Raw genomic sequence first — 70,889 nt, 5'->3', positions numbered from 1 at the left:
ACAGGTTGTGGCTTTGAAAAAAACTGCAGTGTTTTAGCATGGTCCTTTTTTCTTCCAAACAGTCATAAATGTTTTTAAATCTATAGAGAACATTCTAGAATGGGTCACACCACGTGTTCACAGTGGTGGGCTCTGGGAACTGGGGTTAAGGTGTTCACTTTTTTGAGATGGAGTTTTCCTCTTGTTGCCCAGGCTGCAGTGCAGTAATGCAGTGCAATCTCAGCTTGCTGCAACCTCTGCCTCCAGGGTTGAAGCAATCCACCTACCTCAGCCTGCCTAGTAGCTGGGATTATGGGCACCTATGACCACACCCTGCTAATTTTTGTATTTTTAGCGGAGATGGGGTTTCTCTCTGTTGTCCAGGATGGTCTCTAATTCCTGACCTCGGGCGATCCACCCACCTCAACCTCCCAAAGTGCTGGGATGACGGATGTGAGCCACCGCGTTGAGCTCAGACTGTTCACTTTTTTATAGTCTTCAGCAAAGTCTAGATTTGTTTAGAATGCGCAATTCGTAGAACGATTAGGAGGCGAAAAAGAATGGTTTTACTGGCCGGCAGGCAGCTGGCTCCAAGGCTGTTCAGGTCCTCCGTTTGTGGGGCAGGCAGCTCGTGGGATCCAAGAGAGTGCATCCTCCATGGGGACCCACCCACAGCTCTGCCTGCTGGGTGCCCTGTATCCCACGTCTTAGCTGAACCCACAGCCCTCGCTTGGAGCCACCCATGGAGTGGCTTTCAGGGTGGGGCTGCTCCAGCTCTTGCCAGGACTCATGGCTTCTAGAGACACCTTCCTGAGGGGAAGGCTTACGCTGTTCTCCTCCTGCCTTCCACCGTGTGGACACCTGTACAGAGGGCCAGGGTGTGGGCAGTGTGGACAACAACCCGCTCGGTGCTGTCGGGGTGGGCACTGTTGGAAAGCCACCTCCCATAGAAAGAAGCACCGTGTTTGGGTGGGTGCAGAGGTGGGAGACAGCTTCTCCCCGGTGAGATGTCCCCAGGGGAGGGGCCTCACAGCCCACCCAGTGATGTCCCTGCAGGTGCAGCAGGAGCGGGATGAGCTCTACAGGGAGTTCACTGCTGCCATCCAGGAGTTGCAGCAGAAGACCGGCTTTAAGAACCTGGTGCTAGAGTTCAAGCTGCAGGCCCTCAGCGTCACTGCGGAGAAGAAGGAGGTGCAGTTCAACGAGGTGCTGGCGGCCTCCAACCTGGACCCTGCATCCGTGACGCTCGTGTCCTGCAAGCTCGAGGTAGGCCCTTGAGGTGGGCTGCCCCAGTGGGCGGCCTCTTCCCTATGGCAGGACCCTTCCATTCCGTGCTGTGCCTCCCAGGATAGGCACAGACCCCTCGGTCAACCACTGGGCGGGGCCATTCGTGGGCTTCCTGTGGTCTGAGAACAGAGCGGCGTGGATGCCTCTCGCCGTCTTAGCGGTCTCCTCATCAGTTCTGCTGAAGTCTCTTGATCTTCCCTTGACCCTATGTGACCTCAAGGTGCGTCCTCACCTCTGGGTCTCTGCCCACTCCAGTTCTCAGGCCTGGCTCATCCTAGCACCTAAGGCCCTAGTCATCTCACTGCAGCCTGACAATGGGCGTGGAAGTGGAAAGGCCCCATGGAGTCCCTGTGGGCCTGAAGGCCTCCATTGGTGACAGCAGACCCAGACACAGGCCTGGAGGATGGTTGCACCTCCTGAGCTCTCAGCCCAGGCACCACCCCCATCCTGGGACAGAGAGGGCACCGGGAGGCCCTGAGATGGGCTGGGTTAGGACATGGGCAGTTACGGGCATGGTAAGTGCAGGGGCGTGGGAGCCTGGGGACCCTGACCTCACTTGGCAGGTACTGGGGACATGAGGTCTAAGAAGAGCCCGGAGCATTCCATCATTCTGTGTCACGGTTATGTATGGTGCTTCTCTGCTAGGGTGTCCTGGGATAAAGCAGTTGAGGCCTGGGCCCCCATGGGGAGAGTCAGCATGCCCTGGAGGATCAGGAGGATGCTGGAGCCTCAGACTGCCTCACAGGCGCCTCACACCTGTGTCTAGCTTCTGGACCTGGGCGTGGCCTCTGTTCCCTGGACCTGGTTAGGGAAAGTCACAGAAGGAACAGGCACAGGGCAAAGGTCTCTGACTGACACTGGAATTCTGGCCAGTCGAGGCACAGCCTGTGGCTTCCTTTGGGCCCTCCAAGATGCATGATGCATACCCCTGGCCCAGCTGCTGCCCCTGAGCTTGCAACAGCTGGTCGTGAGGTCTTCACCAACAGGCCCCAAACAAAGAGACTGGCTGGTCACAGAGACGCAGGCTTCGGGGCCACCGTGCCCCGTCTGACTCTGCTGCCATGCTGGGCTCGTCCTTCAGCACACAGATGCCTGGGACCTCGGCTCGAGGCTTCCTCACTGTGGAAGCATCTGTTATCCTGAGAACGTTCACAGATGGTATTTTTTTGTTTTGTTTTGTTTTGTTTCTGAGACTGAGTCTTGCTCTGTCACCCAGGCTGCAGTGCAGTGGTGCCATCCTGACACTGCAGCCTCTGCCTCCCAAGTAACTGGGATTACGGGCATGTGCCGCCACGCCTGGCTAATTTTTGTATTTTTAGTAGAGACAGTTTGACCATGTTGGCCGGGCTCATCTTCACCTCCTGACCTCAAGTGATCCTCACGCCTTGGCCTCCCAAAGTGCTGGGATTACAGCTGCGCACCATCACACCTGACCTTATTTTTGTATTTTTAGTAGAGATGGAGTTTTGCCATGTTGGCCAGGATGGTCTGTCTCTGACCTCGTGATCCACACACCTTGGCTTCCTGAAGTGCTGGGATTACAGGCGTGAGCCACAGTGCCTGGCCTCCAGATGGCGTTTTTAAGGTGGTTGGTCCAAACGCAGTTGAGCTGAACACAAATGCATGTGCTCACCACTGACACCAGGCCGAGGACTGACCTCATTCAAGTCAGCTAATCTCTTTTTTTTTTTTTTTCTGTCGTCCAGGCTGGAGCCCCTTGCTGAGCTGCCCTGGGGGCACCAGGTGTTGGACAGGTGCAAGACTGAGGGGCTGGTTCTGAAAGGCCTGTCAGCTGTGTCTGAGTTTCGGGCCCATGGTAACCATGGAAGAACTGGACAGAGCCTACTCTGCCACTGCTGGTGATCGAAGGGCTGGTGGGGGCAGGTTGGGGCAAGCACAGAATGGGGATGGGCAGAGGGTTTGAGAGCTGCCCAGAGGCTGAGTCAATCAGCAGGGCTGGGAGGGGCCAAGGTGGCTTGGTGTTTGCACACTGGGGAACTGTGGGTACTGGCCTAGTGGGCAGTGTTGCATGTGGGACCCTGGTCAACTGGGATGGCCCTGCTCTCGGGGCCTGAGGTAGTGAGGCTGTATGAGTGGGGTCTCACCGGGGCCAGAGACAGACTCTGAGATTGTCTGCCCAGTGCTGAGTGGAGTGGTGCAGTCTCAGCTCACTGCAACCGCTGTTTCCCAGGTTCAAGCGATTCTTGTGCCTCAGACTCCCAAGTGGCTGGGATTACACAGGTGTGAGCCAGCACGCCTGGCTAATTTATGTATTTTTAGTAGAGATAGGGTTTCACCACGTTGGCCAAGCTGGTCTCAAACTCCTGACTGCAAGTGATCTGCCCGCCTTGGCCTCCCAAAGTGGTGGGGTTATAGGTGTGAGCCAGGATGCCTGGCTAATTTTTGTATTTTTAGCAAAGAAGGGGTTTCGACCAGGCGTGGTGGCTCACGCCTGTAATCTCAGCATTTTGGGAGGCCGAGGTGGGTGCATCACCTGAGGTTAGGAGTTCAAAACCATCCTGGCCAACATGGTGAAACCCTGTCTTTATTAAAAAAAAAAAAAAAAAAAAAAAAAAAAAAAAAAAAAAAAAAAGTGTTTCGCCATGTTGGCCAGGGTGGTCTTGAACTCCTGACCTCAAATGATCCACCAACTTGGCCTTCCAAACTACTGACATTAGAGGCGTGGGCTGCCTTGCACGGTCTGGACCATTTCTTTATAGAGACATGTGGCTCCCTGTTCTCTGCTCCTCCCGTGTTTTCTCTCAACCCTTGGAGACCTTTTCCTGCTGAAAACTCTGTGTGGATGGAGGCACTGTCGAACCATGCTGTTATTCCCTGGGTCTCTGAGGAGAGCCTGGAGCCCCCAGGCCACCCCCACTGCCTCGGTCAAAAGATGAGTCTCAAAGTCTCACCTCTCTCTCCTCAGGATGTTCTGGAATCGAAGAACAGCACCATCAAGGACCTGCAGTATGAGCTGGCCCGGGTCTGTAAGGTACGACGTGCGCTGCCCTCCCTCAGAGACACCCTCGACGCCAGCCTGTTTTAAATGGAGATGCTCTCTGAGGACCCCACCGGTGCCCACTTTGTACTTGGTTTGACAAGGCAGCCATCACTGTCCCCACTTGAGGGTGGAGCCATGGCTGAGGGCATCTGGATTCTGTTGGTTTGGGGCACAGCACTGTCATCTAGGCCATGTCTCTGCTGGGATGGGTGTGGGGGCACCTAGACCCTTCCCTGGTCAGCCCCTTCCCCTGGGTAGGGAGGGTGTGAGGAACCTGAGGGAGGAACATCCACCCAGGGGCCAGAGCAGAGCCAGGGGCAGAGCCTCTCAGACCACCACGGCTCTGCCCTGAGTGTCTCTGCCCTCTGCCTCTGTGTCCTCATTTGTGGAATGGGAATAGTGATGGCCTCTCCCTGTTTTGACACCTGAGCGGGTTGATGTCTTCCACACAGCAAATGACTGAGAGGCCTTTGGTTTTATCCTTTTACATCGTGAGGCTCACGATCCTTGCCCCTCTACGGAGTTGCACTCAGCTCTGGTGGGCCTAGGCACAGGGACCCTGAGCTACAGTGGGCCTGGGTGCGGGGACCCTGAGCTCTGGTGGGCCTGGGTGCAGGGACCCTGAGCTCTGGTGGGCCTAGGCGCGGGGACCCTCAGCTCCCTAATGCTGCCCTGTCCCCACAGGCCCACAATGACCTGCTGCACATGTACGAGGCAAAGCTGTTGGCCTTTGGGATCCCTCTGGACAACTTGGGCTTCAAGCCCTTGGAGACAGCTGTGATCGGGCAGATGATAGGCCAGGGCCCTGCAGGACTGGTGGGCACCTCCACATAGCTGCCCCTTTGGGGGGGCACAGCCCCCAGAGCCATCCTCGGAACTCGCTAGATGACCCCCCTTTCACAACAAGGACAACAAATGTTTTAGATTTCATCAGCAGTAAATGAAAGCTTTTCACATGTCCTTCCATCATGTTGCCTGGCTCCGTGGACAGAACTGCCTGCAGGACCCTCACCCATGGCATCCCCACCACTTCCTTCTCTGGGTGCATGTCCAGCCTGTGCCTGTGCCTGCTCCCTGGGCACCTCCAGCCACAGACAGCAGGACCTTCTCGGAGGGCTCTGCGTTCACCTGGGGCTGGGCACAGCGTGCTGCCTGTCTTCACGCCATTGTTGTCCCAATGACTGGACGGCTTTGCGGGTGCTGGCAGTGAGTTTATTGACGCCTGAGTCACAGCTGCCCACTGGGAATCTCCAGGACTTCCCTAGGAAGTGGGTGACCCTGGTGTTCCCTGATGAGAACGAGGCCCACTCTGTTGGGGTCGGGGGGCACAGCTCATGTACGGGAAGGGGCAGGTGGCCTCCTGCTGCCGGGATTGGCTATAGCTCCCTCGGTAGGTGGTATAGGACCAGGGGCTCCGCTACAGGGGCAGGTGGAACTTCTGGGCCTTGCTGGGGGTGGTGAAAACAACCTGAGGTGGAGAGAAGGCCAGGGAGAGGGTGAGGGGGTGGCAGCAAACTAGCCCCACCGTGCCTGGGAGAGTTCAGCAGCCCAGACGGAGGGTCTGGGATGGGGTGAACCCTCCCCACCAGAGGGGCATTCCTCTGAAGCCACAGCCCTGAGCGCAGCCACAGCCTGACAGGGCAGATGCTTCTGTGCGGCGGCAGTGAGGTCAGGCACAGAGCTGGAGGCGGCTCAGAGGAAAACCTCTATCAACAGAGGGGATGAGTCACCCCTGGCCCAATCTCCCCACAAAGCCTGACCCTGGGCAGGTCAGCGATGGGTGTGTCCTATAGAGTCTTGCTGCCTGGAAACCTTTCTTTTGGGAGCTCACGGCAAGTGAGCTTACCCACCTGCCACCACCCAGGACCAGTCTGCCGGCCGCCTAAATGATGCCGGCCCGCAGGACCTGACCTGCCGGTCCCAGTGAGTCACAGACCTCAGCCCTCCAGCGCACCGGGCGCTCACCTCCACGTATGGGTAGAAGCTTTCCTGCCCCTTCTTCCTCCAGTAGGCCGCAGTGTCAAAGGTGAGCTTGTAGGTGCCTGCCTTCATCTGGTCCCGCGTCAGGAGTCCAGGGCAGCGGCCATCTGGGTCTGTGTAGCTGGGGAGAGGATGAGGGTGCAGAGGGAGATGAGGAGCTCCCCACCCCCAGCTTTCTTGGGTCTGCACGCCACCTGTCAGACTTGGGTGAGCAGAGTGGGACTCGGCCTGCAGCTCCGGAGCAGTCAGGACCCCACAGCACTGTCTTTAGGGAATCCTAACACAGAGAAGAAAAAGGGAAAAGGCTCCCATAATTTACCCCATGAGCAGTAACCAACTTAGAACTGGTATATATTTTTCCAGATTTTCTCTATGCATATTTGTTGACAAACTTAACTCATCAAATGGATTGTACTATTTGTATTATTTTATAAGCTGTGGTTTTCACTGAATATATTGTGTGTGGCTTTCTGGGTCAATAACTGCCAAAGCCCTCACCACAGGGTGGGCCTTTCCACTGCACAGAGCACACCCATCGTGTGCCCTGGTGCCTTGTCAGGGTCCTGAACGCCTGTGGCTCTGCCCACAGTCACCTCCGGAAAACCTTACATCGTTCTTGCCAGCTGGTCTTTAAAGTGTGCACCTCAGCTGTGATTATTAGAAAGAGCAGGCCGGGTACAGTAGCTCCTGCCTTTAATCCCAGTGCTTTGGGAGGCCATGATGTCAGGAGTTCAAAACCATCCTGGCCAACACGGCAAAACCCCATCTCTACTAAAAATACAAACAAATCAGCCAGGTGTGGTGGTCCTTGCCTGCAATCCCAGCTGCTAGAGATGCTGAGGCAGAGAATTGCTTGAACCTGTGGGGTGGAGGCTGCAGTGAGTTGAGATTGCACCACTGCACTCCAGCCTGGGTGACAGAACCAGACGACGTTAAAAAAAAAAAAAAAAAAAAAAAAAAAAAAAAAAAAAAAAAAGTATAGTACGTGTGTATGTGGTGAACTCGTAATTCCTCAGGTGGGACCTGGAGGAATTAGTGCCTTAGCTTTTGCGAAGGGTCAAAAGAAGATAGAGGAGCCGCACGGGCACACCTGATCCTGTGGGCCCCAGCCCTGCTCTTCTGGCTGGAAGAGAGGGGCTTGCTTCCCACGTAGGGCCATAAGGCCTGGGGGGTGACACCCACCTGGGAAGTGCCGGTGGAGCCTGTGTCTGAGGCAGTGGGCAAGGCCCCATGGAGGCCGAGGGAGTCGGTGCCCTCAGGCCTGGCTGGGAATCCCAGCACAGACCTGGGCTTGCTGTAGAAGGAGTAACCATGGTGCTGGCCTCAGGGTGTCTGGAGAATGGAAAGCAGTGTCCAGCTACTGCCTGGCACAGGGTTAACTGTGATCTCAGAGGCAGTGAAGTCTTCCATTTCCCCTCAGGGCTCACCTAACCCACCCCCCACCACCGCACAACTGCCAGGAACAGGCAGAAACACTCCCACACCTCAGGGCGCTCAGTGCCCTGAGGTTGGAGGTGGGAGGAAACAGCACCCCTACGAATTTCCCTATGGGCTGAGAGAGGCAGGAGGGAGGCCCTGGTCCCTCCCGGCACCCTGGGCTGAGTGGAGGGTCAGCAGCATCAGCCCTGCTCTCCAGCCTCACTGCCTGGCTCCCTAGCCCCTGCCATCTGTCTCAGGGCAGGACCCGCCTCCCAGTGTCTTGCGCCTACCTAGTCCTCGGCTCCATCCACTGCTGGCTGTGGTCCTCCAGCCGGGACAAGCAGAGGAGCCGGGACAAGCAGAGGCAGAGGCCCCTGGCTGGGACCCGGGAGGCGGTATCCAGCACATGGGTGGTCAGTGGGCTGCCCAGAGGCTCCATGCTGCTGCCCTAGGCCAGGAGGAGAAGGCCAGGGTGAGCGTCTGGGGCCCTGTGCCCACCCGCCCCAATCCTGCATCCACACCAGCTGTAAGGTGTAAACGGCCCTCTGGACAGTCCTTCCAGTGCCCAGGGGACAGGGGGCAAGAGCCACTGGAACTGCCTAGTCCGCTGAAGAGGGTCCAAAGCTCAACAGCGGACCTGTGCCTCCCGACCCTTCCCGGCCAATCCCCCCGATCTCCGGCTCCCCCGCCCCACTGGGGACCAAGTCTCACGCCCACGCCCCCCACAAAAGTCCCATCGTCCCCCAGGCCCTCCAGTCTCTGGGCTCTCTCCTCCGCCCCCTTACCTGGGTCCACGATGCTCAGCCCCGCCCTAGGCAGCTGAGGGGACAGGAGCCCGGCATGTCCAGGCCTGGCCCCCTATCCTCCTGGGGGCCCAGGTGTCGCTGGAGCCGCAGCAGCCGCGGGGCGGCCCTGGAGCTCATCCGGCCCCACCGACTTCGACGCCCGCGGGCAGAGGGAAGGGCGGGGCCGTCACCCCGCCTCGGACCACCGCGTGCCCACCAGGAGGTCCCCAGTGGGGCTTTGCCTAGGAAGGGGCGCTGGTGGAGAATCAGGGCGCAGAGACCTGGAGCCCCGAGAGGAGTCGAGGACAGGGGCGCAGGGCAGGCGCGAGCCGGGGCCGGAGTGGGGTGGGGCAGCCTCGGGGCGGGGGGTGGGGGGTGGGGCCGCGGGCCAGCAGGTGAGGCGGGATTGGGGTCCGCGCCGGGTTTGGAGGTCCGCAGTTTTGCCATGGAAGCTCCTTACGGGGAAATACGGTTAAGATTAGCCGAGACAAAGCGGACTTGACCCAAGCCAGGTAAGCAAGTTCTAGTCACCTGCCGGGCTGGTCAGAGGAAGCAGCCCCATCTTACAAAAGGAAGGGTGTATACGGGGCTAGGGGTGCGGAAGGGAGTTTTATAATCTACCAGCTTGTAACAGGAACAGAGGTCGTTTTTCAGCTTTCGACAGACTTACATTATTCTGTGACTTTTGTGGCGGCAGTTTGAAAAAACCAGGCCGTGTAAACAGGAGTCTGAAGGGAGGTTCGCTTTCCCGTGGCCGCCCCAGGTGGCTGCGTTCAGGCGGTGCTCAGTCGCAGCAGGTCCGGCAGCTTTGCTGTGGCGCCTAGACAGGAATGCAGCTGCAGAGCAATCCGAGGGGGCTTCAGCTGCCCCTAACGATCCGGTGTTTCAATAGGTAATGGAAGAGGGGCTGCTTCTTGCTGGTCGGGGGCATGTTTCTTTGTGAGGCTAGGTTGCAGGGGTTGCCATTCCAGGAGCTGTTGGTGCTCTTGGCGCGCCTTCATATCTTGTATTGCCCCATGGGTGAAAGCTTTAACACGGTCTTGTAAAAACTGGGTGAGGACTGGTAAGAGGCAGGGACCAAATGCCAGGAGGAAGACGGAGTTCTGGCGGGGCCTACAAGGGGCAGTAGCCAGGGCACCCAGGAGTTTCAGAACCACTGGAGGCAGGTGGAACGACTAAGTTTTTGTGTTCGGTCACTGAGTTGTTTTTTGTTTGTTTGCTTGCTTGTTTTCTAGACGAAGTTTTGCTCTTGTTACCCAGGCTGGAGTGCAATGGCGCGGTCTCGGCTCACCGCAACCTCTGCCTCCTGGGTTTGGGCAATTCTCCTGCCTCGGCCTCCTGAGTAGCTGGGACTACAGGCACGTGCCACCATGCCCAGCTAATTTTTTGTATTTTTTTAGTAGAGATGGAGTTTCACCATATTGATCAGGATGGTCTCGATCTCTTCACCTCGTGATCCACCCGCCGCAGCTGTACTAGCCCTGATTCATTGAGGCAGAATCAGCATTGTTCATTTAAAAATAGGCATAAACCTTTTTCAGCAGTGAGGAGGTCTAGACCTCTGCAGTTTTGTAGGGTGAATTCTGCTCTAAAGAGTCTAGTTGGTTTTGGAGATGAGTGACAGCGTCTGTTTCTTCTAGTGACGACTGGAAGTCTCCGGAGAAATGGCTTCTCGGCCTTTTGGCGAAGATCAAGTGTGGAAGTCTCCGGAGAGTGACCGGAAATGTGGTAATGAGGTTCTCAGGCTTCCGGGTCCTGACCCGACACTGGTGGTGACTCTGAGGGCTAGTAATAAGGGAATGGACAGTATTGGTCTTTGGGGGCAGGCATGTAATGTAGCAGGGACAGGGAGTTGTTGGTTTGAAGGACAAGCCTAATGTGGGGGCAAGGTAGACTAGGGTGCAAGTACCTGTCCAGTGGGTGGGAGGCAGAGTGGGCTGTGGACCCACAGAGGAAGAAGGTGCCTGCCGTGTTAACGCAGACAGAGGAGTGGATTGAGACTAGGTGTTGGAGTGCCTAGTTTCCTCATTTGGAGAGACTAGGATCGGCTTCAGCCACTCAGAGTGAGGAGGAGAGAGAGATCCCTTCGAGGCAGGAAGGAAGGTAATGCGGAGGGCCTGGGTAAAGAGGCCATGAGCTTCAGAGAAAACTGACTCTGGCATAACATTATGTGACAAAGAAGGATGTCAAAGTAATTTTACCCCATTACTAGTTTATTTGCCACGTTTTGTTATTTATTTATTTAATTTATTTATTTTTGAGATGGAGTCTCTCTCTGTCACCAGGCTGGAGTGCAGTGGTGTGATATCAGCTCACTGCAACCTATAATCTCTGGGTTCAAGTGTTTCTCCTGCCTCAACCTCCTGAGCAGCTGGGATTACAGGCACCTGCCACCTTGCCCAGCTAATTTTTTTTTTTTTTTTTTTTTTTTTTTTTTTTTTTTTTTTTTCAGTAGAGAAGGGGTTTCATCATTTGGGCCAGGCTAGTGTCGAACTCCTGACCTCAGGTGATGCATCCACCTCAGCCTCCCAAAGTGCTGGGATTACAGGTGTGAGCTGCCGCGCCAGGCTACATACAGTGTTTTATCTTAACCTGAACATTTTATATCTATTGCCCCCAGGTCTTTAGACAAACTGAACCAATTGTCAACCAGAAAATGTTTAAATTTATCTGTAATGACCTGGGAGCCCCTCCCCAGCATTCTCCCACCTCCTCTTCCACTTCTTTGAGTTGTCCTCCTTTCTGGACTGAACAGTGTATTTCTTAATGTATTTGATTGACATCTCATGCCTCCCTAAAATGCAGAAAACCAAGCTGTGCCCCAGCCACCTGGGGTGCATGTTCTCAGGATCTCCTGAGGGCCGTGTCATGGGCCATGGTCACTCATATTTGGCTCAGAATAAGTATCTTCCAATATTTTACAGAGTTTCACTCTTTTTGTTGACACATGATTAAAGAAACATCCATAAAACAGGAATGCTGTATGATGACAGGAGAAGCGAGAAACTATCAGGCAGCAATTTTACATAACATCAAGAAAGGAGCTGTTAGTATTAGCTACAGAGATGAGCCTGGGCTGATAGGACCCTAATGAACAACTAAAAGGCAGGGCTCTGCTGGTGGAGACCTTCTGGGTTTACACAGTGCTAGGTGTGACCCATGCCCACCCAGACTTAATTATACACTCATTGCCCACACTCCCACCAGTGCCATGGCTGGTCCAAGCATGGTATTTAGTATGAAATGGTGGCATCTCAATTCTAAGAAATCTCTACTTTTTTCCTAGAAAACCTCATGGTTATTCCACCACCTAATTGGAAAAACCTGTAAAATTAGAACCCCAAATTCCATCATGTGTGGCACTGTCCTGAGTACATCTGCAGTCCCATGGTGGAGTGTGTACTTTTGCTTTGCAATAAAAGCTTCTTGCCTTTGGCTTCATGCTGACTCCTCCCTGAATTCTTTCTATGACAGTGTCAAGAACTTGGAACACAAGCCGGGGCTGCGGTTTCACCAGCATCTAAAGACCACCCCCAAGCCCGCCAGCAACTGCAGCCTCAACCTCCCAGACTCAAGCGATCCTCCCACCTCAGCCTCCTGAGTAGCAGGCACCACAGGGGTGTGCCACTACTCCAAGCTATGTTTTTTGAGGGGGAGGTGAGTAGATACAGGGTCTAACTATGTTGTCCATGCTAGTCTTGAACTCCTGGGATCAAGCAGTCCTCCCACCTTGGCCTTTTGAAGTGATGGGGTTATAGGCATGAGCCACTGCACCTGGCCCTTTTTGACTTCTGATTAACCCCAGTTCCAGAAATGCCTCCAGGATTTCTACTTTATCTACTGTTCCTTGTGCAGGTACTTATCACAAAACCTGCACTTAGGTCAAAACTATCTTTACAGCAATGTAGTTTGGGAAGTAAAACAAAACAAAACAAAACAAAACACCCCTGTCTTGATGTTTTGCACAAATTACAGGTTATGGTATATATAGCGTTCTTGTTTTCTCCTGGAAGGTCAGCTTTAATTGTCCTTATATGCCATGCACACCCTTTCCCTGTGGTATATAAGCCTGGCTAGGGTGGGAAGAGGTAACAGCAAGGAGATCTGCCTGTTCTTCTGCCACTCAAGTCCATGGTTCTACTTTTTTTTAATTATTTTTTTTGGAGATAGAGTGCAGTTTCTTGACCTTGGCAGTGCCAGCTGATTCATCAAGTGTAGGGTCGACAACATGTCTCAGGCACTGATCTTAGAACACTTCAGCGAGGCCAGAATCCTGTAGCCTCCAGCTGCATGATAGCTAAACTATCATTTCTAATCTTACAGCTGGCGTTAGTCCAGCAAAGGACTAATTCTTGCCCAGGCAAGAAGGAATCTGCTTTGGAAGAGGGCTGTTACTGTCTTTGTTTAAAATATAAACTACAAAGTAAGTTTCTCCCAATGCCAGTTCAGCCTGTGCCCAAGAATGAACAAGGACACCTTGGCGGTTAGAAGCAAGATGGCGTCAGTTAAGTTAGAGCTCTTTCACTGCGCAGCCATAATTTTGCAAAGGTGGTTTCCAACCCAGCTACCTGGAGGTGCTCAGGTGAGTGGACCGCTTGAGCCCGGGAGGTCAAGGCTACAGTGAGCTGTGTTCACACTACTCCACTTCAGCCTCAGTGACAAAGCAAGATGCTGTCTCAAAAAATGAAACAATAAGAAGCATGGTCTTTGCTGGGCATGGTGGCTCACGCCTGTAATCCCAGCACTTTGAGAGACGGGTGGATCACTTGAGGCCAGGAGTTCGACACCAGCCTGCCCAACACGGTAAAACACCATCTCTACTAAAAATACCAAAATTACTGGGTGTGGTGGTGCATGCCTGTAATCCCAACTACTCGGGAGGCTGAGGCAGGAGAATTGGTTGAACTCAGGAGGCAGAGGTTGCAGGGAGCCATTTTTCTCTACTGCCTCATCTATTTTTGGGGAGTTACAGCTTGACTGAATCAATCTCAGCTGCTCGCTTTTATTCTCATAGGAAAAAAACACTAATGGCATTTCTATGGACTTTCCTTAAGTTTGTCGACTGAAGAATGATGAGGTTTCACAGATTTGGAAAGCAAAGCTCTATTTCTCATGAAGAGTTGCAGCCTGGTCATTTGGACAGCCTGGAAAGCATTGCCTCTGGCCAGAAGCCAGAAATAGGCACTTGCAAGGGGCAGAAGACTGAGACAGGGATTTATACTGAATGGCTTGGCCAGATTTACATTCCCCTATAAGCTGTATGAGGAGTCATGAATATTTATGAGAGGAGAAATGTGTGCATTTGTGACTGAGCTTCCTGCCTCTCTCTGGGTCCAGTGTTCAAAAGGTGCCACTGTTAGAATGACTTGAGGGTGGAGTTTTTGGGCCTCTGACCTCCAACGTGAAGTAGAGGAATGCAGCGACCCTCACTATGCATTCTCTGTAGATTGGCTGGAGCCACTGCCTTGTCAGTGGTCTTTTAGTAGGGAGGAATGCAGTTAATTGTATTGAAACTGCAAAAGGGCCATAGCAGTTGTGGTGGTGGAGTCCCTCAAAAGGGCAGGTTTCTCCCCATCTCTGCCAAAAATATACAAGATTAGTTGAGTGTGGTGGTGCATGCTTGTAATCCCAGCTACCCGGGAGGCTGAGGCAGGAGAATTGCTTGAACCCGGGAGTCAGAGATTGCAGTGAGCCAAGATGATGTCATTGCACTCCAGACTGGGCACCAAGAGTGAAATTGTCTCAAAAAAAATAAAAAAAATAAAAAATAAAAAAAAGTGGCTAGTTTCAGTGTAGCCCTTGGGGAAGAAAGACTAACGGTGGGTAGTGAAGAAGAGGGGGCATAACAAGGCGTGTCTGAGCTCCTGTAACATCATGGCTGGGAACTCAGTTCTCAAGCTTTCTCTGGAGTGTCCTTGCCACAAGGGTTTCTGTTCAATTGGTTGTGGGGTTGTTTAAAAGTGTGTACCACCTCCCACCTCACTCTCTTCCTCCTGCTCTGGCTATGTGATGTGTCTGCTTCTCCTTTGTCTTCCACCATAATTGTAAGTTTTCTGAGGCCTCTCCAGAAGCCAAGCAGATGCTGCAGTGCTTCCTGTACAGCCTGCAGAACCAGGAGCTAGTTAAACTTCTTTTCTTTATAAAGTACCCAGTCTCAGATATTTCTTTGTAACAATGTGAGAACAGAGTAATACAGAAAATTAGTACCAGGACGGGGGCATTGCTATAAAGATACCTGAAAATGTGGAAGTGACTTTGGAACTGGGTAACAGGCAGGGTTTGGAAGACTTTGAGGGGCTCGGAAGAAGACAGGATGATGAGGGACTGTTTGGAACTTCCTAGAGACTGGTTAAACGGTTGTACCAAAAAGCTGATAGTGATAAGTATAGTGACACAAGGTTGACGAGGTCTCAGATGGAAATGAGGAACTTATTGGGACTGGAGCGTAAATCATTTTTGTTATGCTTTAGCGAAGAACTTGGTGGAATTGTGCTTCTGCCCTAGGGATCTGTGGAAGTTTGAACTGGATTGAGATGATAATTTAGGGTAAAGGCAGAAGAGAATTCAAGATGCAGCCTAATTGCTTTTAACAACCTATGCTCATACGTGTGAGGGAACAAATGATTTAAAATTGTAACCCATATTTAAAGGGGATGCAGAGGGTAAAAGTTCAGAATATTTGCAGCCTGGCCAAGTGGTAGAAAAGAAAAACCCATTTTTAGGGGAGGGTCTCAAGAAATCTGCATAAATTTGCATAAGTAAAAAGGAGCCAAGTGTTAATAGCCAGGACAATGGGGAAAAGGCCTTGAAGGCCTTTCAAAGACCTTAAAGGCAGCTCTTCCCAGCACAGCCTGAAAGCCTAGGAGGGCTGGATGGTTTGGCAGCCAGGCCCAGATCCCTGCTGTCCTGTGAGCCTGGAGACCCTGGTCCCTGCATCCTGGCCACTCCAGCTTCAGCTATGTCTAAAAGGGTCCAAGTACAGCTCTGGTGGCTGCTTCAGAGGGCGCAAGCCATAAGCTTTGGCAGCTTCCATGTGGTGTTAAGCCTGTGGTTGCACAGAGTGCAAGAGTTGAGTCTTGGGAACCTCTGGCTAGATTTCAGAGGATGTCCAGAAAAGCCTGGATGTACACGAAGGAGCCTGCTGCAGGGGTGGAGCCCTCATGGAGAACCTCTACTAGGGCAGTGGAGAGAGGAAATGTGGGGTTTGTGCCGCAGCACAGAGTCCCCACTGAGAAGTTGCCTATCGGAGCTATGTGAGAAGGGCCACCATCCTCCAGGCCCACCAGTAGCTTGCATCTGTGCCAGGAAAAGCCTCAGGCACTCAATGCCAGCTCATGAGGGTGGCTATGGGGGCGTTGAATCCTGCCAAATCACAGGGCCATAGCTGCCAAAGGCCTTGGGAGCCCACCCCTACAGGCCTGCATGTGGGATATGGAGTCGAAGGAGATTATTTTGGAACTTTAAGATTTAATGACTGCCATGTTGGGTTTTAGAATGAGGCCTGGAGCTCCTTTCTTTTGACTGATTTCTCCATTTTGAAATGGAAATATTTACCCAATGCTTGTACTCCTATTGCATCTTGGAAGTACATAACTTGTTTTTGATTTTACAGGCTGATGGGTGGAAGAGATTTGCCTGTGTCAGATGAGACTTGGAACTTCAAACTTTTGAATTAATGCTGAAATGAGTTAAGACTTTGAGGGACTGTTGGGAAGGCATTATTGTAGTTTTGCAGTGGGAGAAGGACATGAGATTTGAAGGGCAAGGGTTGGAATAATACGGTTTGGATCTGAGGCCCATCAAATCTCATGTCGAACTGTAATCCCAAGTGTTGGAGATGAGGCGTGGCGGGAGCCAGCTGGATCATGCAGTGGATTTCTTATGAAGGGTTCAGCACCATCCTCACTTGGTACTGCTTTCATGATAGTAAGTGAGTTGTCATGAGACCTGGTCATTTAGAAGTGTGAGACATCTCTCTCCTCACTCTCGCTCCTGCTCCATGCAAGACATCTCACACCCCTTTGCCTTCTGCCATAGCTGGAAGCTTGCCAAGGCCCTCCTGCAAGCAGAAGCCACTATGCTTCCTATACAGCCCGACCTTCGGAACACAGTCATGGCTTAAATCACTGCAGTGGAACAGAGAAGGCTAACTGTAATGATAGTTACATATAGATCTTACATGAAATGTTCCTGAACTGCCTGATAGGAAGGAAAATCCATTAAATGTTCTAGATCGTAAAAGAAGGTGAGTAAGAAAAATAGCTCAGAGCAGTCTGAGCTATGCGAGGTGTGCAAGTTTTGTCAGGCCCAGAGTGGTGTGAGTGTGGGACTTAAGTCATGCTCTCTACACCTATGCCTGGGGGCAGTTGTTTAAAGGCATTTGTTCCATCCCTGAGAAACCCTCTCCACTGACTGACCTGTGGACCCAGAAACTGGGTTTCCAACTATTCACCTGTTTTTATTTTCATAGAAATTTCCCCTCATTAAATCCCTGATGGTTAGTGCCATCTAGCAGCTATCACTTACTACCAAGTCCCAACTGAGGATTGAGCTGGCTTTGAATGAACAAGAGGCAACTGAACGACAAAAGGAACTTAGATTGTTCAGAGTGGGGAACTGACTGGATCCCGAGCACTCCATTTCCCCTCTTAGGTTTGAGAGACCTTCTCTCACCTCAAGAATCAGATTCAGAATCAAAGGCAGAGCTTTTTCGGGCGGCAAAGCTAGTTGTCCACGCATCTGGGGCACTTACTTTTCCTCCACACCACCCCTGTTTAACTTTCTTCTAAGGAGAACTTCAGCACATTTCAGTCATGTGCCTGTTGCAGGGACAGGGAGACTTGATTCCTAAGTCTCTCCCAGAGGACAGGAAGACCTAGGCCTGCAGGGATTGGTCTTTCTGCCCTCCTCGAACTTGGCTTGGTCTTGACAGAGAGTGTGGATCTTAATTTAAAAAAACAAACAAACAAAAAAAAAAAAAAAAAAAAAAAAAAAAAAAACTTTTCCTTTATTTATTTTCATAATCTTTTTTAGAAAATAGCAAGGTGCTTGTTTTTACATATTTGTGTCTCTGTAGAAGGAGAGGGAGGATCTAGGATTCCCCTGGAGGGAGCAGGGGCATTCCTTCCCTGATTGCAGAGTCTTCCCTCAAGTGGAGACACACACACACAAGTACATGCACATACACCCTTGAAATCCCTTGTACATACATACACACACACACACACACACACACACAAACACACACAGAGGGCACACCCCTACGCCCATGCATGCTGGCTTAACACATATAGTACATGTGAACAAATATATACATATATGCATGTTCCATCCGGCTTTCACCTCTGGGGCTACAGAGAATGGAGGATATCAGGAGAGGAGACGAGAGGAGCCAAGGGAGAGAATGGCAGCAGGGGAGAGGGGTTCTTTAGGGGAAGAGGCCATACTCCTCAAGAGACCAGAGAACTTCCTTTCCTGATACGACTCTCTAAAATCCTTTGTTTCTCTCCCTGGACCTGGGAATTGATTCTCCAATAATTAAACCAGATAGACTCCAAGCTTATCTCTTTCTGGGTGTTGAAATCCTGTGGAGACTTGAGCTGAACAGATGAGTTCTCTGTGACCCTTCTGGATACTTCTGCCTTCACTGACAAGGGAAGAATAAGGTGTACACACTTGGGCTTCAGATTTGTATGGAGAAAAAATTTATTAGAACAGGAAGCAAAAACAAACAAACAAACAAACAAAAGTGGAGGAGAGCACCCTGGGAATGAACCACATGTTGACCAGCTCCTCTGAACACTTACAAACTCTCCTGTTTTTCTTCCTTATCTCTAGTCATGAAAGTGGCAGATTTGTTTAATCATCTATTTCTGATCTCTTTGCACTCTCAGGGAATGTAAGGGGTCAGTAGACTTCCTCTGAAGCCAGAGTTGGGGTGTGCAAGTGTGTGGTGACCACATTTGTCTTCTTGTGGCTATTGAGATGAGTTTTGTTACTCATGACTTACTCATCCACACTGCAGACATAGGGCTTCTCCCCTGTGTGTGTCCTCTGGTGTCTGAGGAGGCTTGACTTAACGCTAAAGCCCCCCCCACACTCCCTGCAGACATAGGGCTTCTCCCCTGTGTGTGTCCTCTGGTGTCTGAGGAGGTTTGACTTAACGCTAAAGCCCCGCCCACACTCCCTGCAGACATAGGGCTTCTCCCCCGTGTGTGCCCTCTGGTGTCTGAGGAGGTGTGACTTCCGGCTAAAGTCCCGCCCACACTCCCTGCAGACAAAGGGCTTCTTCCCTGTGTGTGTCCTCTGGTGACTGAGGAGGTGTGACCGCTGGCTAAAGCCCCATCCACACTCCCTGCAGACATAGGGCTTCTCCCCCGTGTGTGTCCTCTGGTGTCTGAGGAGGTTTGACTTAATGCTAAAGCCCTGCCCACACTCCCTGCAGACATAGGGCTTCTCCCCTGTGTGTGTCCTCTGGTGAGTGAGGAGGAGTGACTTCCTGCTAAAGCCCCGCCCACACTCCCTGCAGACATAGGGCTTCTCCCCTGTGTGTGTCCTTTGGTGACTGAGTAGGGTTGACTTATGGCTAAAGCCCTGCCTACACTCCCTGCAGACATAGGGCTTCTCCCCTGTGTGTGTCCTCTGGTGAGTGAGGAGGGGTGACTTCCGGCTAAAGGCCTTCCTACACTCCCTGCAGACATAGGGCTTCTCCCCCGTGTGTGTGCTCTGGTGTGCAGTAACATCTGACATATCACTAAAACCTTGCTCACACTCTCCATAGTTGGCTTTTGCAATTCTTGAGATTCCCACGTCCACAAATAATTTGCCTGTGTCCACTGGATTCACTTTCTGGCCTGTTCTGGACTCACCTTCCATCGTTCTTTCTTCCACTCTAGAGCTCCCCATTTGTCCTTTGGGTGGGTTAGAAAAGGCCCTTGAAATCTCCCTCCGCCGTGTCCTTGTATTCAAGAGTTTGGACCGTTCTTTGATCTCTTGACCTTTGGTTTTGTCATTAGAGTTGCATGGATCAAAATATTGCTGCTCCTCTTCCTGTTTCCCTGGGCAGGGATTCTCTGGTTGGAGTAGTTTTCTTGTAGATGTTCCTGGGAAGTTCTGAGAGGAATGATTGTGTTCCACATGATGACTGAGAAATTTCTGACTTGAGAAGGCCAGGCAGCATGAGGGACATGAATGAATCTCTGGCTTTGGTTCTGAAAGAGAAAGTTTTTGGTCAGGGTAGATGTTTTGGTCAGGCCTTACCACGTATGAAGTCATGAAGATCAAATGAAGAACCAATCGTTCTTCATATGTTAACAATGCAAGCTCGCTCCCACCAAGTGCTGGATGGACCTTTACAGTCCATTTTTCCATTCCACTTTTATTCACTACATCTTACAAAATCCAGAAATCCCACGTCTTGGGCCTTCTCTATATATTAGCCAGACTAGGTAACCTCAAGCAGCGTCAGAGGCAGTGTCATTCCTCACATAGACGGAACTGTGGTGACCTTTCCCACACACTACAGGTATCTTCCAAGTCCTGTAAAACCCTCCCTGATCACCCTCTGCCACATCCTTCCTCCCTGGTCCCTGGGCACTTTCACTGACACGAGGTCTTCAGCTATTTTATTCTATTAAAAAATAACACTCTTGATGACTTAGGTGAGATTGTCCTTAAAGAATTCCTAAGAGGGAGGGGAAAAGAATGATTAGGAGCACTCAACCTGGAGATCCACAAATGTGGTTAAAGAGAAGATGTGTGAGCAAATCTGAATTTGAGTCTCCTCATTCAAAGTGACATATTTAATCGAGGACTGTTATGTGCTTGGTTCTCCATCAGCAAGTGGGATTCAGGTTGGCCAGCACAGAGCGGTCCAGGTCCCACCGACTAAAGGGCCTGCTGCTCCAACTAGGTGCATGGGCTGCTTTTATTTCAGATTCCACAGATCATAAAATGAGAATATGCTCTTTTTCAGGCTGCATATCAAGTATTTGTGCTTGATTTATTTCATTCAGTCTGAGCCCATTTCAAATACAATAGGAAATCTTGTTTCAAAAAGTACCCCTAATCAGGCTTACCTTCGTGCTCCCCCCTTCATCCCGTCACTGTTCCCTCTCACCCAGAAACTGGAGTAGCTTTGAGGGGATGACCAACTGCAGTCTGTTTTCCAAAAATGAGCCAAAGCTGAAGTCTTTCTGGCCTCAGGACCTATGCAATAGCTGCGCCCAGTGCCCAGAACCCTTTGCCCACAGGCACGTGCACTTCTCAAATGCTGTCTCCTGAGAAAAACCTTCCCTGACAGTCCCCTGCCATACTCTACCCTCGCCTCACACTGATCCCCAGGTACTCTTCCGGGATTCAGTTTCTTCAAAGCACTAATCGCTGTCTGATATTACACATATGTCTGTATGTATTCATATGGTTCCCTAATTTACATGTCATCTGTTCAAGAGTAGCCTTTCTGATTGTCTTGATCAACTCGTATTTACACTTTCTGTAACTTTTGTCTACTACATCTTAAAAAAAATCCAGAAACCCCACATCTTGGGCCTTTTCTACATATCAGCTAGACTAGGCAATCGCAAGCAGCCTCAGAGGCAGCGTCTATGTGCAACGTCATCTGGCACAGAGTAGGAATTCACATGGCAGCTAACTGAGATAATGAATGAACGAATAACACATGCATATCATTAAGAAATAAAAAGGAAATGCCAGAAGAAACTATCTTGTTGGGAGAGCTGGAGGTGTTTGAGAACTTGATTTTCTCTTTACTTTGTGCATAAAGTTCTTAGAATATAAAATCAAAAATTTAAAAACATAAAAGTCGTTCCAAAGAGGCAAAGGTGTGTAACATGAATCTTTAATCTTGGAAGACACTGATCTGAAATTTTACTGACTTTAGATGTCATTTTACTCTACTTAAGAGTTAAACCATGAAAATTCTCAAGGATAATTCTTTCTTGTCCTTTTAAAAGAGTAATAGTGATGCCTACCTCTCCCTGCCACGAGCTCTTTCTTCCACTTGCTGCCCCACTTTATGCCCAGTTTCTGGCCATACTCATCCCCATACCAGACTAACAGTTCACAGCCTGGCCTAATGACTTGGCAGGTTCTATAGAAGATCTGCCTGTGGTACTGGAAGGCCACAAGGTTCTGCTCCTCATCATCCCGGGAACAGTTCACATACCTGGGGTCAAGGCAGCAAAGGGAAAGAAAAGAGGCAGTGAGTTCTCAGTATCTGTCAGATCGAGGTCGGGCCCATCACCTGCTGGTCTAGGCCCTCATGGTCTAGTGCTGATCACTCCCCCACCACTCCTCTGGGAGCCTTCTGTTCTTTCCTAAATCTCTTTCACAAGGTCATATAAACTTACGATTCTGACAACAGTGCTCATGCTGCCTGGAATGTGTCCCTGCTGTGCGCAATCAACCATTTTTTCAAAGCCCAACTCTGGACTTACCTCCACCTTGATTGACCATAAAACGCATCAATGCCTAGCTTCTCTAAAGTTTAAATTAATTCTGTTTTATGCCACAGAACTTGGTGTTTGATCATGAACTCTGCTTCTAGATTAGCGTACATCATTCTACATTCAGCCCTAGTCCATCTTGCTTTGAGAGTCCTTCCTCAATCACCCTACAGCTCACCCAGGTGCCGTTCTCCTGCCTTCCCCAGGTTTCCAGAGAAACTTAGAAGTTCTCTTGGCCCAATAACAGAACAATAATAGTTTATTCATTTTCCGATTCTCTGGCAAAACTAGAGCCCACTGTGGAAAGGGGTGGGTCATCCAGCAGCTCACGTCTCCTTAGGCTTCGGTTTTAATTTCACGCAGGTGCTTCTTAAAAAAATAAGAAAATTGTGGTTAAATGTTCCTATAACCAAATGTTTCATGTCCGTCTGCAATACATCCCCCACACAGGACATGGGTTGTATGATCTGTTCAAGTATGAACTTCCCTTCCTAACCTGGAACATACCAAGTGCTTAATAAATGTGGATTACATGAATTAAAGCATGAATGCAGTGTCCCTGTGAATCTACGCTTCTCAAGGTTTATCTTGTTGCCTCAATTTTGTCTAACATACAGATTTATGTTTTGATACCAATAAATCATAATATCTATACTTTTATCTTTTATTTCTAAATGTTGATGGTATAAAACAGCACTGTGTGAAGAAAACAGAAACACGGAATGTGAAAATCATTGAAGGCGCCATGATGAGAAGGAAGGAAGTCTGGGATTGTGAGAGAGGAAGATTGGTTCTGAAACTCAGAGAGCACTGGCCTTACCTCATCCAGTTGGCCCAGGATTTATCCTTTCCATCCACATACTCATAGCAGTTTCTCCCTTTGGTGATCTGAGTTTCAGAAAAATAAGGTAAAGGCTTTTTAGAGAGTAAAAATCAAAAGAATTATTTTACTCCATGTCATCAGTGGCCTTTGGGCCTGCATGGCTTCAGCTGCCAGTTCAGACCACATGGTATGCACCGTAGTCATCATCTGCACATCTGAGTTGATTTGTCCAGTCAGAGCAGAAGCCCCACAAGGGAGGATGCACTTGTTGTCTTTGTACCACTCTGCTCCCACATGCCCTCTGACCTCTAAACAGAAGTTCCATGTTCATGCAAAGACCCTTGAGTACACAGAGCTAGCCAGGTTATTTCTGCCTGTAACCTAACATGAAGATGGTGCTGTCCCAGCAAAGGCACAGAAGGGATGTGGGAAGACAGAACAGGGGAAATAGCAGGTAATTCTTACCAGCCAGGAGTATCCATTGTTGGCTGCCTCTTCGTCTTCTATAATTCGGCCCTCATAGGGTCCAAAGTGCAGACCCAGCGGCAGATCAGAGGCCTCATTCCATACTCCAAGCCCAGCCTGAGGGATGCCTGATGGCCCAATTCGCAGTCCAGGGGGCAGGCTGAGGGCTGCACGGTTGGGATGTCCCTTGTCCACTGTGCTGTCCTTCACAAATGTCGGGGGCCCATGAACAGCACAGCTGTCAATGAAGAAGTTCTGACACATCTCACAATCTGGAAGCGAGGGCAGCAGGGATTAGAAAAGTTATAATCCAAGTTCCTTGATATAAGAGCTTTAGAAAGAGCTCGGCACTTACATTACTTAGCCACAGTCCTGTACTCTAACTCATTAGAGTAAGGGAATGATTTGGGGGCCAAATGATGAAATTATTGTACCAGGACATAACAGCCAACTGTGGGAGTGGCTGAGAGGTTCACTTACAGAGGTAGTCGTCATCCTGGGGCTCGCTGACCTCTTTGTATGCATGACCCTTTCTTTCTCGCAGGTTATACCTCTTTCCTTCAGTCTCCTTCCTCCTGAGTTCTAGGTTGGAGGAAAGGAAATGGGTAAAATTGGGAGACTGGGGTGTTCATCCCTGTTTCATAAGAAAATGTGAAATCTCCTGCCATCAAATGAGGCTACATATTCCAGTCCCCCCTCTTTACTGCTTCAGAGGGACTTGGATCCCACACCCACACTGACTGCAGATGCCTATTCTTTTTTTCTTTTTTTTTCTTTTTTTGAGACAGAGTTTCACTTTTGTTACCCAGGCTGGAGTGCAATGGCACAATCTCAGCTCACCGCAACCTCCGCCTCCCGGGTTCGGACAATGCTCCTGCCTCAGCCTCCTGAGTAGCTGGGATTATAGGCACGCGCCACCATGCCCAGCTAATTTTTTGTATTTTTAGTAGAGACGGGGTTTCACCATGTTGACTGGGATAGTCTCGATCTCTTGACCTCATGATCCACCCGCCTCGGCCTCCCAAAGTGCTGGGATTACAGGCGTGAGCCACTGCACCTGGCCTATTCAATTTTACTTCTGACCGTTCCCATTATCTCATTAACCTCCCATCCTTTCTACTTGTAAAATGTTTCATTCATGCCTTTAGTCCTTAAGAAAATATTTCCTGAGGGCACATTATATCTTAGGCATTGAACAAAGCCTGGACATTCAACACTAAGAAAATATGGTCTCTACAGGGGATCTTCTATAAACTAATAGACATCTTATGGAAGAGGAAATGTAGAAATGCACAAAGGAATATCAATTATCAGAGAAGTACTTATTGAACACTTTGCACATATCAATTCATTTGTATTTAATTATTTCAAACAATATATGAACTATATGTACTTGATCTCATTTTACAGATTACCATTCAAGAGCTCAGAGATTTTATAAGATTTGTCCAGGGTCCCAATGCTTCTATGTGGATTATAACCCAAGTGAGCGACTTCAAAATTAATGTTCTTACATGCTATTCAATACTGTATCCAAGGCCAGACATGGTGGCTCAAGCCTGTAGTCCCAGCATTTTGGGAGGCTGAGGTGAGCAGGTCACTTGACCAGGAGTTTGAAACCAGCCTGGCCAATATGGTGATACCCTGTCTCTACTAAAAATACAAAAATTAGCTGAGCTTGGTGGTGCATACCTATAATTCCAGCTACTTGGGTGACTGAAGCATGAGACTTGTTATTACCTGGGAGGCAGAGGTTGCAGTGTACCAAAATCATGCCACTGCACTCAGCCTGGGCGACAGAGTGAGATTGGTCTCAGTGAACAAATAAATAAATAGTTTTAACAAAATACTGCATCTAACTTCTGGTCTCACAACTGAGTCCAGCTTAAGCCCAGGCTATCCAAACTCTACCCCACATATGCAGACCATACTCATCAACCTTTCTAGAGGACATAGAAGGATTGAAGTCCCCCTAAATATTTTTTTCTTACCTGGTTTTACTCTAGAGTGCTGTCCAGAGGTACTCGCTTCTCCAGGAGGGGACACTGGTCTCTGAGCCTGCTCTGAGACACTTGTATTCAGTACATTTGCCATATCTGACAATTTCTTCAAACTAGATTCATTGCTGAATGACACCTTGGGCATTCCCTTGAATGTGAGTCACATATTAAACGACAACATGCATTTCTTTAGTTCTTTAAGGCTTGCAACGTCTTTTCATATGCATGACTCTAGTTAATGCTTCAAGCCTTGGAAATACCTAGAGTATCTAAATACTAGAGGGAAAAGAGAAGGTCTAAGTGGGTAGTGAATCTGCGACTATAATCTATGTCTTAAGGCTCTTTCCTTCAACTTCCCCTCAAAATTCTCTATAGAAGTTAAAGGGAGGGAGGAAGAAAACTTGGGAAGACTATCTGGAGAATCAACAGGTCTGTGAAAGAAGAGGGTAAGGGCTAACAGAGAGAAAGAGGGAATCTTCTATAAACTAGTAGACATTTGATGGAAGGGGAAATGTGGGAAAACACAGAGGGACGAGGCACATCTGGAAAATGAGGTAAAAGAGCAGTAAGGTTGGGAACAGAACAGAGATGACTGGCAAAAATGTATCTAGACAACTAAGAAAGTGACATCAGAGTTGCACATTGCCATATCCTGGGAAGAATATCTGGTTTTGGAATTACTTATTCCTGTACCAGTTCTGCTTGTCTGCTTGAATAAGGGTGTATTGTTAGCTAATTCTCTTTAGTTTCCCAATCCAGAAACTGGCATACATGCTAATTTTTTTGAGAGGGAGTCTCACTCTATTGCCTAGGCTGGAGTGCACTGGCACGACCTCAACTCACTGCAGCCTCCGCCTCCCGTATTCGAGAGATTCTCTGGCTTCAGCCTCCCGAGAAGCTGGGATTACTGGCACGTGCCACTACACCTGGCTAACACTTATTTTATTGTATTTGTTGGTGAAATGGAGTTTCATTCTGTCACCCAGTCTGGAGTGTTGTGGTGTGATCTCAGCTCACTGCAATGTCCACCTCCCGGGTTCAAGCAATTCCCCTGCCTCAGCCTCCTGGGCAGCTGGGACTACAGGTGTGCACCACCATGCCCAGCTAATTTTTGTATTTTTATTAGAGACAGGGTTTCACTAGGTTGGGCAGGCTGGTCTTGAACTGCTCCCCACAATTTATCTACCCATCTTTACCTCCCAAAGTGCTGGGATTATAGGTGTGCACCACTGTGCCTGGCCAATGCTAATTCTTTCTTTCTTTCTTTCTTTCTTTTTTGGAGAGGGAGTCTTGCTCTGTCGTGTAGGCTGGAGTGCAGTGGCACAATCTCAGCTTACTGCAGCCTCTACCTCCTGGATTCAAGCAATTCTGCTTCAGCCTCCTGAGTAGCCGGGATTGCAGGCATCCACCACCACGCCTGGCTAATTTTTGTAGTTTTAGTAGAGATGGGGTTTCACCATTTTGGCCAGGCTGGTCTCAAAATCCTGACCTCAGGTGATCTGCCCACCCTCACCTCCCAAAGTTCTGGAATGACAGGTGTGAGCCACCAGGCCTGGTGCTAATTCTTAATATTATACAGAATATGAAAGATAATAATGTTCACCAAAGTGTTTCGTGAGCTACTTAATACAGTACGAATGTGAGAGTAGTAATTATTTTTGGCTGGGTGTGGTGGTGCACACCTGTAATGCCAGTGCTTTGTGGGGGCTGAGGCAGGTGGATCACCTAAGGTCAGGAGTTTAAGACCAGCCTGGCCAACCTCACCTCTACGAAAAATACAAAATACTAGCTAGGCATGGTGGTGGGTGCCTGTAATCCTAGCTACTCGGGAGGCTGAGGCAGGAGAATCACTTGAACCCAGGAGGTGGAGCTTGCAGTGAGCCAAGATCACATCACTGCACTCCAGCCTGGGTGACGAAAGTGAAACTCTGTCTCAATAAAATAAAATAAATAATTCTTCTCACAGACTGGGTGTGGTGGCTCACATCTGTAATCTCAGCACTTTGGGAGGCCGAGGTGGAAGGATTGCTTGAGCCCAGGAGTTCAAGGCTTGCATGAGCCACATGACAAAACACTGTCTTTACGAAAAAATACAAGCATTAGCCAGGTGTGGTGGTGCACGCTTGTGGTCCCAGCTACTCAGGAGGCTGAGGCGGTAGGATATCACTTACCTAGAAGATGGAGGTTGCAGTGAACTGAGATTGAGCCATTGCACTCCAGCATGGGTGAAAGAGTGAGACCCTGTCTCTCTCAAATCCCTGCGCCCCCAAAAACAAACAAACAAACAAACAAGCAAATATTTTCTCAGTCCTGATATCATCTCTACAGTTGAAATCTAACTCAGAGATATTTTCAGCATTCCTTGACCCTGTCACCTATAGTTGAATTCAAAAATTTGGAATCACTCATTCAGAAAACAGTCAGGAGGCTCTCAGAGGCCCTGAGCCAGACTTAGGAGTTCTGAGAAGAATCATGTATGGACCAGACTCCTGAAGAGCTCACAGCACACAGGCAGCAGACAGGCTAAACAAATGATTCCAGACAGCATGAGAGTTCCCTTACTGGAGCCCAGAGGAAGGAGCTGTTACTGCCTTCTACAGGAATGAGCATTTGAAATCAGTTCCAGAATATATTTTTTCTTACTAGGTGTAACCTATATGAAGTCCTAAACAATTTTCTTGTTTGTTGTTTCTCAGTCTTCAAACCTTAAACTCCTCAGGGCTGGAAGCTGCTTCCTCTGATCAGAATGGGTCCCTTATGAGGGGAGGGACCCTATCTCCTTCTGGGACTGTCACAGTACGAATTGTCTATTTACTCGGAAGCTTCTCTTAATCAGAGTGTTTTAGTATAAATCTCACTGTACTATAACAGAGAAAATCTGAGGTTGAAAAGTCAGTTGAATGAATGATGCAAAGATATATGGGTAAGGCAGGATAAACTTTATAAAACTAAGAAACTTTTAAGGATCTCATAAGTGCTTTAGAGAAGGAGTTTTCGATTAGACTGCATGTGATTCCAGGCACATAATTGCACATTTTTATATGACAGTTTTCTCATCGAGAAAATGGCTACAGTTACAGCAGCTACTTAATAGGAACTACATGTAAAGTTGAATAGGTATGATATATGAAGTTTACTCATGTAAAAAGCTTAAAGTCTTAAATATTGAGAAAATAACACTACAGTAGTGATTATTACTACTGTACTTATTAACTGTTAAAATAATGATGGCAGCAGACATTGTGCAAGAGAGATCAGGAAAGAAAGGCAGTAGTTCCTAGGACACTCTGTACATTCTCCTTTTACCTGTGTTGGATCTAGGAGGAAGATTTCTTGTCAGTAGGATTTGGGAAATACTTACCTTCTGGTGTTTACTCTGTTCCACTCTGAAGGCCATCCCAGGAGGTTTGACTAAAAGGTGAGGAGAAATCAGTGGTTTGGTTGGTAAATATTTCCAAACTCTGGAGGTTTTCTTTTTCTTTCTTTTTTGAGATGAAGTCTTCCTCTGTGGCCCAAGCTGTGGTGCAGTGGCACAATCTCAGCTCACGGCAACCTCTGCCTCTCGAGTTCAAGTGATTCTCCTGCTTCGGCCTCCCAAGTTGTTGGGAACTACAGGTGTGTGACACCACAGCTGGCTAATTTTTGTACTTTATAGTAGAGACAGGGTTTCTCCATGTTGGCCATGCTGGCCTTGAATTCCTGACCTCAGGTGATCCACCCACCTTGGCCTTCCAAAGTGCTAGGATTACAAGCATGAGCCACCATACCTGGCTCAACTCTGGAGACTCTCATTAGAGACAGAGAATTCTGAACCAGAGAGTGATGATTCCAAGTATTATCTGAGGGTGATCTGAAAATGTTTTCTGAGGTATCATTAAGGCCTATGCTTCTATTGGGGCATCTCTGATTTTCTCAAGATTAAAAAAAAAAAAAAAGATAGATGAAACTTCATCTTTGTTTCATCCTATATTCATGACGTATCTATTACATTTATTTTTTTAAATGTAAATTGGCCTTTCATGACAAACACACTGAACAACCTAGGAATAGAAGGAAATCACCTCAACATAAAAGGTCCATTTTTAACATCATAGTCGATGATGAAAAATGAAAGCCTTTCTTCTAAGGTCATAAACAAGGTAAGGATTTCCAGTCTTGCTACTTCTATTCAACACAGTGCTGGAAGTCACAGCCAGAGCAATTAGGCAAGGTAAAGAAATAAAAGGCATCCAAATTGAAAGAAAGAAGTAAAATTATCTCTATTTGCAGATGACATGATCTTACATATAGGAAATTATAAAGATTCATTAGCTGGGTGTGGTGGTGGGCACCTGTAGTCCCAGCTACTTGGGAGGCTGAGGCAGAAGAATTGCTTGAACCCAGGACACAGAGGTTGCAGTGAGCCCCTCACTTCTCCAGCCTCAGCCTCCTGAGTATCTGGGATTACGGGCACCCACCACCACGCCCAGCTAATTTTTTTTTTTTTTTTTTTTTTTTTTTTTTTTTTTTGGTGTGTTTAATAGAGACAGGGTTTCACCACGTTCGCTAAGCTGGTCTCAAACTCCAGACCTCAAGTGATACTCCTACCTTGGCCTCCCAAAGTGCTGGGATTTCAGGTGTGAGCCACCGTGCCTGGCCAGAGGTCACTCTAAATCAGGCGTCCCCAAACTTTTTACACGGGGGGCCAGTTCACTGTCCCTCAGACCGTTGGAGGGCCACCACATATTGTGCTCCTCTCACTGACCACCAATGAAAGAGGTGCCCCTTCCTGGAGTGCAGCGGGGGCCGGATAAATGGCCTCAGGGGGCCGCAGTTTGGGGACGCCTGCTCTAAATCTTACTGGGGGCTATTCACGGTGGCTCATTGTGGTGTGCGCCACCATGTCCCAGCTACTCGAGAGGCTGAGGTGGGAGAATTGCGTGAACCCAGGAGGCAGAGGCTGCAGTCAGCTGAGTTTGCACCACTGTACTCCAGCCTGGGTGACAGGGCAAGACTCTGTTTCAAAAATAATAAAAATAAAAAAATAAAAAATCCTACTTTCCTCTTACCTTGCTGCCTAGGTGTCCATTCTTCATCAGAATCTTCAGTGTCATCCACCTGGAGTTTGATGGTCTGCCTTCGGTGACACATGAAAACTGGTCGAGTGGCTCTGAGACCTGAAATTAAGGAAAAATTTTGTTCTAAAAGGGAAGAGCTGGGCAGAGGAACAAAGGGCAGTGGCAGTGGAAAGGACCACAAAGCCAGTGTGGCTCAGTCTGAAGAGCTGGCAGAGTCCTGAACAAGGTCAAGATGTGACTTCTGCATGGTCAGTATCCACACTCAGCCCCACACTGACACAAAAGAACACAATTTCCCTCCAGATTTTTCTTCATACAAAAGGGAACTGCGGGCAGATACCACTACCTGAGAACTGAAATAACACAGGACCAAAGACCTGTTTTGTTTCTCAGGCTGGTATAGGCCTAGCACTCTGGTTACCTATAGTAGTCAGTGCATTATAGTTCCTTTTCACATTCCTATAGCGAGTTTTCTCCCAGTCTCCCATCTCTGCCCATTATTCCTTGGAGAAGTATATGGCAACGTCTTTGAAGACATCTTTTACCTAGAGGAAGTAACAGAGTCCATCAATGATTTACTAGTACACGTTGAGTGGGTGCTTTTCCTCTACTCTGTGTGTAGAGCTTGGCCTGCGGCCTCTGGGAGTCTCTGTGAAACATAAAGACTTTCCCTTCTTCTCCAGATTGCATCCTGTTTAACTGAGAAGACACCGAGCATTTTCCTAGCTCTCTGCTGATGCAGAGCAGTCCCGGATGCCAGTGTTCTTTTCTCTCCAGCGTCCTGGCCAGGACCAGCTGCCCCTATTCCATGCACACGCAGACAGAGTCACCCAGGGGTACAGGCTAAGAGTCTGCAGCAGTCCAGAAACCAGCTCCTGTTATGAGTCTGGCTTCGCCTCCCCCACCTCTCAACATAGGCTTCTGCTCTGTTCTCCCTGTGTCTCCTTCTGGCCTCTCCTCTTGGGACCTTTCAGGGCTCATGGTGCTAGGACTGTGTAGAAAGCCCTGCTTCATTTACAAGTGTGGGAAGGGCCTGATTCTCTCAGGTCCTAAACCAAAGGCTCCTGTGGAAGGAGAAGGTGCTAAGAGGGGGCAACAGCCCTGACCACTACCCAGAACCAGGTTCTGTCTTCTTCATTTGGCTGGGGTGTTCAGAGCAGGAAGATGTGGGTTCCTGGTGAGGTCTTGAGCACCTCAGGGAGGTCTGGGGGTACTTATGGGATGGGAAGGTCTCTACTGGCCATGAACTACCACCTAATGTAAGCTGGATTTTGTTCTTTCAGTTCCCCTTCAGCTTGGCTTATTTGGAGAGGGGGAGAAGGGTGGCACAGTGGCCTGGAGGGTTATAGCTATGGGTTTTTGAGGGGAGTCCTAAGGTGTGAGAGCCAGAGGAGTCCTAAGGCAAACTTGAGGCCCCCTGACTGGTGGGACTTGGGTCACACTGAGGAGCAGGGTTTTGTTTCAGCAAGGCAAAATAAAAATGAGAAATGTTCCTGGGGATTCAGGAAAAATCCAGGAGTAAAGCAGTATGCATCTCTAAGGGGCAGCTACCTCTCAGGCTGAGATTTGGGGTCCCTCAGGCTGAGAGGATTTGAGGTGTCTTAGGCTGAAGAAACTGGGGTTTCTGAGATTGAGGAAATTTGGGGTCTTGAGCTGAGGGGCTTTGGCATCCCTCAGGCTGATAGTTTTTGTGTTTTTTCAGAATGAGATGTGGCGTCTTTTAGGTTGAAATTTGGGGTGCTCAAGTTGACAGGATTTGAGGGGATTTGGGATTCCTCTGGATGAAAGGATTTGGGATCCTATAGGCTTGGAAAGGTTAAGGGATTTGGAGTTCCTCCAGATGAAAGAATTTGGGATCTTTGAGGCTGAGGAAATTCTGGGTCTCAGGTGAAGATTTGGGTCTCTCATTAAGGGGCTTTAGGGTCTTTGACACGGAAGTTATTTAGTCCTTGAAGCTAAAGGGATTGAGCTTTCAGGCTGAGTATTTATTTAGGTTATCTGAGGTTGGAGAAACTTGGTCTCTCTGTGGGTGAGATATTTAGGGTTCCTCAGGCTGAGGGGTTTGGGGTGTTTTAGGGTGAGGGGAATTGTGGCTCCTCAGGCTCCGAATATTTGGGGATCTAATCATTAGGAGATTCAGTGTTCCTCTGGGTAAAGGGATTTGGGGTCTCTGAAGCTGAGGTACTTCGGGAGTTTTATGCTGAGGGGATTTAAAGTCCCTCAAGGGGTTGCAGTGACTGGTGACAGGGGGAGACTCCAACTAAAAAAAAAAAAAAAAAAAATTCCCTCGAGGTGAAAGGATTTGGTGTCTCTGGAGGCTGCCAAGATTTGGAGCTTCTCAGGGTGAGGGGATTGGGAGGGTTCCATGCTAAAATATGAAGGTTTTGGGCGGAGGGTTTACAAGGGTTTCATGCTGCACGACAAAGGCAAAGGCTCCCCGTGCTCTCCACAGTCTCACGTGCTCTCCTGCTGCGTTGTCCACAGTGGCCGGGCGTCCTCTCGGCGCTCCTCGGGGTGAGATGTGGTGGAGGGCAAAGTGCCAGCCCGTAGTCCTCGGTTGCCACAAGCTACCAATCAGCGCTGAGATCAAGGCGATCCCGCCAATCGGGGCAGTTAAGAGGTGCTAAAGGGGTGGGGAGTAGGGCGGAGCCTTGCCTGTCAGTCACGGGCACGCAACCGGGTTCCGGGCTCAGGAGGTCGGGGAGGGGACTGGCTTTTGCGCGCCTCTGACTGGAATCGTCCAGCACACAGGCGCAGCTTCGCGGTTTTCATCACTCAGTTTTCCCCAGCTCAGGTGTTGACGACTGAGCCGGGCGTCAGGGCTGCGCCTCACGTCCCTCCGCAGGCCTGGGTCTTCTGAGGGAACACAGTGTCTTTTTGGATTGCCAGAGTTCTCGCGCTAAGTCTCACGTGGGAGGGTATAATTCATTGACTTTTAGTGTATCCAAGGTCACAGAGCTTTTGACTCTAATCTAAAACATTCTGTCATCCCCCTTAGCAGTCACTCTGCCACCGTCCCTTTCCCTAGCTCCTGGCCCCCACGAGCCCCTTTCTGTCTGTGGATTGGTCTGTTCTGAACGTTCTGTAACAGTCGACCCTCAGCCATGGCCATTGGTGTCTGGCTTCCTCCCCAGTGCACGCTGTTCTTGAGCTTCGTCTGGTTGCAGCATGGGTCAGGACAGAGGCCTGTTTGTGGGCAGTTTTCAGTGTCACACAATGCATGTCCTGCCTGGGGCGAGGCAGCCTTCACCCTGCAAGCGATCCTGGGTTGGAGGCTGCACCAGTGGTGGCCCCACGCGTGTGCTGTGCCCAGTGCCCTCCAGCCCTGAGAGGCGGAGACAAAAGCCCCTTCCCTGGTCACCGAACGGACTCTGACCAGTGTTTGTTCTTGGCTGCCACCCTGTCATGTCCAGCAGCAGGATTTGGACCGGCCGAGCTAACCCTGCTTCTCTTCCTCCACGGGCCTCCTCGCTGGGAGGCAGAACTCTCACATGCTCTCCTGCCTTGCACACGGCCTGTGCCCCGGGGAGCCTGGCTTGCAGACGACAAAAGGTACCTTCCTCCCTCCTCCCCCTACCCCGGTCTGCCAAGGCCTTTGTGGCTGTGAGAGACAGAACGCCTGCCGGACATGGCTGAGCCGTGACCAGCATGCTGGCTTCCAGAGTCCAGGGTGTTCCAGCTCCCAACCGCCCAGATGGAGCTGTGGGGAGCATGATCAGGACTCCGTCTTCCTGTTCTCTAGCAGAGGCAGGGAGCCCAAGCCACCGGAGACCGTCCTCAGAGCCCGGACCCCCAGCAGAGGACCCCAACACAGGCCTGCACCAAGCTGAGGGCCACATCTTGCCGGGGTGCTGGGAGGGCGGGGCTTGCTGAGGGATGTGGGCTGGAGAAGGTGGAGTGGGGGAGACCGGCAGACCCTGGTTCCTTGCACCTCCCTGCTCCGATGCGGCTTGCCCAAGGGGCATCGAGGTCCCAGGCCACCTGCTGGCCACCTGTGCTGGGCCCACAGGGCAGAGTGTAGGTGGGCAAGTGTCTCAGTGACTGTTCTGTGTTCCAAAAGAAAAAACAACTAGTGAGAAGAATGAATTTTTAGATTTCCAAATGTCTTTGAATGCAGAAGCACATATGAAAGTCTAGCTTCTTTTTTCCTTTTTTTTTTTTTTTTTTTTTTTTTTGACAGAGTCTTGCTCTGTTGCCCAGACTGGCATGCACTGGTGTGATCTCCGCTCACTGCAACCTCCACCTCCTGGATTCAAGCGATTCTCCTGCCTCAGCCTCCTAAATAGCTGGGATTACAAGTGCATGCCACCACGCCCAGCTAATATTTTTTGCAGGGGTGCGTGTGTGTGCAGCCATGCGTGTGTATGTCTCTGTGTGTGTCTTTCAATAGACCCAGCTTGTACCATGCTGACCAACTTTGAAACTTCTTGGATCAAGTGCTATGCCAGCATGGGGCTACCAAAGTGCCGTCACTTTTCAAGGGTGAACTGCCACGCAAAACCTCATATTTTGATAAATGATTAAACTGACCTACTTAAACTGCAGGCTTTCTTGGGGGAGAACCTTTTAAATAATGTACAATCCTTTAGTGATTTGAAATATATACTAACCAGATTAGGTATCCACAAACTCTGGTTTTCAGCCATAAACATCTTGGGCCTTTCAGGGACCCGGTTGCAAAAGGAGGGGTGAAGCACGCTAAGTCTCTGAGCCCCGCCTCCGCTGGGATCCGCGGAGGCTAGGAGCAGTGCTCTGGTCTACGCATGCGAGAAATCTCACTGGCAATCTCCCTATGAGAATGTAACGTCTGAAAATGACGTGAGGTGCCACAGCTGCATGACAACGTCCTCCCTGCCACCACGCAGCCCCACCCTGCGATCCACCCAGACCGGCTGCCGCCAAACTTCCCCACCACGCTGTTCCGAGCAGAAGCCCCGCCCTACCTCGTGCCCCATGCTAAGCTGCCGCCTCTCCCTCAGCAGCAAGTCCACTGGCCGCCTTCTTCCCCCTACCAACTTCGTGTCTGTGGAAAAGCTGCCTTCCTCTAAACCGGTCCCTGGTGCCAGAATGGCAGCAGATTAAACGACCCCCATTATGTTACTCAGGCTAGCCTCCAACTCGTGACCTCAAGTCATTCTTACACCTTCACTTCCGAAAATGTTGGGATTACAGGAGTACGTCAGTTTGCCAGGTCAATACAAAACCTTAAGCACATCTATTTGCTTCCGTTTTAGCCTATCTACCACCATTGATCTCCACTGCAAACACGTCTTCCATTTAAATTATTGACGGTTCCAGAGATACAGGAAACGTCTTTCAAATACTGTCATGGAAGGAGGGAGACAATCACAGGTTTAAAAGAGGCAAATTTAAACTGATTATTCACGCTTCCAGACTTCTGCAAACCCGAAAGTTACGCAATTTATGCCAACCTTAGCATGCTACGTCCTGTCAAGAAAAGCAGACATTTGAAACGTGCTAACTAAAATTACAACCTTTTTTTGTTTCCCTGGTCACACTGCGTAGGTACATTGCCTGCGTATTTGAGTTATGACCACACTGACAGAGAAAAACCGTTTCAATAAAACGTGCACAGGAAAACAATGGCGCCCGAGGTCCCTCTCCCACAAGCTGCCCCCACATCGGACACGTCCAACAGTAAAAGGAAGAATCCTCAAGAAACATCCGTGAGTTTAACAAACCCGAGTTTCTCACGCGCACTAAGGACGACCCCGCTCGACCGTCTCCTCCCATAATTCAACGCCCGCACACTGAAAACCCCAGCCCCTTTCATTGACAACGTCCGAACGCCTGGCGAGACCAACCTGAGCAGAGAAACAGAAATTACAGGTGCTTCTCAGCAGGACAAACAGCCTCTGGGTCACCGGGCCCTCAGGCTGCTTGCATCTGGCTTTGGAAGCCTTTAGCTCCGGCCGCCGACTGAGAAGCCCAGAAGCGGACTGGGCGGGAAAGAAAGATCGCCCGGCAGCCCTACGGAAGTAGCCGAAACAGCCTCTGTTGGCAGCCAATCAGTGCGACGGGTGAGTGGCGGTCTTCCAGGGCGGAGGGGCGTGGCCGCATCCGGGTGTCCTGCAGCTCCACCCTCCTCCGGCCAGCGATGGGTGAAGAGCTGGCCTAGTTTCCGCCCAGTGGCTCTGGGTTCTCGCACAGGCCAGGCGGGCAGCCAGCCCTTTGGAATTGTGGGCGTGGAAGTCCGACGGCCTAACGGCCATTATGACTGTGGCAGGCCGTTGACCCACAGCAAACACATGAAACGTCTCACTTCCTTCGGCAGGCCAGGCAGATGGTCCCGAATGTTGCAGTTCCAGAGGAGAGGGAGAGGGACCAGCGCTGGCTGCTGGGGCAAGGGCGGCGCCGAGGAGGCTTGGGGGAAGTGGGGCGGGGCAGGCGCGTGGGAGGAAAGCTGCCTGGAACCTTGCTGGGGTGGACTTTGTCTGCACTCTTCAGAGGTCTAGGCGAATACAGACCCCGAGTGCCATGCTTCCTCCCTAAGGATGCTGGACTCCCAGGAGCATTCCTCTGGTGCTGGGTCCTAGGCACACCGGAGGCCAGCCGCCAGGGTCACCTGTGGATGCACTGTGTACACACTGTGCTGTGCGCACGCAGGACACTGCATTGCCGACCCAGAAGTTCCCGCCAGCGGGCAACAGCGGCATGCACCGCTGTCGTCAGGGCTTCGCAGTTCCAGGGCCTGCCCTGTGTCTTCTGGGCTGCTGGGCATAGCTGATCCCGCTGGAACCCAGGACCCAAGGTGCACGCATGGAACGGCAGCCCAGTAGGGCATCCCAGGAGCCCTGGGTCCACTTAGCTTTAGCAAAGGATGCTCAGCAGGGCGAGGCCCACGGGTTTTTCAAGGACTGGTCCGAACGGTGTAGGGGTTCCCTCGCATGTGTTGAACAGCAGAGGCAGGTTGTCTGTGGGAGGCCAGAGGAGGGCATTGTGTTCAGCCTGGAGGTAGGAGAAGGTGACTAGTGCACAGAGCAGGGGGATTGTGGACCAGAGCAGTATCCTTGCAACTGCCCATTTGGGATGGCTGGCAGCAGGGTTGAGCTCAGACTTCCCAAGGCAGGCTTTGGTGGAGCCAGGCCAGAGGTGCTAGAGTTAAGGCAGAAGGTAGGGATATGGAAAGGGAGGGGAGCCAATGCCAGCGTCCAGTAGGTCAGAGGGCAGCTTGTTTATGCCTGCGTGAGAGCACATGGTAGGGACGGGGAGCCAAACTCATCACTAGCAAGAGGAATAGCCTCATCATGAAGCCTTCATCCACAGCAGAAAGTTCAAGGGCACATTTCTCTGGGAAAGCCCCTGTAGGAAAGGGAGTCTGCATGCCCATGGCAACCATTAAGCCACCCCTGCCCCCACGCCTGTTTCCAGCATGCTCACCCCAGAAGCCCAAGGTAGTCAAGGCTGTTCATGGTGCAAAGGACTGCTGTCCTCTGCAAGGCAGGCACTGGCACCCCTGACACATATTATTCCCTCTGGCGGGGCTGCACCTAAGGGGGTGTAGGCCCTGAACATGTGTGAGCTCTTTGCTCTCCTCAGAGAGGACACTGCACGCCTGGACAGCAGCACCACCTGTGCAGCTCAGCAACCCTTAGGAAGCAGCTGCCTCACACCATGCCACCCTGCCCCCGACTGGCTGCTCACTTTTTCTGTGTCTGGCTGATGGTTAGTAGAGGCTTTCTCGGTCATGTCGACCTGGACCCCAAGACCATCACAGCCATGTCAGTGCCCTAAATCTGGACAGTAAGAGAGGACCACCAAGGAAGAGTTCCATCTCAGAGGTTGGGGCATAGCGCCGTCCTACACTCTTGGTGCTCTTGCAAAGTTGCAGGGTGTTTTGTGGCACGCCCAGCCAATCATATGGAAGCTCCTTAACCCGAGGCAGATTGCGCAGCACACCCAGATGTTGACCGGCATCAGAAAGCATGATGAAGTCCTGCTTAGCTACGTGACGGATTTGCAAGTCAGGTAACAGGGACTGGGTCTTCGCAAGGGCTCATGTGTCTGGGTAAGGGTGGGGTCGCCCCTTGAGGCCCCAGCATATTTCAGGGAAGAGCTGGGCAGGGGAAACACATGCACCACCCCAGCTACCAGGCCACCTCCGTCCAACTAGATGATTGGTCTCTTTGAGTCTGTCCTTTCTCTTCAGCCATGCAGGCTGAGGAAGTCAGACAGCTCCAGTAATGGGCCACAGAATAAAGGTGTTTTTCTCTTTCCAACCTTTACTTCTGCTGTGAAATGATCATTAAGGATTATCCTGTTACATTTTCAGTAAGGAGTGCCTCCGGGCATGGTATAGGAAGTTGTATGTGGAAGGATATGCCTGGCTTGTGCCTTCCTGACTCCTCTTCCTCCAGGATACAGGATTTCTCATTTCACTGCAGTCCTGTGGTCCTGGGATCATGAAGGTAAAGCCCCCATCTATAGGCAGAATATTGCCAACCTGAACTTCTTCAGCTGGTTGGCGCACCATGACTGCCCAGGGTCTGGCAGGATTGCAGAAGTGGGACCATTGTGGGGATCCTAGGAAAGGACCTAGCTGATTATTCCCAGGCCTCTGGAGAATTGGCTCTGAATTTGTAATCCCAGCTAGGTCACAGGCTGAGACAGGAGAAGCAGAGGTTGCAGTGAGCTGAGATCCTGCCACTGTACTCCAGCCTGGGCAAAAGGGTCAGACTCCATCCCAAATATTTATATATTTATATATTTAATGGTGGGCACTGTTCATTGTTTCCAGCTAAATGCTATCCTTTTCCACAGAAGAAAGCTTCTTTTCCTGTCAACAACAATGTAATTTTTTTTTTACCTTGCCGTAGAGCCCAAATAAGGCCTCTATGATGTCAGCTATTTTAAAGAGTGCAATTTGCTGGTAATAAGTACATTCAAATAATTATGCAACCAACATAACCATCCAACTCTAGAATGTTTCCATCTTCCCAAACAGAAACTGTCCACATTAAGCAGCAATTTCCAGACTAGGCAAGGAGGCTCAAGCCTGTAACCCCAGCACTTTGGGAGTCCAGGGAGGGCAGTTCAGGAAGTCAAGAGATCAAGACCATTCTAGCCAAAAGGGTGAAACCCCGTCTCTACTAAAATGGAAAAATCAGCTGAGCGTGGTGGCACTCACTTGTAATTCCATGCCACTTGGGAGGCTGATGCAGACAGTTGCCTGTACTCCAATCTGGGTAACAGAGGAAGACTATATCTCAAACAAAGAGAAAGAAAGAAAAGAGGAGAAACACCAATTCCCCATTGCACCTTCCTAGTCTCTGCCACTCAGAGTTCCAGTTTCTGTCTCTGAAATCTGTGCCTGTTCTAGACATTTTAGATAAATGAAGTCATATGCTATGTGGCCTTTCATGCCTGGCTTCTCTCACTCAGCCTGACGTCTTTAAGGTTCATCCACACTGCCGCCTGTGTTTGAGCCTCATTCCTTTTCCTGTACAGTATTTCACTGAGTGCACAGAGCACATTCTGTGTACCCGTTCATCCATGGATTGGACACCTGGGTTATTTCCATCTTTAGGCTGTGGTGAATCATGCTGCTATGTATGTGCGTGTAGCAGTATGCCGTGCTTTTCTCAGAAAGCCTGGAGAAATATGTTCACACATGACATCTTTTCCTTTGCAGGGATGTTGATGGATCTGGAAACCCTCATTCTCGACAAACTAGCACAGGAACAGAAATCCAAACACTGTATGTTCTCACTCCTAAGTGGGAGCTGAAAAATGAGAACACATGGACACAGGGAGGGGCACATCACACACTGGCATCTCTCAGGGTAAGTGGTGGAAGGAAGAGCATCAGGAGCAAATAGCTAAACCACGATGGCCTTAATACCTAGGTGATGAGTTGGCTGCTGCAGCAAACCACCGTGACACACATTTACCTATGTAACTAAGCTGCACACTTGTCTGTGTTCCCCAGAGCTAAAGACACATTCTTTTTTAGATGAGGTTTCAGATTTGTTGCCCAGGTGGAGTGCTGTGCTGTGATTCTGGCTCATGTCAACGTCCAGTCCCAGGTTTCAAGAGATTCTCCTGTCGCAGCCTCTCAAGTAGCTGGGATCAAAGGCATGTACCAGCATGCCAGGCCAATTTTCATATTTTTAGTAGAGATTGTGTTTCTCTGTGTTGGTCAGTCTGGCCTCGAACTACGGATCTCAAGTGATCCACACACCTTGGCTTCCCAAAGTGCTGGGATTGAAGGTGTGGGCACCACACTGGCCAAAATGAGGTTTTCAAAATGTTTACATGGTACAAAGAAAAGATGTATAATTGCTTTTATCGTCATTAGCTAGAGAGTAGGACAAAGAGTAATGGAGACACAAAAATGATCTGTGACTGTGACAGCTAGGTGGAAATGTGTCATTATTTGTTTCTTCAGCTTCTTCAGACCTGGTGTGGAGGTTCAGCCCAGTAATCCGAGCACTTTTGTAGGCTGAGGCAGGTGGAGCACCTAAGGTCAGGAGTTTGAGTCCAGCCTGGCCAACATGGTGAAACCGTGTCTCTACTAAAAATACAAAAATTAGCTGGTCATGACTGGGCAGAGTGACTCACACCTGCAACCCCTGCACTTTGAGAGGTAGATTTGGACATATCTCCAGAGGTCAGGAGTTGGAGACCAGCCTGGACAACATGGTAAAACCCAGTCTCTACTTAAAACCGATACTTAAGGTGGCCCAGCGTGGTGGTGTTTGCCTGTAATCTCAGCTACTTGGGAGTGTAAGGCAGGAGTGTCACCTGAACCCGTGAGGTGAGGTAGATATTGCAGTGAGCCAAGATCATATCATAGCACTCCAGCCTGGGAGAAAGAATGAGATTCAAAATGAAAAGAAAAATAATTTTTTTTCAAGTTTTCCAAAGTTGCTAATATTTCCATCATGAGCAATATTAGGGGTGGGGGAGAAATTATTCTGTAGTAACACAATATCTGACTGTCAATTCAGGAGTCAATGAGAAACGTATTTCCCAATTTCACTTCTATCAAAATCTGCAGATTTTGCATTCATGTCTTTGTTGTCTGCCAGTGCTTCCATCAAGGCATCGAGTGTTTTCTTCTTGAAAACACTTTCCAAGGGCTGCGTTCGGTGGCTCATCCCTGTAATCCCAGCACTTTGGGAGACCAAGGTGGTTGGATAATAAGTCAGGAAGTCGAGACCAGCCTGGCCAACATGGTAAAACCGCATCTCTACTAAAAAAATAAATAAATTAGTCTGCTTTGGTGGCAGGTGCCTGTAGTCTCAGCTACTCATGAGGCTAAGGCAGGAGAATTGCTTGAACCCAGGAAGTGGAGGGTGCAATGAGTCGAGATGATGCCACTGCATTCCACACTGGGCAACATAGTGAGACTCCATCTCAAAAGAAGAAAAATAGAAAAGAAAACAGGATCCACAGAGGCCCCAAGTCTGAAGTGGGTGCCTAATCCTCAGGAGAAAGAACCTCCTGCTATTAAAATAATTATTATTAAAGTTGTAGGGCACACGTGCAGAAATTGCAGGTTTATTACATAGGTGTATATGCGTCTCATTGGTTTGGTTGCATTCATCACCCCATCATCTACTTTAGGGGTTTCTGCTAATGTTATCCCTCCCCAGCCCCCACCCCCTGCTATTCCTCCCCTACTCCCAAACCCCTGCTGTCCATTCCCTAGTCCCCTATTCCCAAGCTATCCTTACCCTAACCTGCAAACCTTGCTGTCCCTCCTCTAGTCCCCACACCCTGCTATTCCTCCCCTAGCCCCATAACTGCCCTGCTGTCCCTCCCTTAGCCCCTAACTCCTGCTATTCTTCCCCTAGCTTCCACTCCCTGCTCTTTGTCCCCTAAATCCCCACCAACTGCTATTCCTGCCCTAACCTCTAAACATCTGCTATTCTGGCCATAAGTATAAGCCCCACCCCCTGCTATTCCCCCCAGTACACAGCCCCTGCCATCCATCTCCAATTCCCCATCCCCTTGCATCCCTTTCTTAGCCCCTGCACCTGCGCGAGAGGCCACAGTGTGTGATGTGCCTCTCCCTGTGTCCATGTGTTCTTATGGTTCAATAGCCATTTATGAGTGAGAACATGCGGTGTTTGATTTTCTGTTCTTGTGTCAGTTGAACCCCATCCCAAAGTGGGTGAAGGATAGGAACAGACACTTCTAAAAAAAAGACAATCGGATGGGAAAATGCCTCCTGCTTGTAGACACGGGAAAATCTACACTCAGGGTCCTGATTAGAAGTAACAGGGAACTGTGTCCCCTCTGAGACAGTCTTTGCAGGGTATTACTGAGCCTAATAACCCTGTCAGAATACTCCCAAGACTGTGATAACTTCAGCCTGCCAGGCACACGTCCGCCATGCTCATCAAAAACATTGTCGCAAGGCAGACATGGAAACTAATTTTTTAGAAATCTCTTCTGATTGCAGAGTGAAAGGCCCTGTGAGAAAGACAAATGTCATTCTGGGGAGAAAAACAGGTCTTTGGTGACAAAAATGTGTGTGGATGACGGACACCAGACTGGAGGTTTCCAGAAAATTGAGACAGCTTTTTGGAAAGGGCTGGTAAGAGGGACATTTTCTGTACAGAGGAAAGGGACTCAAAGTCTTCAGAGTATGCAAGCAGAAAACTTAAAGGAGGTAGAGATAAAAGTAGCTGCGAGGCCAGGCATGGTGGCTAAGGCCTGTAATCCCAGCACTTTGGGAGTCTGAGGAAGGAGGATCACCTGAGGCCATCAGTTCAAGATCAGCCTGACCAACATTGTAAAACCCTATCTCTACTAAAAATACAAAATTAGCAATGCATCGTGTTATATGCCTATAATCCGAGCTACTTGGGAGATTGAGGTAGGAGAATTCCTTGAATCCGGAAGGCAGACGTTGCAGTGAGCTGAGATCAAGCCACTGCACTCCAACCTAAGCAACAAGCCAGACTTGTCTCAATAATAATAAGCATCATCATAACGGTCAGGCCCAGTGGCGCACCTCTGTCATCACAGCACTTTGGTGGGCCAAGGAGAGAGGATTAAGTGAGTTCAGCAGTTCGAGACCAGCATAGCCAGCATGGAGAAACCTGCTGCTACTAAAAATATAAAATTATCCAGGCAGGGTGGCACATTCCTGTAATTCCAACTACTTGGGAGGCTGAGGCAGGAGAGTCATTTGAACCTGGTAGCGGGAGGCTGCAGTGAACCCAGCTGGTGCCACTCCACTCCAGCCTGGGTAACAAGAGCAAAATCTCTGTCTCAAAGAAAGAAACAAAAACCAAGGTGGGAAACTTTAATCTTTGTAACCTAGAGATGTGTTGTGTGCAAATTTGGTGGATTTCCTGTAATTTGGTGGAATTCCTGTCTTTTCTTTACATTTGCTGAAGGACGTTGTATCTTTAACACCCTTGCTCCCGGGAAAATTCATAGAAAATGCGTCCCCTAAGGCCAGGCATGGTGTCTCACACTTGTAATCCCAGCTACTCTGAAGGCTGAGGGAGGAGAATCATCTGAACCTGGCTGGCAGAGGCTGCAGTGAGCTGACGTGGCACCACTGCACTCCAGCCTGGTGACAGTGTGGCACTCCATCTCCAAAAATTATAAACATTAAAAAATTTTAAAAATTTGCAAAAATACATTTCTTCCCTTTCCAATGTCTGGGGGACAGCCGGAGAAGAGCCATTACTCAGAATTATATTATATTTTGTTTTGTTTTGTTTTTGAGATGGAGTCTCAGTGTGCTGCCCACCTGGAGTTCAGGGGCTACAGCTCAGCTCACTGCAACTTCCACCTCCCAGGTTCAAGCGATTGTCCTGCCTCAGGCTGACGAGTACCTGGGACTACAGACACCCACCATTGGGATGGGACAATTTTTGTATTTCTAATAGAGACTGGGTGTCACCATGTTGGTCAGGCTGGTCTTGAACTCCCTACCTCAGGTGACACACCCACCTCAGTCTACCAAAGTTCCTGGATTAAAGGTGTGAGCCACCAAGCCCAGCCCAAAATTAAGGTTTTGAGCATAGATATTGAGTTTCCTGTCCTACTCAACACAAAATCTGCTACTCCTAGAAGTAAGTAAATCTAACTTAAGGCCAGGAGTTCAAGACTAGCATGGCCCACATGGTGAAACCCAAACTCTACTAACAATGCAAAACTGAGCCAGGCATGGTGGCCAGCAGCTGTCGCCCATCTACTCCAGAGGTTGAGGCAGGAGAATCACTTGACCCTGAGGGTGGAGGTTGCAGTGAGTGGACTTTATGCCGCTGCACACCAGCTTGGGCACCAAGAGCAAAACTCCATCTCAGAATAATAATAATAATAATAATAATAATAATAATAATAATAATAATAGTAATAATAATAATAAAATATGGCTGGGTGTGGTGACTCACACCTGTAATCCCAGCACTTAGGGAGGTGCAGGCAGGCAGATGACAAGATCAGGAAACCCAGAACACCCTGGCCAACATGGGGAACCTCGTCTCTACTAAAAATACAAAAATTAGCTGGGTGTGGTGGCGAGTGCCTGTAATCTCAGCTACATGAGAGGCTGAGGCAGGAGAATCACTTGAAACCCAGGAAGCTGATGTTGTCATGAGCCGAGATCTCACCACTGCACCCTAGTCTGGGGTAAAAAGAGCTATACCCTATCTCAAAAAAAAAAAAAAAAAAAATATATATATATATATATATATATATATATATATATTTTTTTTTTTTTGAGATAGGGTATAGCTCTTTATATATATATATATATATATATATATATATATATATATGGTATAGCTCTTTATATATATATATATATAGCTCTTTATATATATATATATATAAAATAAAAAAGAATTATGTCATGTTCTGGGAATATTCTCTCACACCTTGAGTGACACAGAGTGAGAATATCACAGCAAATTCATTAATTAAATAGTAATGAACCAACAGGTAGATCTAAAGTTTCTTCTCAAAAAATGAAAAAAGTTATTGAAATAAAACAGAATGAATCACCACCTACCTCTGTTGTATTTTCTAAAAAATTAAAGCAAATTAATTAATTAAGGTAAGAATGAATAAATACCTAGATCCACAATTTCTTTGGAAAAAATAATACAATTACTTAATTAAATTAAACAAGTAAGAATGAGCAACTAGATGCATCATATCGTCTCAAAAAAGTAAGTAAAATTAATTAAATGAAGTAAGAATGAATCTCTACCTAGATCTATGATTTCCTCTCAAAAAATAAATACAATTAACTTAATAAAACAAGAATGAATCCGCACATAGATCTATGACTTCTAAAAAATAAAATAAATTAATTAAATAAAAAAGAACGAATCAGTACATAGATGTGTAGTTTCTTTTCAAAATGAAAATACAATTAGTTAAACTAAGAATGGGTCCGTACATAGATTCATCATTTCTTCTCAAAAACATAACACTGATTAATTAAAACAAGAATTAATCAGCACCAAATTCCTTAGTTTCTTCTCAAAAAATAAATAAAATTAATGTAATAAAATAAGAATAATCAATCCATAGATGCATAGTTTCTTCTCAAAAAGTAAATAAAAGTAATTAATTAAGTAAAAATGAATCCAGACATAGATCCATCATTTCTTCTCAAACATAAATAACATTAATTAATTAAATAAGGTAAGAAGGAATCCATACACAGACCTTTGTTTCTTCTCAAAAAAAAAAAAAAAAATGGATAAAATTAAATAAATAAGAATGAGAGAACAAATACATCCATAGCTTCTTCTCAAACTATAATAATAATATAAAACAACGAATCAAATAAACCAAGAAGGAATCAACACCTAGATCCATAGTTTCTTCCACGCTGTAGACTTTGGAGATAAGAATGAGATACCCTCTGGCAGATCTGGGGGTATGTCATCCCCAGGTTTAGCAGGGCCCTGTGATCATGGCATGAAGTGTCTTCGTGGGACAGGTGCCTCTCGTGATCAAAATCCTCCCCACTGGCCCCGGAGTGCACAGGTGAGGTGAGGAGCTGGCCACCTGGCCAACCTGTGCCCAGTCCTCCAACAGCAGAAAAGGAGGAGCAGAGCCCAGGTTTGGTGCATTTAGAGTTAGTTACCAAGGAAACAGAGGGACCACAAGCCTGAGAGGCTTGGGGACGGCCTCTCCACCCAGGCACGTGAAAACCCATATTAATAAGTAGCAGCCGGGCACAGGCTGGCACCCCCTTAGACAGATACACGCAGAAACGGGGTTCCCAATGATGGCTCCTCGCAGCTGACATCTGCCTCAGTTCCCATTTTGATCTGGGTCATCTTCACTTCAGGAAAGGGAGGGATAGAGATGTGCTTAGTCACACTCCAATAAACACATGGCTTTCTGATCTTTGGGAAAAGGCAGCAATTCTGACCCGAGCAGGAGGCTTTGAAAGCCGAGCATGCCGGAACCTCCCTCCCTGGGAGCTGTTAGGTGGGATTAGCTTCTGGCATCACCACACTGCTCTGTCCAGACTGACTTCCTCAGGTGACCCCAGGAGGAAAGACACTGTGACTCAGTTTCCCCAGCAGCCCCCAACCACTCTTTGGGATGTCTGTCTGTGAGAAGGAGAGCATCTGTGTTGGAAATAGATGCTTGGTGTCGGAAAGAGAAATCAGAACTGAGACAAAGGATCTTTCAGCAATGCAATTTTTGATTCCTGGGCTGTGGGAAGGGGACCCTCACTAGCCATCCTGCCATGAGAGTAAAATGAACAAAGGATAATACACACATTCATCCCTGATGCATGTGGGGTCATCCTTGCTGCTGTGTCTGATCTCCCTTGGCTGGAGCCAGACCTCACCATCTAACCAGAACACAGTTGGCTAACAAGTTAAAACTTCTCTGAACAGCTAAAAGTAATGTAGAGCTGGGACACGCCTGTGGCCAAGTCCAGCACAGATATCTTAAAGTACAAGGCCATAGAGTGTAGTATGTGCTTGTAAGCACACCATGTTTAACAAGTATATAGGATAGGGCTTCACAAAGTTATAAGCACACTCGTTCTTTAAGAAGAAAGGAACTTTAGAAAGGAAGTTTTCTACTTCCCACAATCTGTCCCTATGCGATGCTCTTTGTGGGACTCTCCTCTGTGGCCCTACTGCTAGACTTCTCCCTGGACAGGCTGTATGCTGGCTTATAATTTTTCATCTTTCACCCCACTCCTATCTTCCCAACTTCTGAGACTCCACTGTCTATTATTTTACTCTGTGTGCCTTTTTGTATCATAGTGCAGTTTTTTCTCGTAAATGAGAGCATACGATATTTTTCTTTCTCTTTCTGAATTACACTGCTCAGGACAGTCCTCTCCAGATCCATCCAACTTGCTGCAAAAGGTATTATTTTCTTATTTTTCATGACTGCATACTATTATATGGTGTGTATAAAATCCATTTCTTTTCTTTTCTTTCCTTTTCTTTTCCTTCTTTCTTTTTTTAAAGATAGAGACAGGGTGTCAGTTTGTCACCCAGGCTGGTGTACAGTTGTGTGATATCAGCTCACTGCAACCTCCACTTCTGGGGTTCAAGTTCAAGCTATTTTTCTGTCTCAGCCTCCCAAGTAGCTGTAAATACAGGCACCTGCTATGTCACCTGGCTGATTTTTTTTTTTTTGGTATGCTATTAGAGTTGGGGTTTCACCATGTTGACCAGGCTATTCTCGAAACCCTGACCTCAGGGGACCCACCTGCCTTGGCCTCCCAAAGTGCTGGGATTATAGGCGTGAGCCACCTCACCCAGATTATTTTTTGTATTTTTACTAGAGACAGGGTTTGACCATGTTGCCCAGACTGGTCTTGAACTCCTGACCTCCGGTTATCTGCCCATCTCGGCCTCCCAAAGTGCTCAGATTATAGGCATAAGCCACCACACCCAGCCTATTTTTTGTATTCATAAAGACAGGGTTTCCCCATGTTGCCCAGGCTGGTCTTGACCTCAGGTGATCCACCCACCTCAGCCTTCCACATTGCTGGGATGACATGTGTAAGCCACCACATCCCCCCCAAACACACCTTTCTTTTTTCTTTTTAATGTGCTTGTTAAATTCTCCGACAATGCTCCTGGTTCTTCTGTGAACTGATGATATCCCTGAGAAGGAATTTAGGGAGAGCAAGCCAGGTTGTCCTGTCTGGGGAAGGCATGTTTGCGTGGCCAGGGATGTCAATCTCTTGTGGGAAGGCAAGAACATTCCAGGTTTCCACTGTCCAAGATGTGCTCAGAATCCAGAAAGACAAGCAAATATCGGCTCTAGAGAGTTCCAGCTTTGAAGGGAACCAGGCTGCCTCCAACCACCCCAAATCATCTGAGAGAGAAGGAGGCAAAGCTGAGCTGGTAATCCACAGAGATGGAAGCTACTGCATCATTCACAAATGCAAATTGCATTACTGGAAAGGAAATTACTCTGTGGATGGAATTGCAGATACATATCTGCTAATAGCACTCACTAACCGGCAATGTTTATCTGCCATTTTGAAAGCTGATATGAACAGCATCCATCTTGCCAGAGAATAAACAATGGTTTAGGGAGAGTAAAATGGGGTGCATGCTGAGTTGACTTGCCGGGTACCCTATTAACCCCGTTTGGGTTGAAAACACTCCCTGACTGGGAAGAGTAGAGACAGGGCTGTGTCCCCTGAACTCAGAGAAGCTTAAGAAAAACAGTCAGGGAAAAATGCATTATGAAGAAATCCCAAAGTTTCTATAAATGAGTGCCCCAGAGAATGCCCCACACGTGGATTTTTGTTTGTTTTTTATTAGTAACATACTTTAAGTTCTGGGGTACCTGTGCAGGTCATGCAGGTTTGCTACATATGTATACACTTGGCATGGTACTTTCCAGCATTCATCACCCCGATCATCTACATTAGATATTTCTCCTAATGCTATGCCTCCCCTAGCCCCACCACACCTTGCTACCACTCCCCTAACCCCCACCCTCTGACAGGTGCCAGTGTGTGTCGTTCCCCTCCTTGTGTCCATATGTTCTCATTGTTCAACTCCCACTTATGAGTGAGAACATGCAGTGTTTGGTTCTCTCTTCCCGTGTCAGTTTGCTGAGACTGATGGTTTCCAGCTTCATCCATGTCCTTGCAAAGGACATGAACTCATCCTTCTTTTATGGCTGCATAGTATTCCCTGATGCATATGAGCTATATTTTCTTTATCCAGATTATCAGTGATGGGCAATTGGATGAGTTCCTAGTCTTTGTTATTGTAAACAGTGCCGCATAACTTGACATGGAAACAAAATAAAGCCCAAATAACCAAGACAGCACTAAAAACTAAAAAAAAAAAAAAAAAAAAAAAAAAAAAAAAAAAACAAAGCTGGGGGATGTCATGCTACCTGACTTCAAACTATACTACAACTCAACAGTAATCAAAACAGCATGGTACTGGTGCCAAAACAGCCATATAGACCAATGGAACAGAACAGAGGCCTCAGAAGTAACACCACACATCTACAACCATCTGCACTTGTTTTTATGCAATTCACTTTCAATAATAAGTATCACCGGAATTCCAAGAAAGGATGGATTTTGTTACCCAGTTGATACCAGGTGGGTGCATTGGGCGTCCTGTTTAGCCAAATCGATGCTCTCTATAAGGAGAGTCGATTGCCTGTAAATGAAAAGGATCAGTCACAAGGTGAAAAGCAAGAGAGGCAGAGAAAAACAACCAGGCTGACAAAATTGTCATGGAGTTTGTGTCTATAATCCCAGCTACTTCACAGGCTGAGGCAGGATAATCGTTTGAACCAGGGAAGCAGAGGTTGCAGTGAGCTGAGATCCTGCCATTGTACTCCAGCCTGGGCAAGAGTCAGACTCCATCTCAAATATATATATATATATATATATTTAATGTTGGGCAGTGTTCATTGTTGCCAGCTAAATGTTATCCTTTTCCACAGAAGAAAGCTTCTTTCCTATCAACATCAATATAATTTTTTTATCATTGAGGTAGAGCACACACATAATATGGCCTCTATGATTTCAGCTATTTTAAAGAGTGCATTTCACTGGTAATAAGTACATTCAAAAAATTATCCAACCATCACCATCCACCTCCAGAATGTTTCCATCTTCCCAAACAGAAACAGTTCACATTAAGCACCAATTTCTGCGGGAGGCAAGGAGGCTCACGCCTGTAACCCCAGCACTTTGGGAGGCCAAGGCCGGCAGATCAGGACGTCAAGAGATCAAGACCATTCTGGACAAAATGGTGAAACCCTGTCTCTACTAAAATGGAAAAATCAGCTGAGCTTGGTGGCACTCACTTGTAATTCCAAGCAACTTGGGAGGCTGAGGCAGAGAATTGCCTGAATCTGGGAGGTGGAGGCTGCAGTGAGCCAAGATGGAGCCACTGTACTCCAATCTGAGTGACAGAGGAAGACTGCATGTCAAACAAAGAGAAAGAAAGAAAAGAAGAGAAACACCAGTTCCCCATTCCACCTTCCTACTCTCTGCCACTCAGTTCTAGTTTCTGTCTCTGAAATCTGTGCCTGTTCTAGACATTTTAGATAAATGAAGTCATACACTATGTGGCCTTTCATGCCTGGGTTCTCTCACTCAGCCTGATGTCTTCAAGGTTCATCCACACTGCCACCTGGGTTTGAGCCTTATCCCTTTTCCTGGCTGTATAGTATTCCACTGAGTGCACAGACCATATTCTGTTTACCCGCTCATCCATGGATTGGGTTATTTCCATCTTTGGGTTGTTGTGAATCATGCTACTATGTATGTGAGTATAGCCATATGCTCTGTTTTTCTAGGAAAGCCTTTAAAAATATGTTCATGCATGACGTCATGTCTTTTGAGGGGACGTTGATGGATCTGGAAACCCTCATTCTCGGCAAACTAACACAGGAACAGAATCCAAACACTGCATGTTCTCACTCCTAAGTGGGAGCTGAAAGATGAGAACACATGGACATAGGGAGGAGAACATCACATACCAGCACCTCTCAGTGTGAGTGGTAGGAGGAAGAGCATCAGGAGCAATAGCTCAAGCATGGTGGCCTTAATACCTACGTGACGTGTTGTCTGTTTCAGCAAAGCACCTTGAAAGACGTTTACCTATGTAACCAAGCTGCACACTTGTTCGTGTTCCCCAGAGCTTAAAACACATTCTTTTTTAGATGGGGTTTCAGGCTTGCTGCCCAGGTGGAGTGCAGTGTCATGATCTCTGCTCACCACAACGTCCACCTCCCAGGTTTCAAGCAACTCTCCTACCTCAGCCTCCCGAGTAGCTGGGATCACAGGCATGCACTAGCATGTCTGGCCAATTTTTGTATTTTTAGTAGAGATTTGGTTTCTCCGTGTTGGTCAGTCTGGCCTCGAACTACAGATCTCAGGTGATCTACCAATCTTGGCCTCCCAAAGTGCTAGGCTTGAAGGTGTGGGCACCACACTGGCCAAAATAAGATTTTCAGAAAGTTTATATAGTACAAAGAAAAGATGTCTAATTGTTTTTATTAGACCGATGGTAGAGTCAAGCACTTTCTCTGATAAGACCTTGGGACCCATGTGAAATCACTAGACTGAATTGCATGTAGGATTCGAGGAGGAAGGCCAGTCAGCTGCATTCACTTTATGGGGTAGCCAGTGCAGCTGAGCCACCTGCCTCTGACACTCCCGTCCGCAGGGGACAGTTGATGGTTTGCTGTCTTCCATGGGAAAAAGTCTTCCCTACCACCATTTTAAAAAAGACCAGCCCCAAAACTGGTCCTGGGATTTACTTACAATCTTCTCATTATGTAGTTACCTCCTAGAAAAATCATGGCAAGACCCTTTCCTCACTTTTTTCTTATGCATTAAATTGGGGCAAGATCTTTTCCGATGTCCTGGTAACAGGCAAGTCCCTAGACATTTCCCAGTCTGAGCTGCTGGTGTTCTTGTGTTTCATGGATCCACCCCCATTCCCCTCACCTCTGTATGTCTGTGTTTTCCCTTAGTCACCTATGCCTGAAGAAATAGAAATTTTAAAAAGGCGTATCCTAAACGCCTTCCCGCATGTGTCTGCATCCTTTCTCACATTCCCTGCATACACCTCACATGCCCATTTCTTATCATGTTGCTGGGACCCGAGAGGATTGTCCCATAAAATCACCAGAGAGGTCATTATGCATTCACCTTTACAAGAAGAACATGTGAATTCAACACATAAGTGAACTTCAAGATTTCCATCATCCTTTTCTAGCTTAATGTGTCTTATGATACCCGAAACAAAGGATTTTGGAGGTGCCTTGTCCCAGCAAACTGGGCCCTGGATATCTTAGTGCCCATTATCCCCTTTCCTTGAACTACTGCTGCTTCTGTAGCAGAAAGCAAGCCTCCAACTTCACTGTCTTCTCTTTCTTTTGCCTCCTCAACTCCGTCCTCTAGGAAGAATCTCAAAATGCACCACACCGGTTCACTCTACAACTTTAGAGGCCCGGCTCCACTGCAGACGATGCAGAGAATGAAACATAGATTGATCAACCCATTATCACACGGGAATCCAGTGGATGCACACACACACACCCATGTACACACACACACACACACCCACCCCAATACACTGACAGAAGACACAACCCCTCCCCCAGGCACACACACACATAGAGTCACACATCCTTGACAGTGTTTATTTTCACTCTATAAAATCCAAGTTTACTCCCTCTTCCTGTCTGCATTCTTTTATGACAGGATGTCTCTCTCTTTTATTTCCTTTGCATAAGACCATGGGGAGTACTGACATCTGAATGATGTAGTAACTTTTTAGGAGTTCTGCTGTTTCAGGTAAAGTCCGGCGCACCATCATATTCCACTCGAAATCTGGGAGTCCCCTAGAGAAACACAACTGCAAGTCAAAAGGCATTTCCTCTGAGCAATAGTTTTAAATGTTTTAATTCTAAGGCCTGCCCAGAAAAGACTACGCCTTCCCCATTTTTTGTCTCCTAAACTTCCTCCTACCGTATGTTACAAGCTGTTCTCTGTCACACCTACCCCACTTCCAGCATTTCCTCTCTGTGACCAAATTCAGCTAACCAGACAGGTAGTCCCGTAAAAGCACACAGAAATCTGATCAGGCCACAGTAGAAGAACATCAGTCGAAACAGTCATTGTGGTTTGTGGCAAGGAGGCATATCCAGGGAGCCCAATCTTAAGGGGCTGGTAGGATGACTGCCGGTGGGTTGGCAGCCATGGAAATAAGTGCCACAAACGGAAGTTAATGATTCAGCCTCGCTTCTCAGTGAGTCTGGACATGGACTCTGCTTCCCTGGGCTTAAGACTCCCCAGCTCAAACCTGCCAGAGCAGTGCAGTCTCTGATGTGCCTCTGTCAGCCCAAATGCCCTGAATGTACTGGATTCTATCACTCTCTGTCTCCCTCTCGAGGAATTTCTACATTTCCGAATGGAGCATCTATCCAGGCTCCCTGCATAGAGGTGTGTCCACCTCTTCATCCTGAGGACCAGTCAGCTCTAGCTCCAACTGAACTGCTCACCTGAAATCTCTGTTCCCCCTTCAGGTGGCTTCATCCTTGTGCAGTATTGCAGGGGATTGCACCACAGGTCCTTGCTTATGATCTATCAGAGGAATCAATTGAGAAAGGCCTCATCAGGGCTCAGACTGATGAGCCAAGCAGCTAGGAACACACCGGAGTCATTCCTGATGTTTCCCAGCGAGGACCCACCTCAGCGATCCTGTTAGATCCTGCGAAGTTGTGGTCAGAAAACCAGTTGAAGAAGTTAGGGCTGCAGTTGTGGTGTCTGCGGCAATAGGCCTCACGTTCATAACGCTGATACCATTGAATTGGAGTGGAATGAGAAGGCCTGTATTCTACAGAGAGGGGATTTTGCTGGAAGTGGGCTTGATCCGCCGACCCACCACCTTCCTTTCGCCCCCATTGGCAATGATCCACCAACCCACCACCTTCCTTCCACTGCCCCTCCTAGGAGGCCACCAGTCACCTGTGAGGTTCACAAGATACTCCTTGGTAACCACTTTATTCCGGAAGTAGGGGTTGCTCCGAAAGGACAACACGATCTTGCAGACATGAATAGGATGCTTGGTTTCTTTCACCTGTCAGGACAAAGTGGAGAAAGCTTAAGTATCTTTTCAGGTGAGGTGCCCACTGTTGCTGACAGCAAGGAGTTGCTTCCCTTCCCCCTCCCCATTAAACCTTCTGGCCTCAGTCTTCACGGCCTCACCTCCAAGTTGATCATGTAGCTAAGCATGTCTTCATCTTGGTCAGTGATCAGGGCTGACATCTGCGGGTGGTTCGCAATCTGACTTAGGTCAAAGAGCCTTCGCGTGGATGGAAGGAAGAGCTACACGCAACAGGGAAGCAGGTCTAAGAGCCAGAAGGAACAGGGAAGAAGCTCTAAGGCTGGGGTACGGGATTTCTGAGATCTGCTTGAGTGTGTGACCTTCGTTTCCCCACCCCCTCCCCCGAATTAAGGCCTCGTGGGTTCACGGAGTGTGTATAATTCTGAGGCTGACTGGGGCAACCTGCAGAGGGCTGCTGCTGTCTCAGGAGTGGCAGAAGCAGCTTATACCCGAAAATGCCCTGTCCCAGATCTGACTGGCAAGGGGGAGCAACCGCACTCCCTTCTCAATAGCTCGATTGTCAGAAAAACTCTTCTGACGAGAAATCGCTTCTGCTCTTCAAAAAGACGACTCAAACTCCTGCTGCTCGGCATCAGGAAGGGTCTCTGTGCCGCAGGCCGGAGAGCAGGACCCGCGACCGCTCGGGCTTTCCACAGCCAGACTTTCACGCCGCAACTTGCAACTCACCGTGGTTTCCAGAATAGTCATATCCCCGCTGAGCTGCCCGTAAGTGACTTACAGTTCCCCTAGGGCATCTTTCAAGTGGAGAAACAGAAAAAGTGCTGAAAAGGATACGGCATTGGCCCAGAAGCCGGGGATGCCCCTGATGATGGCGCCTCTGCGGTCCAGGTGGGGTTTGCGCCTGCGCTCCAGCTTTTCCGTCTGCTGAGAAAAGGCCCTCCTGGCTCGAGCATTAACAGGCTCCAGCTCCAGCTGAACGGCCCGCAGCTCCTCCAGTGCAGACTCTGGCGTCATGGGTCCAGGCCCCGGCTGTGCCCGTTTGTCCTGCTGCTCCCGCCCCACATCGGCTTCCTCCTCGGCCACCACTTCCACTTCCGCCATTATGTCGTCGTCCACCACCAGCGCCTCCTCCTCCTCCCTCAAGGCCTCCTCGTTGCTCTCCTGCGCTCGCGGGAGCCTGCGGGTGGCTTGGCGGACCCCCAGGGCGCATGCGCCGGACTTCAAGGGCGAACTGCCTCCAAAGGCTGTCTGAGCGCGACGCAGACCGCAGGCCTCCCCCAGCGGCCAGTCAGTGCGAGGGTCCCTGGAGGCCACGCCCCCCGGCTGGCCTGCAGCCCCAGCCTCCTCGGGCAAGCCTACGTGAGAAGCCCTGGGAGCTTGCGGCAGGCGGCGCTGGGTGCGGGCACACGCGGGCTGCCTGCCCTTTGGAATTGTGCGCATGGAAGCGCTGTGCCCTGACTGTCATCATGAGTGTGGCAGGCCATTGACCCACAGGGAACACATGAAGCATCTGAGTTCAGTCGGCAGGCCAGGTAGACGGTACTGAGTGTTCCAAGATCAAGATCGAGAGGAGAGAGAGGAGCACCAGCGCTGTCTGCTGGGGCGAGGGCTGCGGAGAGGCTTGAGGAAGTGGGCGGGGCAGGCGCCTGGGAGGACAGTTGCCTAGTATCTTGCTGGAGTGGAATTTGTCCGCTCCGGCGGTGGAAACTCTCGCTCGGACTCTTGCAGGTCTACGCACAGACAGGCTCCGAGTACCTTGCTTCCTCCCTGAGGATGCTGGACGCCCAGGAGCATTCCAAAGGACCTCGCGTCCAGTGCCCTGGACACACCTTGTGGACCCAGAGGCTACCGCAAGCGCAGCAGCGGCCGTGGTACCTGCTGGCTGGGCTCTGTAAGACCAGGGCCTCCGCCTCCTGCTCCTGGGCTCCTGTGCGCAGCTGACCCTGCTGGGGACCTGGGCCCCACGGCAAGTGCCGAGGGCAGCGAGCCCGGTGGGGCTCCCCAGGAACCCTGGGTCCACGTAGGCGCCGTCTGGCGTTCTCAGCATGGGAGGCCCGCGGGCCTCGCGGGGAGTCCAGGGCTGCCGGGGTCTTGGGGTGGACGCCACAGGGTACGATCTGTGAGAGCCCCCAGGAGGGGCCGAGTTCAGGCTGGAGGCTCTTGAAGGGAGGGCGGCTGGGGCGAAGAGCTAGGAGGCAGCCTTGCGGCAGGAGGCAGTGCTGGTGGTGGACGACATAATGGTGGACGTGGACGGGGTGGCCGAGGAGGAGGCTGACACCGAGGAGCGGAAGCAGGTGGACCAGCGGGCCCAGCTCCCTGGCCCCAGCAAGCCCTGGCCGGCAACGGACTCGTCGGAGGTCCTTCACTTGGAGCTGGGCTCCGTTCATGCCCCGGATGGAAGGGCATCTCCGGCTTCTGGGGAGATCCGTATCCTTGCAGGTTCTCAGGACTTGGATTCATGGGACGTGGGGTGCCCTCCCCTGCAAGGCAGGCACCAGCTCCCCAGACACACTTTCCTCGCTTTTGCTGGCCCTGCTCCCAAAGGGGTGTAGTAGGCCCTGAGCATATATAACCTCCGTTGCACCCACAAGAGCCCCATGGAGAGCACCAGGCGCGGCCCTGCGGCCCCTTCTACCCACAGCAGTTTCCTCATGGGGAGTCATCCACCCCTCAGGGAGTTCGGGAGAGGAGAACACCGTACACTTAGAGAGCAGCTGACCCTGCTCAGCAGCCAGCACACAAGGGCCTCGTGCGGCTCCAGAATCCCGAGGAAGCAGCCGCCTCTCACCATCCATCCTGCCCCCTAACCTCCTGACCGCTTCTTTGGTGGCTGGCCCCTGGACAACATAGCCTTTCTCAGCCTCGTTCCGCCCACCCCCAAGACCACCACAGTCGTGAAGTGCTCCCACTCCAGACACAGCCAGAGGACCACCAAAAAGGGTGCCAGGCCAAAGGTCTGCCGGAGAGCCCTGCCCCACAACTCTCTGCCTTCTTGCAGAGTTCCAGGGTTTTCACCACACAGTCACTCAATCATCTGGAGGCTCACTGACCAGAGGCAGGTTGCGCAGCACACCCAGATGTTCCACCCCGCAACCCCAGATCACAAGCCACCATACAGCCTTGCTTACTTGCTGAGCTGCATGACGGACTTGCAGGTCAGGCTGGGAAGCCTGGGTTTAGGGTAGAGGTGAGGACTCAGGGGTTCCTCTGGATCCCAGGTGGTGGTGTCTCAGCGGGCGAGCTGGGCAGCGGAAATGCATGGTTCCCCTCCAGCAGCTAGCAGGCCCACTTCAGCCCAGCTAGCTGAAATGGTCTCTTTGTGTCCCTACTTCTCCCTTCATCACTAAGCAGGAGGAGGAACTCGGCCATCCCGGATACCAGCAGCAGGATGAAGTTGTCCTTTCGTGCTAACCTTTACTTCCTCAGTGAAGTGATCATTAAGCAGTATCTCCTTGGCATCCTAGGTAAGTAGTGCCTCCAGGTACCCCAGGGGAAGTGGTGTGTGAGAGGCTAGGCCTGGCATGAGCCTTCCCCACCTGCCTCTCTCCAGGGTACAGGGTGGTTGATTCCACTGCAGTCCAGTTGCTGTAGGATCATGAAGGTGAGGCCCCATCTGCAGAAGAGACACCAGCTACCTGAGCTTGTTCAGCTGGTTGGCTGATAATATGATAATATAGGGAAGGAGACTCAAGAAAAATTTTGAGTGCCCTTCGGATTCCTTTAGACTACTCACTTGTAAATTTTTAACTTCTTCCCCCTGTGGTTCTGCTCAGTTTATTATTTGTAATTTTTATTTGTTTCCTTATTTGCCTCTTGTAGAACGTTTGTCTCAAAGGACTTTATTGTTATTGTTTTTTAATTTTCCTGTTGGATATGTGAGTTTGCCTGTGAGCACTTTTTCTTGAATAGAATTGTTTATCTTATTTTAATTTTTTTCAGATGGAGTCTCTCACTCTGTTGAACAGGCTGGAGTAGTGTGATCTCAGCTCACTGCAACATGCCCCTCCCAGCTTCAAGCAATTCCCCTGCCTCAGGCCTCTGAAGAGCCGGGATCACGGGTTAGTGCCACCATGCCCAGCTAATTTTTGTAATTTTAGTCAAGATTGGGTTTCACTGTGTTTGGCAGGCTGGTCTTGAACCCCTGAGCTCAAGTGATCCACCCTCCTGGGCCTCCCAAAATGCTGGGATTAAAGGCATGAGCCACCATGCCCGGCCTCATTTGTTTGTTGATGCATTTTAACTCTTGTTCTATTTTCTTCATGTTCTCATATTGTATAGTTATTGTAATAATATATTTTGTCTATTTATTCACTACTTCAGTAGAATTTGAAAAGCAATGTTTCCATTCACTGAACACAGTGCTGTGAATAGGTTAAACCTTGGGTAGCACTGCCATCCTTTCCTTCATAAATTCTTCAGGAACTCTCATACTGTTTTCCCACACCTGAGGAGAACACGCAGATATGAAAATTTGTGTGAGTGAGTAGGTATTAAAATATAATCTGAAAGACCAGTAAATTTCAGAAATACAATCTCGCAGTTTTGCATTTTTAATTCACATCGTTTTGAAAACATTATTTGCTGATAAATGAAATCCTGTATTCATGTTCATGTTAAAGACACACTGTGAATCATTTTCGAGAATGAAATGGCAACAATCCAAGGCCATGCATTAGTTTAGGAAGTAATGACACAGCAGTTGTTATGAAGAAAAACCGTATTTATTGAACGTATGTTTAGAGAGATTTTAGAAGGCTTAAGTCAGCATTTTTGCTTTTGTTGCTCTGGAGTTTTACCAGACTGTGACCAGACTGTAGTATGACTAGCTATAGTGGCTAGGCTACCAAAGTCTCTGGGCTGCAGTAGTTATTACTGAAGAAAGGCGCAATGAGTTTGGCTGTTTAAGGAGAGTGGACAACTGAGCAATTTCTATCCAAAGCCTGGTTTACTGGGTGGCCTTCTTTTGCTGACGTAGATAAGATCCAGAAGAAGTGTGTACTCACTATAGTAGCTAGGACTTTGAGACTGGTGAAGCCTATTTGCCTCCAACTGCCATAGCCAGTTATTGGCCTGCACATAACCAATATCTGCCTCCAACTGCCATAGCCAGATATTGGCCTGCACATAACAGTCCTTCTGGACTCACTGAGTCCTATAAATTCAAACATAGAATTTGGACTTAAATGCCTATCCCAACGTCTTAAACTTAGATTTAATAAGTGGATGATGAAGATGTATTCCCACGAAAGGGAGACATGAAATGAGTGCCTAGGAAACTCATCCGGATCAAATACTTTGGGAAAAACAAAACAAAACAAAACAAAACAAAACAAAACAAAACCTTACTGGGAAAGAAATCACTGAAGATCAAATCCTAGAAAGATATGTTTTGGATGTTTTGGCTGGGCATGGTGTCTCATGCCTAAGTAGGTCAGGAGATCGAGCCCATCTTCCTAACATGGTGAAACCCTGTCTCTGCTAAAAATAGAAAAATTAGCTGAGTGTGGTAGCATGTGCCTATAGTACCAGCTACTGGGAAGGCTGAGGCAGAAGAAATACTTGCATCTGGGAGGCAGAGTTTGCAGGGAGCAGAGATGGCACCACTGCACTCCAGACTGGGCAATAGTGCTAGTCTCCTTCTAAAAAAAACTGTAATTAAAACAATTTTAAAAATAGAAATGTTATTTTTCACTGGGGAAATAAAACACACTGGACTCCTTTTAAACTCTGAAGTGTAAAGGTACTATTGTTAAAATAAGAGAATTATATACAATGTCTCATTTGTTTGAAGAGCAGCATACTAGCTCTTCAGTATGCCTAGAGATTAATAACCCATGTAGGAAAACTCAGAGATTAGGAGCAAATTTTTTTCAGAGAATGCGTTCTGTAATTACAGAGTTTTAATATTTACTCCTACTGATCCACGATTCATGTATATCCATCAGTTAGGCATAGGCCATATATTTTTTTGTATAGGGACAAAGTTTTGTCTATATAACGATATAGTTTCTCTCATGTAAAAAGAGGAAAAAAATGAACCGCATACCACATTTGCATCAGAGACTTTGGCCTGGGTAATGAAGCAAACATTGAAATTGCCTATGCCAGGATACAGATGGGCACACCTTGAAGCTTCCATCTGGATTCTCACTGGTCTCTCCTAGAAAACATTTCTGGATTCTCACTGGTCTCTCCTAGAAAGCCAAATGGACTATAAGTATCATAAAGAACATATGGTACGTTTAAACACCACGTATTGTGGTAAAAACTATCCTAAAAAACATGTGCTACGTTTATACACTAAGCATTGAGATGAGGCCATGATTTGTCTTATCCTTAACGTCTCATCATCACTCAAACTTGTATCTGTAACTTATACAAACAAATTCACTTTATTTTATCACCATCAACCATTTACATCACACATTTATCTTCTATTTCATTCTCTTTCCACTTTTTTTTTTTTTTTATAATGGCATTTCTCTCTGTCACCCAGCCTGGAGTGCAGTGGCGATCTCGGCTCACTGCAAACTCTGCCTCCCTGTTCAAGCATTTTCTCCTTCCTCAGCCTCCTGAGTAGCTGGAATTACTGGCACACATCACCACTCCTGGCTAATTTTGTAATTTTTGTGGAGATGGTGTATCCCTGTGTGCATCAGTCTGGTCTGAAATCAGAGGACCCACCTGCCTGGGCCTCCCAAAGCCTCCCAAAGTGCTGGGATTATAGGCATGAGCCACTGCGCTTGGCCTTTATTTACTTTTTTCTTTCTTTCTTTTTTTCTGAGACAAGTTCTTGCCTTGTTACTCAGGCTGGAGCATACTGGCACAATTTGCGCTCACTGCAGGCTCGACCTCCTGGGCTCAAGCTATCCTCCCACCTCAGCTTTCCATGTAGCTGGGACTATATGTGTGCACGACCACGCCTGGGTATTTTTTTTTCTTTTTTTTTTTTTTTAAGAAATGAAATCTTGCTGTATTGCACAAGCTGGTATCAAACCCCTTGGCTCACAGAGTCCTTCTAGTTTAAGCTCCCAAAGTGCTCGACTTAACAAGTATGAGCCACTTCAACAGCCTAGTCCCTTTTTAATCACATTTTAAAATGCCACTCTTCAAAATTAACAAGTCAGGTTTCTACTTACAAACGTTCCAAATTCCACGTCAAGTTCAGATTCATTTGCATAAAGAGGTAAACACAAACAATAAAAAATATTTCTTATTTTTCTTTTGTTCCAAAGTTAGCAAAGTTTTGGGAAACAAATCATTTCTACCTTGGTTTATAAAACTTGACTGTACAGAGAAATATCCTCGTATTTTTCCCATCTGAAATCCTGTCAAGTTATGGTCAGAAACATCATCTTATAAAACAGATCTAGTGGGTATCTGATATGGATTAAATGCCTTATAATTAGTAAGGCAGATATTGTGATTGTGGTTATTTTTTTGGAGAGTAATATTAAAAATGTGAACTTCACTTTGTTTTTTTTGAAAGAACTACTACCCTAATAAGGAAAGTAACTGCTGACCTGGAATAAGAATTCTTGGCCCAGACAGCCAGGGTTCTGGACTATTCTGGATCTTCAGATAGCCCAAGGGTGCTAAGAGCTGACTGTGAGTCTGGATCACTTGAAAGAGTAACAATGCCAGGGCATTTCTTGCTGCACCACTCACCAACTGGAATCTCTCATGCAGTGGAATGGTAGACATCTTAACAACTCTCAGTGGTGCCACAGGGCGCCTCAGGCCCAGTATCACAGCAGTGTCTTCAGGATTTCTGTGTGTGTGTGCAAATTAAAGTGCTTTCACTAGAAAACCGGAAACTAAATACTGCATCAGGCCTTCCAGCATATTTCCTTAATCATGATACCCGAGTTCATCTTCAGAGAAATCAGAAGTCTGTAAATAAAGAGTCGACACACAATGGGAATGCAGAGGAATTAACTGAACAGAAGTACTACTTAGCCAAACACAGAGAGGCAACTTCTTTTTAGCCTAAAACAAAACTGTCATCTGCATATGTGAAATAGCCAGGCATTATGGAAATGAATTTGCACAGAGAAACCTTCAGCAGTGTAATTACAGGATAATGAATTTTAGGCTATGGGAAGAGCAGGCACAGACTTACGTGTTCCTGACACAGTGGGAAGCTGTGAGAGCCCAAGAGCTGCTCATTATGAAATCACTGCAGGTCTGACTGCCACTGCTCATGATCACAGCCTGCCAAGGCATGGTAAATCACAGAGAAATGTGATTTGCCAAAACTGAGGGGAAAAATAAACACCATTAATTTGAGTGGATCTGCCATCCGTAGACCAATTTTTTAAAGTTTTACATCCCCCGTCTTTCTGCTAACCAGGTCAGCATTGTGAACCATGACTAGCAAACACAACTTCTACATGCTTTGTGTTTACACATTCTTCTTGAAAAAAAAAAATGTGTTTCTCTTAATATGTCTTCAAGATCTTAGTTTCTTTGTGTCCTAGATTTAATTTGTATAGGTGAAATATTGTAAGTCATTACAGCATTCTCCCCTTTGCAACCTTTATAAAGATACTATCTTAGCTACTTAGAAGTTGTTGAAGTAGATAAGCAACAAAAGATAATGTGATTTGAAGAAATTACATAAGTAGAGAACATTTTGGAGATAAGGCACTTGTCTCTAAGTTGTAGGGAACTTATCTTACTAATCTTATAATCTTAGTGAGATATCAAAACAGTGGTTTAAAGAGAAAATTCAAGTTTGAGTTTCAGGAAAGCACTAAAAAAACTAGATAGATATATTGACTGATAGATGGATTATATAGATAGATTGGATAGATTGATTAGATAGATAGATAGATAGATTAGATAGACACAGACAGACAGACAGACAGATTAGATAGATAGATAGATAGATAGATAGATAGATAGATAGATAGGAAATACAGATGAAATTAGAAGCATGTAAGTCAGTGTAGTTGTTTCTGAATTAGGCTTCAAGGATATAAGGAAAGAATTATGGCCTCCTTTGTATTTTAAATGTATTATACACTGTAGCTATGGCAATAGGAGATAACTATAAAATGCCTCCTGTTGTGATTAAGTGAAAATTTAATGCATGAGACAAGAAGAGATCTCTCAGTTACCAAGGAAATAGAGGAAACACAGGAATATGAAACAGACATTGCTAATGTTGTGACAGGTTTTGTACCAGCTCAGGGAAGGAGGAAAATGATAATGCTAGTGTAATACAGTTTAGTGTAATGGCACTGAAAACATTATTTACCTACTACCATTCTCTTTCTAAACATCATACTGTCTTTAACTTAACGTACACTAAATTTAGAATAATTCTGTTACAAATGTAACGTATTGTGTGGTAAGAAAGAAATGACTTTGTGTTAGGAGAGTGTGTCTTAATGTTAGTTCCATTCATGTATTTAAATTGTACTATTATGTTCTGGGGTACATGTGCAGATCTTGCAGGATTGTTGCATAGGTACGCATGCAACACCATGGTGGTTTGCTCTCTGTCGTCTACATCAGGCAATTCTCCCAGTGTTATCCCTTCTCAACCTCCCTGTCCCCCACTGTCCCTCCCTTTGTTTCCCACCCACAAACAGACCCAAGCTTGTGATGCTCCCCTCCCTGTGCACATGTATTTTCACCATTCAACACCCACCTATGTGTGAGAACGTGTGGTGTTTGGTTTTTGTTTTTGTGTCTGTTTGCTGAGAATGATGGTTTCCAGATTCATCCATGTCCCTACAAAGGACATGAACTCATCGTTTTTGACGGCTGCATAGTATTCCATTGTGTATATATGCCACATTTTCCCTGTCCCATCTATCATTGATGGGCACTTGGGTTGGTTCCAAGTCTTCACTTTTGCAAACAGTGGCACAATGAACATACATGTGCATGTGTCTTTATAATAGAACAATTCATAATCATTTGGGTATATACCCAGTATTGGGATCATTGGGTCAAATGGAATTTCTATTTCTAGATCCTTGAGGAATTGCCATGCTGTCTTCCACAATGGCTGAACCAACCTACCCTCCGTCCAACAGTGTAAAAGCGATCCTATTTCTCCACATCCTCTCCAGCATCTGTGGTCTCCTGATTGTTTTACTGATCCTCATTCTAGCTTGTGCGAGGTGGTATCTCAATGTGGTTTTGATTTGCATGTCTCTGATGACCACTGATACTGAGCATTTTTTCATACGTTTGTTGGCCTCATAAAGGTCTTCTTTTGAAAAGATATCTGTTCACACCTTTGCCCACTCTTGAATGGCTTTTTTCTTTTCTTACCAATCTGCTGTAGTTCTTTGCACATTTTGGGTGTTAGCCCACGTCAGATGGGTAGACTGCAAAAAATTTTTCCCATTCTTCTGGTTGGGGGTTACCTCTAATTATTGTCTCTTTTGCTGTGCAGAAACTGTTAAATTTAATTACATCCCACTTGTCTATTTTGGCTTCTGTTGCCATTGTTTTTGGTGTTTTAGTCATGACATTAACAGTCCAATTCATGTTTTGCCATGAGAACGTGACAAATTCATTCTACTTATTTAATATCAGAGTAAACAATTAAGATGGCTATAGTAATAATCTTATATGGTCTTTACCATACAGTAATCTATCTCATGCAGTTATACTATGGAAATGGAAACATACACCGAGTAGGAAATGCCTTTGTAAGCCATAAGGAAAACAATTCCTATGATTTGGTAGATAAAAAAGTCTTCATTTCTCAGGAAAAGCTTTCCTTTCCCCTCTCCTTCCCTCTATTCTTTTCTATTTTCATTCTCTTCTTTTTCTACTTCCCCTACCAAGTTTTTGAGCCTTACCTTGAGGCTGTGGCAGACAGATGAACTGTGGCAGAAAGATGAACAGAAGCAGGAGTGGACGTGAAAGCTGAGGCATTTGCAGAGGTAGAGAGTGAAGGAGACATGGAACCAGATATAGTCATGGACCCTTGCTTGTACCAGGGTGCATGGCTAAGCTGTGTCACTCCCTGGAGCCAGAAGAGGAAAGAGTAGACTTTGCTGAAGACATGAGACTTTGTGTAGTGCTCATTAAAGTGACTCAGGATTCCCACTTGCACCCGAGCATCCTTTTGCTGTAGATGGCACACCAAAGGTGCCCGCAGGTCACCCTGCAAGAAAAAACAAACAAGATATCAGTAATTATTTTGAAGGAGGGCCAGAACTCTTGGTGTTTCAGTGATTCCTCTTGCTCCTGATATTCACACCCCATGAATTTGTCACCTTAGAAACAGGCTCCCCCATAGCTTTTTGGCCTCCACATGGAAAGTGAATTTATTCAGCCTGGGCCAAAATTGGGCACAAGTGCTGACTTGAAGGATGTTCAGATGCCTTTTTTTTTTTTTTTTTTGGATAATTTTAGGACTTCCCAGTGGAAAACAGAGAAGCATCTTAGTGTGATTGGTTTTCAACTTTAGCCTCAATTAGAGGGAAAAGTATGGTGACTGGAAGTGAAAGAAAAATCTTGTATTATTCATGAAAGGATACTACTATCTTTCCAAACAAAGTTTTCTTCCATCCAAGTATTTTCTTCATTACTCACCCCTCATAAGGACCAGCTGGGTAGCCAACAGTCATATAGTTATTTGTATGTTTTCTCTGGTTTCTCACTTTCCTCCAGGCATGAAGGAAGCAGATGGTGTGGAAAATGTAGAGACTGCTTCAGGAAGATCAAGCCAGGTTATGGAGGTCCCATGGGATGTAGGTAGAGTATGGCATGGTCAGTGCTCCCAACTGGAGCTTGGGCAGGATCCTGGAGATCAATAAGCCCCACTTGGACCATGGCCAGGTACAGGGCCTGGGCTTCTGAGTTTTTTCTGAAGAAAAAAAATCAAGAAAGAGTCTTATTATTCCCACATTGATGTGAAAATACCCCTGGAGATCATATGAATCAGATGAAATCCAAGTAAGCACTAAAGTACAAAGAGTACTTTAGACATGATTTTCAAGGATCATTTAAGACCAGGTGGACCACATGGTGAGACTCCATTCTTGAAAAAACAAAACAAAACAAAACAAAACAAAACAAAACAAAACAAAACAAAAAACATACACAGAGGCAGTGGTGTGTGCCTGTGTTCTCAGGTACTCGGGAGACTTAAGTGGGAGAACCCCTTAGTCTTGTGAGTCTGAGGCTACTGTGAGTCATGCCATTGCACTCCCACCTGGTTAACAGAGTAAGACCCTCTCTCTCTCTCTCTCTCTCTCTTTCTCTCTCTCTCTCTCACACACACACACAAAAAACCACACAAGCATGCACACACACACACACACACACACACACACACACACACACACAGAGAGAGAGGAGAGAGAAATATACTCATTAACAATCTCAGTATTTTAATTGCTTTATAATAGTACCTTAATCTTGAAATGAATTATTCAGTGTTACATAAAATTGGTACATCTAGCTGTCATAAGGATCCACCGTTCATTCTGTGGAGCCAGCACAGAAATGGGAGAAAGACAGTTGCATGGAAACTGTCCAAGGAAATTCACCGATTTCTGCCTCCCTATAACTGGAACACTTGGGGACAAGACCAGGGCATGATCCACACTCTGCTGAAGGGATCCACATGTGGGATAGAGTGAGATTAGTGTTACTTCTTTCCTGTTTCTGAAATCTAATTTTAGGTTTTTAGGAAAATTCTCAGAGATTTAAGTATCTTCAATTCTGAGAAAATGCTTGGAAATGTACTTTATTATACTGTAATTTTAGAAATAGTACAGAGGTTATGTGCATACTTGCCCTTCACATAATAATTTAATATGTGTGTATGCATATATATGTGTGTGTTTATATATATAAATATATATGTATGCATGCATGTATGTGTGTGTGTATATTTATTGTATATAACCAAGTTACTAGTATCCAACATATTATACTAGTCTACTGTTTTCCAACAATGTGTGTACGTATATATGTATATACCTCAAGTGGAGTAATAAACCAACTCTAAGAAGTAAGACTGTCCTTAAAGTACTGTTTTCAGAATAGAATCATGTTTATAAAATGCAGCTCATAAGCTCTGTTTGGCCAAAATAAGATATTCTCTAAATATTTAGACATCTCTGCTGATTCATGCAATGATCTAAATTTTGCTGTTGCAAAGGTCTGAGAACAGAACCTCTGATTTTACAAACTCCAGTTTTAGTCTCCAACAAGAGTCTTAGTACCAAGTACATTAACTCAAACATATGGCCAGACTAAACTTGCCTGTGGTTTCATGAGAAACAACTGCTGTCTTGAAGAGCCAGAAAGCCTGGAAACTTTCTTTCCAGATCACAGCTAGTTGACACTCAGCCATGGAAACTTTGAGCTCTGAATGCCTAAGAGGTTGTTGTCCAGGCTTGCATCCTGGTTGAGATCCAGGCATCAGGAGAGGTTGTTTTGTTTCAAGTGTGGCTGGAGCAGCATGCAAAGATGAAAAAGAATGAGAAGGAATGGACTCTTCAGTAAATATTGAGGAAGATATTTCCTGAAGAGGATTAGCAGAAGAGGCTATGGATGAGAGTCACATGTGGGATAGAGTGAGATTAGTGTTACTTCTTTCCTGTTGCTGAAATCTAATTTTAGGTTTTTAGGAAAATGCTTGGAAATTTAAGTATCTTCAATTCTGAGAAAATGCTTGGAAATATACTTTATTATACTGTAATTTTAGAAATAGTACAGAAGATATGTGCATAGTTTCCCTTCACATAATAATTTAATATATGTGTATACAGATATTTGTGTGTGTCTATATATCTATCTATCTATATCTATATCTCTATATATGTATATGTGTGTGTGTGTGTGTGCACGTGTGTGTGTATATATATATATATATATACATATATATATATATATGTATATATTCATTGTATATAACCAAGTTACTAGTATCCAACATATTATACTAGTCTACTGTTTTCCAACTGCATGTGTATGTATATATGTATATACCTCAAGTGAGGAATTAGTAGAAGAGGCTGTGGATGGGAGAAGAGGAGAGAAGTCCATGGGAGAAAAAAAAACTGAGCAAGATGGGAAAATGCACAATGAAGGAAATGTGCAAGAAGAAAAGACTGAACAGGAAGGTGACAGTGTCCATGGAGATGGAAGAGAATAACAGATAAGAAAGGAAAAGGTTGAAGAAAGAGAGATAAGAGAGGTAGAAGGGATGTCACGCCTTTCTTCTGTCTTGTTATTTTTAACTTTCCTGCCACAGCGCTGGCAAACAAACCTTCCAGGAAGCCAGACACTTGTAAGTGGGCTTGGTTGCAAAGAATTGATTTTATTGAATTAATTTTATTTATTTTTTAAGAAAAACTAGGGATACAGGTACTGATTAATTCTTGTTTTACTTAATAAGTTTTATTTTATTATTTTGAGAAGAAATGATGGAACTCTGTATGGATTCATTCTTTATTTTATTTTATTTACTTTTTGAGAAGAAACTATGCATCGATGTATTGATTCATTCTTTTAGTTAATTAATTAACTTTATTTTTTGAGAAGAAACTATAGATCGAAGTGCTGATTCATTCTAGCTTTTATAAATTAATTTTCTTTATTTTTTAAGAAGAAACCATGGCTCTAGGTAGAAATTCATTCTCACTTTAATTGATTAATTTCATTTACTTTTTTGAGAAGATAGGCTGGATCTAGGTGCTGTTCATTCTTGTTTTATTTAAGTAATTTTACTAAATTTTTCAGAAGAAACTGTGGATCTGGGTGTTCATTCATTCCTACTTTAATTAATTTTTTAGAAGAAACAACAGATGTGGGTGCTGATTCATTCTTGTTTTATTTCATTAATTTTATTCATTTTTTAGGAGAAACTATAGTTCTACATATTGATTCATTCTTGTTTAATTAATTAATTTGCTGTGACATTCTCACTCTGTGCCACTCAATGTGTGAGACAATATTCCCAGGACATGACATCATTTTTTTTTTTTTTTTTTTTTGGAGATGGGGTTTTGCTCTTGTTACCCCAGACTGGAGTGCATTGGCAAGGTCTTGGCTGACCACAACCTCAGCCTCCTGAGTTCAAGTGATTCTCCTGCCTCAGCCTGCCAAGTAGCTGAGATTATAGGTGCCTACCACCACATGCAGCTAATTTTTGTATTTTTATTAGAGACAAGGTTCACCATGTTGGCCAGGTGGTTCTGGGTCTCCTGATCTTGTGATCTGCCCATCTGCACCTCCCTAAGTGCTGGGATTACAGGTGTGAGCCACCACACCCAGCCATATTGTTTTATTTTATTTTATTATGATTATTATTTTGAGACGGAGTTTTGCTCTTGGTGCCAAGGCTGGTGTGCAGCGGCATGATCTCAGCTCCCTGCAGCCTCCACCCTCGGGTTCAAGTGATTCTCCTGCCTAAGCCTCCGGAGTAGCTGGGTGACAGCTGCCAGCCACCATGCCTGACAAAGTTTTGCATTGTTAGTAGAGATGGGGTTTTACCATGTTGGCCATGCTGGTCTTGAACTCCTGGCCTCAAGTTAGATTTACTTATTTCTAGGAGTAGCAGACTTTGTAAGTGTTGAGTAGGACAGGTAATTCAATGTCTACACTCAAAACCTTTATTCTGGACTGGGTGTAGTGATTCACACCTGTAATCCCAGAACTTTGTTAGGCTGAGGTGGGTGTATCACCTGAGGTCAGGAGTTCGAGACCAGCCTGACCAACATGGTGACACCAGGTCTCCACCGGAAATACAAAAATAATCCAGTCCCTGTGGCGGGTGCATCTAGTCCCAGGTACTCATCAGCCTGAGGCAGGACAATCGCTTGAACCTGGGAGGAGGAGGTTGCAGTGAGCTGAGCTGGAGCCACTGCACTCCAGGTGTGCAGCACAACACCCTGAGACACCATCTCAAACAACAAAACAAAGCAAAACATAATCTAATTCTGAGTAATGTCTCTTCTCTGGCTGCCGCCCTGATGTTGGCAAGGGAAGACATGCATTTTTTCAAATTTTAAAATGTTTTCAATGTTTATTACTTTTGGAGACTGATTGTCACTCTGTCACCCAGGCTGGAGTGCAATAGTGCCACCTCAGCTCACCACAGTCTTTGTCTACTGATTTCAAATGATTCTCATCCCTCAGCCTCCCAAGTACCTGCGATTATAGTAATGTGCCACCACACATAAATAATTCTATATTTTTAGTAGAGACAGGTTTCTCCATGTTGACTATGCTGGTTTTGAACTCCTGAACTCAGGTAATCCTCTCTCCTTGGCCTACCAAAGTGCTGGGATGACAGACGTGAGCCACTGTGCCTGACCTTTATGATGATGCTTATTATTATTGACACAAGTCTGGCTTGTTGCCCAGGCTGGAATGCAGTGGCTTGATCTCAGATCACTGCAACCTTTGCCTCCCAGGTTCAAGGTATTCTCCTGGCTCAGTCTCCCGAGTAGCTGGGATTATAGGCACATGACACCATGCATGGCTAATTTTGTATTTTTAGTAGAGATAGGGTTTCACCATGTTGGCCAGGCTGATCTCAAACTGCTGGCCTCAGCTTATCATCTGTCCTCAGCCTCCTGAAGTGC

General features: G+C 47.4%; 2 protein-coding genes and 1 pseudogene across 2 annotated transcripts; all 3 read right to left on the bottom strand.

Annotated features, from left to right (window-relative positions):
* Positions 1-5,684: 5,684 nt before the first annotated feature.
* On the bottom strand, positions 5,685-8,589 carry LOC141582903 (5-hydroxyisourate hydrolase-like). Its single transcript, XM_074392373.1, has 4 exons — positions 8,522-8,589; positions 7,957-8,109; positions 6,233-6,368; positions 5,685-5,735 (listed from the first exon to the last, which is right to left on the bottom strand). Exons 1-4 carry the CDS (start codon positions 8,587-8,589, stop codon positions 5,685-5,687), a joined length of 408 nt encoding a protein of 135 aa, XP_074248474.1.
* A 10,826-nt stretch (positions 8,590-19,415) lies between these two features.
* On the bottom strand, positions 19,416-31,243 carry LOC141582926 (histone-lysine N-methyltransferase PRDM7-like; annotated as a pseudogene).
* A 22,581-nt stretch (positions 31,244-53,824) lies between these two features.
* On the bottom strand, positions 53,825-55,416 carry LOC141582944 (testis-specific Y-encoded protein 3-like). Its single transcript, XM_074392397.1, has 5 exons — positions 55,150-55,416; positions 54,456-54,533; positions 54,216-54,327; positions 53,939-54,084; positions 53,825-53,842 (listed from the first exon to the last, which is right to left on the bottom strand). The coding sequence occupies exons 1-5, from the start codon at positions 55,414-55,416 to the stop codon at positions 53,825-53,827; spliced, it is 621 nt and encodes a 206-aa protein (XP_074248498.1).
* Positions 55,417-70,889: the final 15,473 nt, after the last annotated feature.

Source organism: Saimiri boliviensis, chromosome Y, assembly GCF_048565385.1.
Source record: "Saimiri boliviensis isolate mSaiBol1 chromosome Y, mSaiBol1.pri, whole genome shotgun sequence".
Classification (NCBI taxonomy): domain Eukaryota; kingdom Metazoa; phylum Chordata; class Mammalia; order Primates; family Cebidae; genus Saimiri; species Saimiri boliviensis.
The sequence above is the reverse complement of the archived record's forward strand: the minus strand, read 5'-3'. Positions and strand labels throughout refer to the sequence as shown.

Bases quoted from the DNA above. Each gene is read 5' to 3' on its own strand.
- LOC141582903 (XM_074392373.1), bottom strand. From the start codon at position 8,589: ATGAGCTCCAGGGCCGCCCCGCGGCTGCTGCGGCTCCAGCGACACCTG. The intron at 8,110-8,521 runs GCCAGGCCTGGA...GGCCTAGGGCAG, and splicing joins GGCCCCCAGGAGGATAGGGG to CAGCATGGAGCCTCTGGGCA. The intron at 5,736-6,232 runs GTGAGCGCCCGG...TCTCCACCTCAG, and splicing joins GCTTCTACCCATACGTGGAG to GTTGTTTTCACCACCCCCAG.
- LOC141582944 (XM_074392397.1), bottom strand. From the start codon at position 55,416: ATGGCGGAAGTGGAAGTGGTGGCCGAGGAGGAAGCCGATGTGGGGCGG. The intron at 54,534-55,149 runs GTATCCTTTTCA...GACCTAAGTCAG, and splicing joins CCGGCTTCTGGGCCAATGCC to ATTGCGAACCACCCGCAGAT. The intron at 54,085-54,215 runs GTGACTGGTGGC...CCCTCTCTGTAG, and splicing joins GTATCTTGTGAACCTCACAG to AATACAGGCCTTCTCATTCC.